Genomic DNA, 72,089 nt, shown 5'->3' with positions numbered 1-72,089 from the left:
GCTATTATAGGGAATCTCAAGATAATTATAGGACTAAATGATATATTTCTTTTAAATAGGTTATCATATTGTTGATAAAATTGTTGTTATCACCAAAAATTGTTCATCTAACCATATCTAACTAGATGGATCGAAATACACCATGTAAGACCAATTTTACCATAGTGAAATTGCTTTCACCATAAGAAATTACTTGATAAATGACATTTGATTGTGGGGAAAACTCCACAGTTAAGTGCGCTAGAGCCAGAAGCGATCTGGGATGGGTGACCTCCCGGGAAGTCTTGGTTACCGAGTGCAAGCCCCAGAAGTGATGATTGATGCTATGTGATTCATTTCACTAGTTTCAATCCCACTTCTTCACCCCCATGAGCATCACCCGATGCAATGAGTGCTAAGTGAGCTATTCAATAATCATGAGAAATTAGTCAGTTATGACTACCTCTCATGGAAATGCTCATATGTGAATGACTTACTTAACGCAGTTGAATCCCAAAATGATATCTAAGTTATTTCTTGTTAAACCCATGAGGAATAATTAAATAAGTCATTATTTATTTAATTTTCCTCCAGGATTAATTAATTAAACTGTTGTTTAATTAATATTCCTTGTCATATTTGACCCAATCACGAGAAATAATTAGATAAATCATTATTTTTCTTATTTTTCTCTAGGAATAATTAATTAGTCATTGTTTAGTTATTATTCCATGTTAAATTCGACTAAATCACATAGGAATAATTAAACAAACCATTATTTGTTTATTATTCTTTAACTACATTTTTGAAATAATAAATAAATCATTTATTTATTTATTATTTCTAAATAAAAGTATTTGACCAAATTAAATACTTTTTCCCTCCAACAAAATATAATAAAATATTCCAAGTGGTTAGGTCTAGAATTTGGTTAATAATATTTTATTATTTTCCATTATTTGAGAATAACCTAATATTTTGTTATAAAATGAAGGGTTTTACATTCATTCTTCACTTTCGATTATTTTCATTATTGCACTCACTGTTGCAGCTCTAATTATTATCGTTGTCGCTTTCCATTTCTTTTTATCCTTGAGTTCCCATTTGAGCTCTACACACACATTTTGTTGGGTTTATACATTGTAGAGAGGAGAGACTCTACCAAGTTGAAGCGTTGAGGACAGCTAAGAACCCATCCCATTTGAGGGGGACTCGTAACATTTTACCTATTCCTTTCACCAGGTGTTACATAATAAAATTACAATTTTATATTCTTGTCTTGTCCATTGGTTGTTTTGGAGTTATTATTCGCTATAGTTATTATTTCTTTCTACTGTATAACTGCTTTTGCTGCATAGATCTAGAAGTTTGCAGGTTTTATTTCTTATATCTATTGTAGATCTAAAGTGTTCTACAACTATTTCTGTTGTTAGGGTTGTTTATCATCCATAACTTAACGTGTGCTCTTTTCATACACTATCAATAAGAATACACTATAACAATTCTATTACTGCATTATCAAATTTGGATGGATATTATGGCCCAAATCAACTTACTTGCATTATTTTTCTAGTTTCCCTAATGGCAATCCAATAAACACTAGTTATTTATGCTAACTGAAATATAAATCTTTAACTAGATTACAAAATAAAAAAAAACATAAGACATGTTTTTAGGCATAAACCCACCTATAACCCCTCACTTTTCCCCTCCTGTGTTATCATTTCCCCTCTAGGCACTCAAGTTGTACCGACATTTGTCATTTTTTTTTCATTAGATATAGAAATAAAATACATGATATATCTACCTCATGGTGATAAGTGCAATAAAATTAAAACTTATATACAAAGTATTTAACACATTTAATTGCAAATATTTTAAGGAGTACAATTTGGATATTATAGTGTAGGTGTCACTCCTAACAATTGCATTTATGTATAAACTTATGAGTTCCATTATCCCTTCCTATTTTGAAAGGCATGAAAATAATAATTTTAACCAAGATCCCCTTGCCTTCTTGTAGTATAAAATGGATATGCAAAATTTACTAGTGGTTGTGCTCCTATAAAGTTTTAAACACTTGACTAAACCTTGAAGATTGGGTCTAGTGTCTATCCAACTATTTCCAAAAAACATAAAGTTGTGTAGGAATTGGTGGTGTATGTAATTACACAATCACCAAATTCTTCAATAGAAGTTTTGGATGTGTGTGTGTGTGGGTTACATGATCAGGGAAAACCCCACCATTACAATGCTCTCTCTCTCTCTCTCATTCCTCCAAACCACTTGAGTTAAACCAAATTGAATCTCTCCCTCTCTCTCTCTCTATGTATGTATGTAGAAAGAGAGACAGAGAGAGATAGAGAGATAGAGAGAGTCTCACCTCTATGGGAAATCATTTTTGGTTGTTGACAATTTTTTTGTTTTGTTTTGGTGCCAATTACAAATCCTATTTTTATATATGATCCAAAAATATATTACTTTATTTGTAAGTATTAAATGTGTTTAGCTTAATAAGTGAAATAAGTATTGAACTTAAGAAGTAAATATCATAAGACAAAGTGGAAAGAATAACCCAATGTGGGCTATTTCTTTGGACCAGCTTTGACTGAGTGACTTCTCTATTCGATGGTGTAAGGAATGAAGTTTACATTCACCAAGTCTTCAAACTGCAACAATACTAATCCTTTAGCTTGCTACATGGATGGTGTTTTCTAGAAAACCACTTACTTTCCCTCAAACAAGAAAAATAGGGCTCCAAAACCACTCTTTCTTTTAAGATACACAAAGCTAAATATAACTCCTCAAGAGTGAGGCATGACCATATAGGAATAATTACATACTTATACATATACTCAATTAAGTGAAGAGATGCACTCCAACATGTTCATTTAATCTATCAAGATGATTAGCATCATCTACAAAAATGAAAATAATAAATTTATAAATAGAAATTCACAAAGAAAACATATAGCTTTCATAACTCTACCATGACAAGAAGATTTTTCACATGAAATTTCACTTCTATAGTCTACCTCAAGATAAAATCTCAATCCATAACCAATTTATTTGTTTTAAAGGGATTGAGAGAATGAGATACATCCTCACAACATATACACTAATTGAGCTAGGTCACAAATTTGTAGTTAACCACTCATCCACACATTAACAATCCCATCCACTCAATCCAATTACATAGGAAAATAAATGCAAAGTGAAAGACATATTTCATATACATGATTTTCATAAATATAATGGAAAAGGACTTCAACCAAAAAAAACCAAGATAATTATTCTACAAGCTAGATGACATACATTTATGTAAGCAAAGGAGATACTAGCAATCGAAGTTGTTAATTCTTTGATTTATTCTCAACTAAGAATATAGCTTTCATATAACCTTATTCCTCTAACTATTATTATACCACCATAACTAGGAATTCATTGCATTATATGTAAGCATATTCCAAGTAAGATAAAAATGTTAATAATGTATGCACACAATAGGTCACTCAGTCCAAATTCCTCGCATAAAATGATTAGTTCAAAGGCATGCAAAAGGTTATATATGAAGTAGAATTTCATGATCAACATACACAAAAACTTTTATTTAATTTCATAAAGTAGTAAATAGAAATTTTGATGCAACTATGCATGCAAAATTTTGTTTCCATGCTTCTCCTCACAATGAAATGATATTAATAAAACAAGATCAAATGAAGATATGGATAATCTAATGAGCATGATGAGAGTAATTATATTATCTTAATGTGGCCAGAAAACCAAGGGTGATAATTTTTCTACCCAAATATAGGATTAATTTCATCTTGAATTTTCTGCATCCCCCCCCACCAAATAAACTAATATACAACTAGGGTGAATTCAACAATGCTCAAAGGTGAAAGGATAAATTGGCATACTCTCTCATATGATGGAGTCTAGTAAGGATTCCTTTCTACACTAGGTGTAGAGTTTCCATGAGTTCTAGGTGCTCCTTTACTCGCTTGCACATTAGGGGAACAAATTTGTAGTCTTAGAAAATGAGATGGAAGAGGAATAAATTCAAGGAAACAAGGTTATAGGTGAGATCCACGAATAATTAAGGGGTTCCCCAAACCTATAGGAATACCTAACTCCAGAGGTGGAGGAAGCACTGGACCCAAAAATCCAATAAGAGGAAGAAGTTTCAAAGGGGGAAGAGGAGACAACATTACCTACTATAGAAAAATTGGACTAAAGGGATATGGTAGTGGATAGGTATAAGAATGAGATAGATCAAGATGTAGAAAAATTGGACCAGAGGGATATGGTAGTGGATAGGTCTAAGAATGATATAGATAAAGAGGTGGAAATATCAAAATCAAGACAAAAGGTGGGCAGAAATACAAAGCAATAAGTTAGGACGTGATAGATGGAATGAGAGAAGGAAAAAGGAACATGGATGATAATATATGGACTAGATCTAAAGATCCCAAAGCAACAAAAAAAAAGATCCAGGCAAGCTCTTAGTTGGGTGAGTAAAAAAACACATAATAGATCGTGAATATAATATCTAGGAATTGCAAGGGATGGGCAGTGAAAGAAGAGAAGCAGAAATAAAAAGTTTGATTAGAACGAAAAAATTTCACATTATCCTCATCTAGGAGACAAAAAAGGGAGAGCGTGAAGCTCTCATAAAAATTAGTTCAATTTGGAAAGAAAGTAAGGCAACAAAATTAGATTCAAGAAAAGCATCTAGGGGTATATGCACTAGGTGTGATTCTCATCTTTTCAAAATGATGCAGGAAGAAAGAACCATTAACTGGATCATCACATGTTTGATTCGTCTTCCGATCAACACAATTTTCTCCATTTTAATAGTATATAAGCCAAATTATTACAATGAAAAAGTGAAATGTTGGAAGTCAACGATGAGACAGAGAGTTCTTCTTCACAATATGATTGCATAATAGTAGGGCATTTCAACAACACTCCACATCAATGGGGAAAAGGTGGGGAATATAGTCAGGGACCCATTCCAATAAAGAATGGAATATCTCATTACACATATGGATCTTGTGGATATTAAGCCCAATATCTCAAAATTCACATGGAGAAACAAGAGGATCTAGTTAGGGCACATCTCAATAAGGCTGGATAGATTCCTAGTTAATAGCACATTGATGGATCAACGCTTCTCCCTTGCGGTCTCTCATATGGAGTGGATCATATCATAGACCAGTTAACTTCCTAATTGAGATTTAATTAGAATTAGGGTCTAATCTCCTCATATTTGGCCCCTTATGACTTATTGGGGCCTATTCCCCTCATATTTAGCCCCTTATGACTTAATGAGGAAGATTTTTGGGAAGTGGCTTCTCAAGCTTGGTCACAATGGGTTATTGGATCACCTATCTCTTTCTCTCTCTCTCTAATACACTTCGAGAGATGGAGGAAGGGCTATTGACAGAGGAAATCACAATAAAGGAAAAAGAGGCCATTAAATACCTTAAAAAAATACTATGAGATGAGGAAGAAATATGGAGATTAAATTCAAGAAGTCTGTGGCTCGAAGTGGGAGACAAAAATACCAAGTTTTTTCATAAGTAGGCTAAATTATGAGAATGGAGGAAAATGGTTAGTACTATTGAAGTGAATAGGGATGTTATTTTAAATAAAGAAAGGATCAAAGAGGCATGGTTTGCAAACTTCCAGGATCTGTATCAATAGCAAGGAACGGTTTCTGAATAGATCGCTAAAGGTTTCTTCTCTCACATTCTTGAAATGGTCACTGATGAAGGAAAAATTAGTTTAATGAATCCCATCAAGGAAGAGGAAATCAAATAGGTAATGTGGTCCTTTGAACTAGATAAATACCCTGAGACTGATAGATTCATTGATCATTTCTATCAAAAAGGTGAGAGAATCATCAAATCATTTCTATGTAAAGTGGTGGATTATGTCCAACAATCAAGAAAGATGGGAGGAAGTTGATCTGGATTTAAACAGGAACGCAACAAATTACAGAGATAACCATAAACACAGAGATGCAGCGGAAATAATACTTCATTTCATTAATGTAAAATACTGAAATATGCTTACAAATAGAATTGGAAATAAACCAGCTAGGGCGATGGTAGCTTATCTCTAATAAGAGATGTGGCGGCTACATGCCTCTGAACTGTGTTACAATGAGGTTCGAAGGCCTATTTATTGTTGAGAAACAATGGAAAACCCTTCACATCCCAAAACCTAACCCTAGAAGATGAAACACCAAATTGTGGGCCCCGTTTGGGTAAATTGGTACATCAATTTCTCGGGGTCGTAACTTTGGCATACGATCTCCATTTGACGTGTACAGTAGCTTGTTAGAAATATCTATCTGAGCACTACAACTTTGGGAAGGGCAACATTAGTCCATGGACCCATTGTTGTCCTCAGATTTCCCAAAAAACGTCGTTTAGGGCCTCAAAACAGCTCCGGAAGTTCAGGACCCGAAAAAACTGCTAAAAATAGTAAATTGTGCTACAATTTAGGAAACTGAAAAAGTTGAAAGAGATAGTTGTGGGGGTATAGATGGGATAGGTGGGTGGCCACCAACATCCACATGCATCATTCCTCCCCCCTTAGGAAGCAATGGTCCCCATTGCGTTGAGTTCCTACATTTGTTGAACTTGGTCCCTGGTGAGTTGTTCTGTAGTCTCGGATGCGTCCAGTAATGGTGGGAAGCATGGCCAAGGGTAGTACACATTGAATTCTTGGTGCAGGCAAAGGAATGAAGGAATGCTGTGCTCCAAAGCATTATTTCCCATAGCCTTAGTAATGGTGTAAGGACCATGTCGGCGTGGTCGGAGCTTTTGATGGGCTCTTGTAAGGCGTTCTTTCTGCAGATGCAACCAGACTTTGTTGCCCACTTGAAGCTTGTGTGGTACCCCTGTGGGTGAGGAGAAGTTGTTCCTGTGTTCTGTCATGACCATATTCCTTTGCTGTTGCTGCTGCATGGAGGAACCCTTTGCGGGGGTCATGGATGTGGCAACGATCTTCCCCTTACTTTGGGAGCGAACCAAACAGATGAATTTCCTAGTCTGGGAGATAAGCTTGCTTCCTTTCGTAGCAGTGATCAAAGAGGTGGCAGTAGGTGGGGATACCTCTGGTATCCTGTATAATGAATCACCCAAAGAAATAATGACAACACAAGGCCTTGACTCATACACAGCATGTCGCCTCCACAAGTATGACTGGCCTAATAGTACATCGCAAACATCCAGAGGTGTAACATCACACAATACCTCGTTTGTGAAGGGCTTGATGCTGTAGGGAAGGCGGCACTGCAGGCGAACTTTGAGATCTCGTCCTTCATGAAGCCACCCGATACTGTACGACTGTGGGTGTGGTGTAGTTGGTAGGACCAACCACTTCACGACCTCTGCTGAAATGAGGTTCTTTTGGCTGCCACTATCGACAATGAATTGCAGCAGCGAACCCTTCACCCACATCTGTGAGTGGAAAAGACGTTCCCCCTCCTCTGGATCTTCAGGCTCATTTTTTTGGATCTTGGCAGTGGCAACAGTGGCACTGGGATCTGCATCAATGATCTACTCCCCTTTGCCATTCCTCTTGTCAGGTTCTGGCTTAGGGTCGGAACATGCATCTGATTCGGAAGCCTTCAACTCGGCCACCAACAACTGCTTGGTCCGACACTCACTTGTGTTATGAGTGGGACTCTTGTGGAACTCACATCACTTTCCTGTGTCCTTCTTCGGCTTCGTGGTGTTGTTCTGTTCTTGTAGCTTTGACGGGTTGTCTTGGGTCACCTCGCCTTGGCTTTGTCCTTTGGTCTTCGAATTCACAGATCCAAAGTCTCGCTTCTTCTGTTTGAACTTTTGCTCGATTTTGACAGCATATCAGTATGTCATGCCAAGCGAGGAGATGTTCAGGAACTCCATCTCTCCCTGGATGTATCTATGTAGTCAACCGCGGTATTTAAGTACCAAATGCAGCTCAGATTCCTTGATACCCAACTGTGTGCGAAGGGTATGAAAAATGTTTGTGAACTCCGACACATCTTGGTCCCGTCCCTACCGTAGTGTGGTCCATCTGATGTATTTGTCCTCATAGCCTTTGACAGGGTAGTACTGCTCCTTAACGGCATCCCGGAATGAATCACAAGTGGGTGCGGCTGAAAATAGGGAGCCCGTATTTTCATCCTTCTGCTCACAGTAGGTTTCCCACCAGTCCTTGACGTGGGGGGCTGATTTGGGAAGAGCAAAAACAATCTTTTCCTGACTCGAAAATTCATGAACAGAAAAATATCCTTCTAGCAGATTTAACCATTTATCTATGGCATCTGCATCTATCTGACCCTCGTATATGGGGATTTCAAAATTAACTTGTACCTTAAAGGGCGTGGTGTTTCCAGAGTAGCTGTTGGAACCCGATGCATCGCCTCTGGGTAGCCGCTGAAGAATCTGCGCAAAGTTGTCCATCATAGCGTTCCTTTGTCGCTCGAGGGCTTCTTCGAGCAAGATTTTGATAGGATCTCCTACACCCTCATCTTTCTTCTCATCCGCCATGGGAGGCCGTCGGGATTTACGAGGCTGGTCTTGCAAAGGTTCGACTAGTTCAAGCCCTAACTCCTTATATCCCGACCTCATTGGGGACATGCAAAGAAAAATAGAGAAAAAGCAGACTGCTATGATACCACTGATCCAGATTTAAACAGGAACGCAACAAATTATAGAGATAACCATAAACACAGAGATGCAGTGGAAATAATACTTCATTTCATTAATGTAAAATACTGAAATATGCTTACAAACAGAATTGGAAATAAACCAGCTAGGGCGATGGTAACTTATCTCTGAGAAGAGATGTGGCAGCTACATTCCTTTGAAGTGTGTTAAAATGAGGATCGAAGGCCTATTTATTGTTGAGAAACAATGGAAAAACCTTCACATCCCAAAACCTAACCCTAGAAGATGAAACGCCAAATTGTGGGCCCCGTTTGGGTAAATTGGTACATCAATTTCCCGGGGTCGTAACTTTGGCATATGATCTCCGTTTGACGCGTACAATAGCTTGTTAGAAAGATCTATCCGAGCACTAAAACTTTGGGAAGGGGACTAATGTTGCCCCCAGATTTCCCAAACAATGTCGTTTAGGGCCTCAAAACGGCTTTGGAAGTTCAGGACCCGAAAAAGCTGCTAAAAATAGTAAACTGTGCTACAATTTAGGAAACTAAAAAAGCTGAAAGAGACAATTGTGGGGGTCTAGATGGGATAGGTGGGTGGCCACCAACATCCACCTGGATCAGAAGTCTTAACTCCTCTTTCCTTATTATAATTCACAAGGATGTAAACCCTTACTCCTCTTGTTTTATGCCTATTTTTTTTTTTTTTTTTTTAATTTTTATTACAGTGGAATCGGCAACAGGGGCAGCCTCACAACTCACATTACACAGGGTCAATTCTGACTGCTACCTCTATAACCACTGGCAGCTGCGCCTGCCCAGCTCCAGGATAAGTCTGGGGGCTTTGAACTCGTGACCTTCAGTATGGAGCCCACCTTTCTAACGAACTTCACCACATTGTGATTACGAACTCGCTTACCCCCTGGGGTCTTGTTTTATGCCTATTTCATTAGGTAACTTTTCTTATAAAATTATTGCAAAAATTATCACTCAAAAGATCAAGCCTTGGCTTCCTCACCTCATCTTGGAAAACCAAGGAGATTTTATGCGTAAGTGGAAAATTGTAGATAACATTGTCTTGGTATAGCAAGTTATTCACTCCAGCAAAGCTAGGGGTGGTAAGGGAACGTTTATTAAAATGCACACGACTAATGCCTTTCACAGCGTTAGCCATTGCTTTCACTTTGTTATTCTTAAGAAAATGAGATTCACTCAATACCAAATTAGGTGGGTAGCCTCATGCATTCAAAGTCCCCGGATCTACAATCTTCTAAATGGTAGGCCTGTTGGATTTTTTAAAGCTTCTCAAGGACTAAGACAAGGATTTTCTTTATCCCTAATATTGTACTTTATCATGGTTGAATCTTTGAGTAGGAAGTTGGAGTATGCAAGACAGATAAATTCATTTCCCAGTATTAGATTTGTAGAAGGGATTAAAAGTATCAACCATGCCCAATTAGTTGATTATATTATCTTGTTGGGAAGTTCCTTTACCATTATTATCTCAATATATAAAGTGGATTTGGAAAAGTTTGTTGGTGTTTCAAGAGGCTTAGTAAATAAACTCAAGAGCCAAATGTACTCTTGGAATATAAGTAAGACTCTTTATTAAAGAATATCAAGAATTTTAATACTATCAGGGAAATATGTGTCGATAAATTTTTTATATTTGGTAATGTCAGTTTGTTTGAAGCCCTTCCCCCATCCCTCATGGGCACACACTTTAGAAAAATCACTACAATAAAAAAGGTCATTGGTGAGGGTCATGCCTGTGACAGACCTTTAAGGTTCGTCACCAATGTTGCATATGGTGACGGTCCTTAAAAAAACATTTTTGTAAGTGCATATAGTGATGAACCTTTTAGGTTTGTCACCAAAGCCATTTTTTGTGACACTTTTGGTGATGGTTGTTAAAGGCCCATCACTACTTCTCTCTTTGGTGACACTTCTAGTGATGACCTTTTATTAGCCCTCACCAATGCTCCTTTTGGCTACTTTTGGTGATGGTAAAAAAATGTTCATCACCATTGATCCATCCAATGAGTTTTTGATGACATTTTGCGATTGTTGCTATATTGTTTGTCAAAAGATAATGATTTAATACCACTGTTATGGAGTATTTTTCATTATACCCCTTAGGCCATAATACTTAGATTCAATCAATTTGTTAAGAATTAATTAGTGTGTATCATTTCCCTCAAGCAATGAGAATATAGTTTTCCTATGAGTCAACACACAATTCATCTCTCTTAGGTTTATTATCTAGAAAATTCTCTTTAGATGAAGTTCCACTAGTGTGTGTAGGAACCATATTATTTGATACATAATCAAGCTCATTCAATTCTATTATTGAGAGAGGCCTAACACTCCTCAACACTCTTGGCACATCTGAACATGCTTTGGCACACACTACCATTCCTTGGCACCTTGCATGTATCGGAACATCTTTGAAACTAGAGCATCTTGCCATGACTAGGATTCCCAAGCACATGTTGGCATGCACTAACACAAAATAACACTTCCATATCATGTGTTTGCATGCCCTGTAGTCCATATCATTCCCTGGAACACCTTGGCATGCATTGACATACATTAGCACTTGGCATACATTGGAACTTGGTATGTATTGGAACCTATTGTTAGTGTGCCTAGCATGCCCCTTTTGGAAAAGGTAAAGTCATGACTTATTAACCCTCTTATGTGTTCAATTCCTTTCATTTTATTTTACACTCCTTGACACATGTTGGCACATCTTGGCATGCCTTAGCACCTAGCATGTCTTGGCACTATTTGGTACATGTTAGTACACAATGGAACTCCCACTGGTAATTCCCTAGCATGCCTTATGACTACTTAGCACACCTTGTCACTCCCTCCTTGACATGCCTAACACTCATTGACATTTCCTTACACACCTTCATACTTATTCATTTCCATGCATTTTGACCTAGTGCTCCCTTTTGTTTCCCTAGTACTCCCTAACACTCCTTGGTATGCATTGGCACCCTCTATCACACCTTAGCACTCTTTGACATGCCCCTCCAATCCATAACATGTGTAACACTCCCTGACACACATTGGAAATTGGCATGTGTTGGCACTTCGTAAGTCTTAGCATGTCTGGAATGCATTGAGATGAATTGGTATGATTTGGCATGTGTTGATTTGGTTTGGTATGGTTTAAGATTAAATTTATTTGAGATCAATTATTGGAAAGCGGAAGAGAAGTAACAATGAAAGATTTGACACTTAGAATGCACTAACACTTGGCACTTGGCATGTATTGGCACTTACATTACTCCAATGAACGATTTGACACTTAGAATGCACTAACACTTGGCACTTGGCATGTATTGGAACTTACATTACTGCAAAAAAGGCCTCTAAGGGATATTTGGATTGTGGCGGTCGTGCCAAAATGACCTCTAAAAATGTTTTTAAGGCTTTAGGGCCAGTTTTTGAAAATGTCCCTGAAAGTCATGAAAATTTGAACTTTTTCAGGGGGTTTTTTAACAACCATCTCTAAAAGTGTTTTCTCATGACTTTTAGAGGAATTTTTTAAATTATTGCCCCTAAATATATTTTTCATGGCAGTTTTTTTAAAACCCCCCAGAAAGTCATGAAACTTGAACTTGGGGGGGGGGGGGGGGGGGGGGGGTTTAAATAAATTCCCTCAAATATGATTCTCATGACAATTTTTAAACCCCCCCGAAATTCAATTGAACCTTTTTTTTGTGGCGGGGGGTTTCTAACAATCGCCTCTAAAAGTGTTTTCTTGTGACTTTTTTTTTTGGAGGGGGGTGGGGGTTTAAATGACTGCCCCAAAATTCATGAGAATTTAACTTTTGGAGGTTTTTTTTGAAATCCCCCCAAGAAAAAAGTCTTGAGAATTGAACATTTGGAAGCAACCATTTAACAACAGCCTCTAAAAGTTAAATTTTCATGACTTTTTTTTTTTGTTTGGGGGGGGGGGGGGGGGGGGGGGGCGTGTCCAAAACCACCTCCAAATTTTCAATTCTTGTGACTTACAATGTAACTTTTGGAGGAAGTTTTGGACAACACCCCACAACCCCCCCCCTCTCGTCGCAAAAGTCATTCAGATTAAACTTTTAGAGGTGGTTGTTAAATTTCCACCTCCAAGTGCTCAATTCTCATGAATTTTTGGGGAGGGGGATATTTTAGTGTATTGAATGGCTCAAGGGGACACAAATGGCAGAATGGATGGGTAAAAGTGAGAGGTTTAAGCATGGATTATTGAGATCTATAATACTAACATTAGAGAATGAGAAGGGGCCTTAGGGCCTTATGGCATAGGGGTTAGGGAGTCTAGAGGGAAGCCAATGAGAGCAATTGATAGGGGAACCCCAAATAGTTGTGATAAGGGAATTAGGGGCCCTATTATCACAACCCATAAGCCATTAACCCATAACCACTAAATTCCCTATCCCCTTAACCCATATACACATAACTCATAGCCCATTAACCCCTTGATCCCTTAAACCCTAAGTCATTAACCGCTTAACCCTTAACACCTAACTTATAATCCTTGTGCCACCCTTCAAAGTCACGACAATTTAACTTTTGGAGGAAATTTTGGACAACCCACCCTCCCCAAAAGTCATTAGAATTAAACTTTTAGAGGTAGTTGTTAAATGATTGCCTCCAAATGTTCAATTCTAATTAATTTTGGGAGAGGGAGATCTTTTGGTGTATTGAATAGGGCAAGGGGACATAAGGGTAGCATGGATGGGTAGAAGTGAGAGGTTGTTGCATGATTTACTGAGATCTATAATCCTAGCATTAGAGAATGGGAAGGGGCCTTACTACATCACGACATAAGGGCTAGGGGGCCTAGATGGAAGGAAACGAGAGCAACTGATAGGGGAACCCCCAATAGTTGTGATAAGGGGTTTATGGAACCCATTATCATAACCCATAATCCCTTAACCCATAACAACTAAATTCCCTATCCCCTTAACCTTAAAGCCATAATCCCTTAACCCCTACACTTATAACTCATAACCCATTAACCCCTTGATCCCTTAAACCCTAATGCATTAAATCCTTAACCCCTAACCCCTAACTTAGAATCCATGAATCACCTAATCCCTAACCCCTTGTTCTCTTAAACCGTGACCCTTAACACTTAATCCCTAACCCCTAAACCCTTTAACATCTAAAAATTAACCCGTTAACCTGCTAACACCTAAATCGCATAACCCTTAAGCACTTAACCACTAAATCCCCTTACCCTTAAGCCCTTAGTCCTTAACCCTTAACCTATAAATCCCTTAACCATTGAGTCATTAACTAGTAACCCCTAAACCCACTCGACATCAACCCCCTGACCCTTAAACCCCTAACCCCTAACCCTTTACCCTTTACCCTCCACCCTTAAACCCTGACTCCTAAATCCCTAAACCATCTAACTCTTAGAACCCCTAAGCATGTCTTCCAAACAATAGGTGATCCAACACTAATATTCTTGGTTATATTAGGCTTTTGTCTGCTAACCCTTCCAAGCACGACTAGGGTCCAAGGAAAAAACCCACAAGGTCCCCAAATCTGATCTACATTTTAAGGATAGTCACATTTCCCCCAAATATCCTCCACACATTTGCTTTCAAAGGGAAACAATATTCTCTTCTAATGTCAACAAATGCATCTAAGTTCATAGGATTAAAGCAAGGTTAATATCTATGCACGACCAAAACATAATTCATGTCCATTCAAAAGAAAAAAGAGGATATAAAGATGTCCCTTTAGCTATCATCATCCTTTAACGCTGGTCCATTCTCTTACCAAATGTATGAGTAAAAGTCCCATACAAGTTTGCAATCTTTCTCAAAGGTTATGTCCACAACATGCTCAAAACAACATTCAAATTCCCTTAGTTTGCTCCAAGTCTATTCATGTTGAAAAATAAAGTAGCTAGGGTCATAATTTTTCATTGGAAAAATGAAGAAGGAATGAATTTTTGGCATCTCAAGTCGTCCCATATTAGCTCCACAAGTAGGATCCGAGAAGACGTCATGTTGTCCCTACTAAGGCTAATTATCCCTCACATAAAACCTATAAATTGGAGCTCGTTGATCCTCATTTCTCCATCCATCCAACACAACAATTCAGTCTACAATTTCAAACAAGTTCAGTCTTTTATTACAAATATATCCACATGTGCGAAGAGTATAAAGAAGTTTCTTTTTTACTGCGGTTTATATCTCCTTTAAAATTTCATTGACTGTAGTGACTTGGGCATGTTTTGGCATCATATTAATCTATTTTTATGTTGATTCTTTTGAGGCTAAAGATACAGAGAAGCTCACTCTTTTATGTGACATACTCCTAAAGATTGACCGAGGGTTTTAGAGTCGAATTCTTGACAGTTCATTGACAGAATTTTGTGGTAACTATAGTGAGGATTTTGGCCTAATTTCGTAGTGATTACAAACTCATATTTTGGCCTTCTTGTGCATATCCTCTCATTGGACAAAAGTGGAACCTATCTCCTTCTTTTTCAAGACTTTGATTGGGTATCTCATTGTTTATTATTTTGGATTTGTTGAAACATTTAGATGCACTATTGATGGACAACATATCTCTCTCATAAGGAAAGAATTTTGGGTTTTCCCCTTGTGGATTTTTCCCTAGTTGTGAGCCTAATCTTGGTGTCCCTTGTCTATTTCTTATTGTCTAATGTTTATTGTCTCCTATGATATCTATTTACTGCTCTTGTTGAAGAATTATTGGTTGAATATTGTCATGTATAACTACTTGTTGATTAAAGGATAAAGAAGGAAATATTTGTATGAAAAGAAGTAGTTATAAATTGTGAAAAACTATTCTAGCCATTGCAATACTAGAATTTCAACATAGTTTCAGAGCTTTGGTGAAGGAAAATAGAAGAGAGATCATAATGGTTTGTAGATTTCTGTGGTGTGGTTTTTGAGAAACTGAACTTGGATATTCCACAGTGTTCATCTTTTATTTGTTGGCGTTTCGAGTCTAGACCAAGACTCATCATCAGGACTGATTTACAGAGAAGTGAATTGTGAGAAATAAATATGGTATAGATGGTTTGTCAAGTTTGTAAGCCGACCATGTGAATGAATAGAATGTTTTAATTTTATTTAATTTTATTTTCTGTAATAGTTTAGTTTTAATTTTATTTATTTTTATTTTTTGTAATAGTTTATAAAAACATTCTATTCATTCACATGGTCGGCTTACAAACCTGACAAACCGTCTATACCATATTTATTGCTCACAATTCACTTCTCTGTAAATCAGTCCTGATGATGAGTCTTGGTCTAGACTCGAAACATCGACAAATAAAAGATGAACACTGTGGAATATTCGAGTTCAGTTTCTCAAGAGAGATCATCTTGAAGAGCACTTGAAGATCAATTGAATTACATATTGAAGTGAATTTGAAATTTTTTTAGGTTTTATCCTACATATTCATCATGAAGACCGGAACCAAGCTTGAAGGAGCCATTAACTACAGGGCTTGGAAGGCTAGGGTCGAGATCATTCTTGAAAGGAAAAAAAACCTTGGGAATTGTCACAAGTAAAGTATTTGAGCCATCTAATCAAGAAGGAAAGGTGAAGTATCATGAAGATGATATTTTGGCAAGAAGTATTTTATTAGATTCTATTGGGGATCATTTTATTCCCTATATTGTTGAACACAAGACTGCTAAATAAATGTACAATCCCATCATTGGAATGTATACCATCAATAATGTGAATCAATCTAAGAGGTTAGCTTTGTAACATCAAGATGACAAAGAATGACATAGTGCCATCATATTTTGTCAAGTTATCTCAAATTAGAGACCAACTCAAAGCCATTAATGAAGAAGTATTTGATAAGGAATTGGTAATTGTTGCTTTCGGTGGTCTCCCTAGACCTTGGGACTCATTTGTATTAGGTATTAGTGCAAGAGAGAATGATCCAACGTTTGAAAATTTATAGGTAGCATGCTCGCAAGAGGATTCAAGACTCTATTCTAGAGGATAAATTGAAGATCCAAGTATAGAAGCATTTGCATCTCATACAAAGGGAAACAAGAAGAAACCAAATTTTGGAAAGTTCCAAAGAAGTGCTTGTGAAAGACAAGGACCTATATCTGCCTCAAGGAAAGACTCTACCTCTCATAGAGGTCCTCCTCCTTCCTCTCCAAGTATAAGAGATAGAAGAGACAACAGAGATGGAAGAGATAGAAATGATTTAACAAAAGTCCAATGCTTTCATTGTCAATCTTATGGTCATTATGAAGCTCAATTTCTTAAAAGGAATCAAAGAGATTACTATGAGAGATGACGATCGTAAAAGAAGAAGAAGACATAATGCATCCATTGTTGATCTAAATAAGCCATCATCAAAGAGGAGGCATAGAAGAAGTGATTCTAAATCTAAACACTCATTTATTTGTGCTCTTACAAGTTCCATTGAAAATCATGATGAAATTTTGCTTATGGACAGTGGTTCCTATGGGCACATGACTAGAAACCATGACTATCTATCTGAATTACTTAAAAATAAGTTTTCTCAAAAATTTGATCTTGGAGACAATGAAAAGTACGAAGTCAAGGGCATTGGTACGTCATCTTTCCAATTGGAATCCGGAGGTAATATATCCATTAACAATATTATATATGTTCCTGGTTTGAAGAAAAAATTGTCATCGATGTCATATCTTGAAGACAATGGGTATTGATGATCCTCAGTATTGCAACAAGAATGCTGCAACTCCCAAGGCTACCAACTTTAATTATCAACCCAGGGTTTGTACAAACTTAAGAGGTATCGACACTATATGTGAAACATAAAATGTGTCCTTCCTTTGTTGTCATGATGGAATGGAGTGCATGTACTGAAACCAAATTCTAAACTAATTGCAGAAAATGAAATGCTCAAAATGGAAATCTTAATCTATTGTAAGAAATAAAACACAAGGAAAGAAACCTATTCTAATTGCATAAAGATTATGAACTAAATGTAAAAGAAACCTAACTTAACCCTAGTTATCACATGTGATGATTTAAAATAACTGAGAATGGAGTTTGATATAGGGAGTATTAACTGCTATGTGCATGTGTGAATATAAAATAACTCTTTTTTTTAATCTTTTTGTTTTATAAATACAAATGCTAATCATCACTTATTCTTTGTCAAGGGAGACAGATATGGAGGAAGAGGGTTAAAATGGTCTTGATGGCATGGAGGTCAAGTAGAGGCCTAATCCCAACTTCAATGATGATTTTTCTCAATTTTGGATTAAAACAGGCTGCTATAGGATTTCCTACAAGATGTACTAGTTCTCCTACAAGATCCCCTAGTTCTCCTACAGGATCCCCTGTTTTACTACAGGATGTTATAGATTTACTATACGAAATTATAATTCATCGAATGACCAAGAAAATCAAATCCAAATTGGATGGGAGAATTTTTTATTTATTGACTAGGATGTCTTAGGTCCCCATTCCAAGTGGAATCACTCAAAAAGACCTCTGTTAACCCATGCTAAAAAATAGCAGAATACTACTAGTTGAAAATCTAGAAATTTGAGAACTAGTGAGCTAGTAAATCTATAAAATGCCTAACCTAATAAAGTGAAAATGAAATGGGGTAATTTTTGTTATGAACTAGAATGTTTTTTTTATTTAATGCAAGTGTAACTAACTTGATTGAAGATTGTTAGCATGCTCAAAAAAATAGTAGAAATTTACTTTTCTTTGCCACAAAGGAGTTCTAGAAATTTAGATTTGGGAATAAGAAAACTAATCCAAGCAGCTCAATGATTACTATGACCTTCCAAATATTTTCCAATGATGAAATGATGCTTGCGAACCTACAAAATAACTTACATCAACCATATATCCCAATCCTACAACAAGAAATCATTAATACTAAATGCAAAAATAGAAAGAAATAAAAGCAAGAGATGCATGTGAATAAGAAGTGAAAAGAAGGAAAGAAAATTATACAAAAGGTCTCTGAGGCTCCTGGGATGGCCACGCCCAAGTAAAATCAGATACCTATGGAGGAGAACAATATTTCGAAGCTGAACATCACATTAATCTTCATTATTTTCATCAATACAATTACATCCCTGCAAGAAAATATAATGGAGCTGCAGAAATATGAGTTCTCTCCACAAGAAGACTAATAAAAATATCCCCTAGAGGAAAATTCGACTTGGTACTTATACAAAATGATTAGGAATCATTCCCGATGAATGGAGGAGGCTTACCCACCAAAATACCTTGATTAGTGGATCTGGTTCCCAATACTAGGAATTTGCATTAAATGACAGGGAACACATTCCTAGATTTTCTCAATCATTAGAGTTCCACAATCTGTGCCATAATTCCATAATATACTGTTGATTTATTATTTAATAGCGATCCTCCTATAGTAAGGAGCTAGTCCCTAAATTATCTCCTCCTCCAAACCTTCATAATCTACCCAATATTCTCATAATATTCCACAAAAATAAATAATATTAGGCACAAATATGCAATTATTCATAAACCTTCCTAATGAATATATTAAAGTTAAAAATACATTATCTAATGCAAAAATAAAGGTGTAATGTGTTGAAAGATGGTCATAGGCCTTAATTTATGTCTAATTTAGAGGCCCATCACACCCCCTGCTAAAAGTGTTGCTCAACCTCTCAGCAACTTCGTGACCTCATTGTACCTCATTCACGGCCCTGGTGGCCTCTCTCTTGTGCATTAAAAATTTTGGCTCTAAGTTATGCGAGGACAAGCTCAGAAACATATTTGTGCAAAGAAAAATCCTTGTTTCTTGAGACCATTAGTTTTCCTTCTTCCCCTTATTCAAGGTGGTTCTTGAATATTTTTTTAGTTTGGCATGGTCTTTCACATCCTTATCAACCTTCTGCTACCTTGTTCCACCATTTGGAAACCTCTGAAACCTTTAAAATGTCTTTAGATGAGAACTAGGGCATCTTGTAGCATTTCCTATCAAAACTACAGGAAACCTACAGGAAACCCTGTTAAAACTACAGGAAACCCTTTTTGAGCATAAATGATAGTCTGAGCCTAGGACAGGCCCTCAACTTGACTCCCATGCCTTTCTCTCATTTCTATAACATCTTTTAGGCCTTGGACAAAATCTAGAAAGAGATTAGAGACCTATTGGAAAGTCTCTTTTCATCACCACTGTTTGCATTCTGTTTTGATGGTGGATGCCTCATTTCCTTTTGTTGCCTTCTTCTTCTCTCTTGTGGCCTAGATGGTTGCCTAATGGCCTTGGAGTTCTCTGTTTTGATTAGGTCTCTCTTAGGCACTGTCATTTTGGGTTTTAGCACAATTTTTTTTTCTTCCTTCTTGTAGCAACATTCTGTCTTCCTGTAGTAGTCATTCCTTCTTCCTTTAGAGTCTTCTAATTGTATGGGAGTGATGAGAAATGATGTAGGTTTCTGAAAATGGAGAGGATGCTTTGTTTGCTTTTTCAAGAAATTTTAACGGGGAGATGGGGTTTGTTCCTGAAATTATGAAATGGGATGGATGAATGATGGATAGATAGTGAATATGAAGTGGATGGAGGGCTTGGAGTGTTGTGGTGACTTGGCCTTTGCAAAAATTTCTTCTTTTAACTGCTGTCCTCATTCCTTGAAATCATCACCCTTCATAATTTGACTTTTCAACATTGCATGAGTGAAGGAGTGAGCTGCAATTAACTAGTTGAAGGTGGTTGAGACTACTAACCCATCCTTAGCTTATAAAATCTCATCTCTCATGCATAGACAACAAATTTCTAACTACAATATGCTCAAGAGAAGAAGTCGAGAATATTGCATACATGTACCTACCTAATGGATCTTGGAGAGACATGCATGCTGCTGCTAAGTTGATGTTGTTGTAGTTCTCATGACTTAGGTACATCTTCTTGACTGCCTTTTCCTTTTTTTTGATCTTATTTTGCTAATGGGTTGTCTTCTTGTTGATGTGCAGGTCATGGCTTCCTCTGTTGCTATTGAGCTTTGGAGGAGTTTCATTGTGCCTATATTTATCCTTCTCCTCTTTCAATTATGGTGTTGAATATTAGGCCTGGATCTTGCTATTACTTCCAAATAGGTTGCTATAGCTACCCTTTCTTTGAATGTTTGTGTCATTTCTCTGTTGGAGGGTAAATAGGTATTGGAATGAGTGGAAGGTGTGGCCATAGAGTGACATGGTCATGATGGGTGCTAGCTGAGATGTGGTGAATTTAATGTCCTTTTTTCCTATCCCAAAACAAGCCTGCATCATAATTTTTCCATTTGACTACCTTTCCTCTAGATTTTCAGAAGTTCCTGTAGCACTACAAGAAGCTCCTATAGTAATTTAGGACAACCTCTTGTAGCAAACTTGTTTTGTCCATATCTCCCAAACGGTAGAATCAATTTACCTGAATCTTTATGAGCATGTTGCCATCGTCATTATGCACCTCCCCATAAACAAAAATTGGTCAATGGATGCATGGACCTCGAGAAAAACTAAAAATGGGTGAAGGTGATGGAGGCCGATTTCTTGGAAACCGTGCACTCGAATTTGCTGCAATTTCTTGGGAATGTTACCATCATCCATATGTGTCTCCCTATGAAACAAATTTTTAAATGGATGCATGGTTTTCAAGTTATGGAGAAAATAAATTTATGCTCTATGTATTTTTGTTTCGTGTAGTAAAATAGAGCCTTCCTGTAGTTTTTTTAGGACAACAAGCAAACTGAATGGGAAAATCTTGAGAATGATGGGTGGATGGTGGAAATATATGACGGTAATGGATTGGCATGGCCCTAGCCTTGTTGGAGCATTTGAGAAAATGAGGAGAAAGTCAAAATTTGATTTCTTTTGACTAGGTTTGACCTATTTTTTCTTTCTTTGATGGCAACTTGTTTTTGTTCCTTGTAGATGTTGGAGAACACCTACATTCATCAAAGAGATACATGGAGAAAGGATTTTTTCTTTTTTTCTTTGTTGTTTTTTAGGCCTACTAGCCGCCTCAATGAGGTTTTCAACTAGTAGGTTTGCTTAGGCACCTCAAAGGAGGTTTTCACCCAGGATATTTTTTTTTTCTCTTTTTTCCCAACCCATTGACTGCCTTATGGAGGTTTTCAATCAATGAGCCATTCTGAGGTGCCTCAAAGGAGGGTTTCACCTGAGATTTTTATTTTTTCTCTTATTTTTCATTTTTATTTTCTACCCTACCATACTTGGAAAACAAAATCACTTTCAAGTATAAAAATACTTCCAATGGAGCCATGTGCACATCAAGATGACATACAAATTGATGTGTAGGCTTGAAATGTATGCTTTGACATGTACCTGGATTTCAAAGACCAAATGATTTGACTTTGAAAGGATCAAGCATAGTTGAAGAAGAAAGTGATGCTCCATCTTGTTGATTTTGTGGAACCAAACCTCAATATAACTTTGATGTCATTGGTTTTCTTGCTTATTTGGATCATTCTTCATGTCGTCTTCTATCATGATTTTCAAATGTTCCTCTTTTTGCTGATTGTTTTGTTGAATACATGGAGGATTTGATGGTAACCATGAGAGAGCTTTCTCAGTATCTAATTTTGATGTATTCTCTTCATCAATTGCAGCCCATGATTCTTTGAACTTCTCTTTTGAATATTCTTTTTTTGCATGTTGTCCTTCAATGGCATCAAGATAATCTATTTTTTGCAATACTCTTCCTGAGCTATGGTGAATACCATTGATATCAAGAGGATATGTTTGGAAGTGTTGTACCTCATCATTGTAAGTGGGCTGAGCTAATTCAATGTGTGGGTTTGGAAATGGTGGTACAGGTAGTTGAGTGGGAGTGGATATTTGAGATGGATGTGGTTGGGGTTGTGGTTGTGGTAGATGTGAATGGTAGGGATAACATGGAGTTGGGTATGGAGGATATTGAGGAAAATATTAAGGATATTGTGGATGGCTCCCATAAGTTCCTTGCCAACCTTGTTGCCAAAATTGGTTTTGGGGTTGAGATGGCCAATGTTTCCAAGGAAAGGGTGTGTTCCAATTACTTTGAGATGGATGTGCATAAGCTTGAAATTGTGAATTAGGTTCTTTCATAATACTAGATTTAATAAGATTCCATGGTCCTCTTGGCGCTACATAACATAGCTGCATTAATAATTGACTTGCTCCATTGTCCTCTTGGTAAACTTGTTTCAACCTTGGTAATGAGGAGAAACATTTAACATCACATGATTCTGCATGGAATACAAATATCATCATCTTCTTTTTGCTCATTTTGTATTCTTAACATTTCTACTTGTTCAGTTAGATTGCTAAGAATTTCTATTTTAAAGTCATCAAACAAATTTCCAAGTTTAGCTTGACTTACCGATGTTGATCTTGATTGACTTACTGTTGCCCTTCCTCTTGATATGTGTTTGCATGTTTCATAGATTTCTTCAAATGATAATTGGTATACATCACCTCTACTCATGAGATCAAGGAGATTAATCCATTCATCCCTAATTGTTCTAATTAAGAGGGTTTTTAGTGTGTCGGATCCTAAATGATGTAGTTTTTCCCCATACACATTATACATGAACCTCTCTATTAGATCCTCAAGGCTCTCATCTTCTCTTTGATTCATTCTGAATATTTGTTCCTTAAGATCATGGTATTTATATTTTTCTAGAAATATCTTTTGCATATCATTCCATGATCTTATTGAATTATTCCCTAAACTCATGAACCATTTAAGAGTTCTATCCTTCAATGTTGCCGGAAACAAATATTAGTTTTTGAGTTTTTAATAAGTAACCATAAGGTCTAAAAATAATTTCAAATTCAAAGAGAAAGGTTTCCAGATCCTCTGACCTTAGACCATGAAATTTTGGAAGAAAATATGGAGGGACGTTCTTCATGTGCACACGACCATTAGTGTCTTGAATGGGAAATCTAAGAGGATCTTCTTGATTGTCATCATCTCCATCCATTTATTCTACATTATTTGCCATCTTTTTCTTCTACTTGTAAAAGTGAATGGTGATGTGGCTCTTACTGCACCACGTGATCAAACGGGGGGCGGGGGGGTGGGTTGGTGTTGGAGATTTTTTTGTTTTTATGATTGAATGAAAACGCTAATGCAATGCACTTTTTTATTTTTGAAATGAAATATGCCTAATCCAATTATTTTTAGATTTTGCAAAAAGTAAAAAGAAATGAATCAACTAGGGAAGAAAACAATTCATACTTTGACACCTCCCCGACAACGGCGACAAAAAGTGATGAGCCTCAGTATTGCAACAAGAATGTTGCAACTCCCAAGGCTACCAACTTTAATTATCAACCGAGGTTCATACAAACTTAAGAGGTATCGACACCATATGTGTAGCATACAATGTGTCATTCCTTTGCTATCATGATGTAATGGAGTGAATGTACTGAAACCAAATTCTAAACTAATTGCAGAAAATCAAATGCTCGAAATGGAAACCTTAACCTATTGCAAGAAATAAAGTAGAAGGAATGAAACCTATTCTAATTGCATAAAGATCATGAACTAAATGTAAAAGAAACCTAACTTAACCCTATTTATCACAAATGATGATTTAAACTAACTGAGCATGGAGTCTGATCTAGGGATTATTAACTAATATGTGCATGTGTGAAGATAAAAGGACTCTTTCTTTTAATCTTTTTGTTTTATAAATGAAAATGCTAATCTTCACTTGTTCTTTGGCAGGGGAGATAGGTATGGAGGAAGAGGGTTAAAATGGTCTTGATGGCATGGAGGTCAAGTAGAGGCCTAATCCCATCTTCAATGATTATTTTTCTCAATTCCGGCTCAAAACATGCCACTACAGGATTTCCTACGGGATGTACTAGTTCTCCTATAGGATCCCCTAGTTCTCCTACAAGATCCCTTGTTTTACTGCAAGATGTTACAGATTTACTATATGAAATTATAATTCATCGAATGACCAAGAAAATCAAATCCAAATTGGATGGATCATTTTTTTTATTGACTAGGATGTCTTAGGTCCCCATTTCAAATGGAATCACTCAAAAATACCTCTGTTAACCCACGCTAAAAATAGCAGAAAATTACTAGTCGAAAATCTAGAAATTTGAGAACTAGTGAGCTAGTAAATCTATAAAATGCCTAACCTAATCAAGTGATAATGCATTGGGGTAATTTTTTTATGAACTATAATTTTTTTTTGATCTAATTCAAGTGGAACCAACTCTATTGAAGCTCGTTAGCAGGCTCAAAAAAATAGCAGAAATTTATTGTTCTTTGCCACAAAGGAGTTCCAGAAATCTAGATTTGGGAATAAGCAAACTAATCCAAGCAGCTCAATGATTACTGTGACCTTCCAAATATTTTCAAAGGATGAAATGGTGATTTTGAACCTGAAAAATAGCTTACATCAACCATTTAACCCAATCTTACAACAAGAAATCATTAATACTAAATGCAGAAATAGAAAGAAATAAAAATAAGAGATGCATGTGAATAAGAAGTGAAAAGAAGGAAAGAAAATGATACAAAAGGGCTCTGAGGCTCCTCGGACGGCCAAGCCAAATTAAAATCAGAGACCTATGGAGGAGAACAAGATTTAGAAGCTGAACATGACACCAATCTTCATTATTTTCATCAATACACTTACATCCCTGCAAGAAAATACAATGGAGCTACAGAAATAAGAGTTCTCTCCACAAGAAGACTAATAAAAATCCCCCCCCCCCCCGAGGAAAGTTCGACTTGGTACTTATACAAAATAACTAGGAATCGTTCTTCATGAATGGAGGAAGCTTTCACCACCAAAATACCTTTATTAGTGGATCTAGTTCCCAATACTAAGAATCTGCATTAAAGGGCAGGGAACACATTCCTAGATTTTCTTAATCATTGGAGTTCCACAATCTGTGCCATAATTCCATAATATATTTTTGATTTATTTTTTCATAGTGATCCTCCTGTAGTAGGGAGCAAGTCCCTAAATTATCTCCTCCTCCAAATCTTCATAATTTTCCCAATATTCTCATAATATTCCACAAAAATAAATAATATTAGGCACAAATATTCAATTATTCATAAACCTTCCTAATGAATATATTAAAGTTAAAAATACATTATCTAACGCAAAAAGATAGGTTTAATGTGTTGAAATATGGTCATAGGCCTTAATTTATGTTTATTTTAGAGGCATGTGCTGTAATTTATGTCTAATTTAGAGGCCCATCAGGTATAAAGTTTCTTTTGTTGATGGACAAGTCTTAGTATGGAAGAAAAAATCATCTTTTGAATCTACTAAAGTTATTAGGGTATGAATTGGAGGAATGTATTGTATCCTTGGTTGTTCATTCCAAGCTCTTTTTCACAACACTACAAAACTTAGAGAGATTTGGCATAGAAGGTATGCTCATATGCACTACAAAGATTTGGGAAGATTGAAAGATTTTGTTAAAGGTCTACCTAGACTTAAGATAGATCATGATGGAGTATGCAAAGGATGTTCCCTTGGGAAGAATGTCAAAGGAATATGCACTAGCAATGATAGTAGATCAAATGGAATATTGGATCTTATACATTTTGATGTATGTGGGCCCATGCCTAATAAAACCTTGGGTGGATGCTTATACTATGTATCTTTTATTGATGGTTATTCTCGCAAAACTTGGATTTATCTTCTCAAGACCAAGGATCAAGTGTTTGAAAAGTTTCGTGAATTCAAAGCACGGGTTGAAAATGCTACAAGAAGAAGAATCAAGACTCTAAGGTCTAACAATGGTGGGGAGTATGTATCAAATGAATTGATTGATTTTTGTAGGGATGTTGGAATTAAGAGGGAGTTGATAGTTCCCTACTAACCCAAACAAAATGGAATTGCAAAGAGAAAGAATAGAACTATAATGGAAGTTGTCAAAGCAATGCTTCATGATCAAGAATTGTAGATGTTCTTTTGGGGTGAAGTTGCAAGGACTGTTGTCTATGTTCAAAGTAGATGTCGACAGTGAGTCTTATATTATAAGGCTCCCGGAGAAGTCTTTACAGTTGAAAGATCAAATATTGAACATCTAAGAATATTTGATTATCCTGTTTTTGTTAATGTACCTAGAGAGAAAAGGACAAAGTTGGAACCATCCAGGAAGAAGGGTACCTTTGTTGGATAAAATGAGAATTCAAAGGCGATTAAGGTCTATATTCCAGGGCAACGATATATTGAGACTTGCAAGGACATTATTTTTTATGAAGATGTTGCATTCTGGAAGTCCAAGGGTTCACACGTGGACTCTAGTAATGAAGTACAAGTAGCCCCGGAGAATGTGGAATCAAGGTCCAATGAACCTGAGCCTATGGATGAAGACCCTCATGTAGAAGACAATGATCATGAACCTATTACATCTACCAAAGCTCATGTTGTCGAGACAAGAAAGAGATATGCCTGGTTAGAGAAAAGATTGAAGGAAGTTGAAGGTCATGTTGTTCCTCATGGGACTTCCAGGGAAAGCAAGAAGCCTAAAATTACTCTGGTTATATAGCCCTGATGTGCAAGATCATTGAATACGATCCATCCTCCTATGAAGAAGTTGTTGAAGAGAAGGTATGGAAAGAAGTGATGATTGAAGAGTATCAATCCATATTTAAAAACGATGTTTGGGAGATTGTGCCAAGACTTGAGGGTAAATTTGTTGTGTCTTCAAAATGGATCTATATGATAAAAAATGTTATTGATGGAAGTTTTGAACAATATAAGGCTAAATTCATGGTTCGTTGATTCTCCCAGAAAGAGGGAGAGGATTATGAAGACAAATTTTCTCCCATTGCCAGGTATGCATCTATTAGATCTATTATTCCTCTTGCATCTATTGTAGGTTGGAAATTGCATTAAATGGATGTCAAAACTTAGTTTTTGAATGGGGTCAAATAAGAAGAAGTCTACATTGAACAACATCAAGGTTTTAAGGTCCACGATAGAGAGACACATGTTTTCAAATTAAAGAAGGCCTTGTATGGCCTGAAGTAGGCCCCTCGTGCATGGTACTCCCGTATTGATGGTTATCTATTGAGTCTGGGCTTCAAGAAGAGTGTTGCTAATCCAAATCTATATTTCAAGGTTGTTGATGGTGAACCCATGATATTGTTATTGTATGTAGATGATTTATTTTTGATAGGAGCCGAAGTATTGATTTTTCAGTGCAAGAGGGAGTTGGTTTCCAAGTTTGAGATGAAAGATCTTGGCCTCATGCATTACTATTTGGGGTTGGAAATTTGGGAAAAAACCTGATGGGATCTTTGTGGGCCAAGGCAAGTACATTGTTTCGATTCTTCAGATATTTGGCATGATGGACTACAAGTTGATGAACACCCCTATGGTGAAAAACTTGAAGAATATCTGGGACAGTGAATCATAGTTGTTTGATCCTACTATGAAATTTATTGGCTTGTAGAACTATCTTGTGAATAACAGGTTAGATTTTTGTTATGCAGTTAATACATTGAGTCAATTATTGGTGGAGCCTCATCATATGCACTGGGTTGCAACAAAACATATATTAAGGTACTTGCGAGGTACCATTGAGTATGGTCTGATGTATGCTTCTAATGGTGAAATGGAAATTACATGGCTTCACCGATGCTGATTGGGATGGTAGTTCTAATGATAGAAAGAACACCTCTGGATATTGTTTTAGCCTAGGCTCTACTATGGTTTCAAGGTATAGCAGGAAAAACACCCCTATTTCTCAAAGTACAATTGAATTTGAATACATTGTTGTTAATGTTGCTTGTTGTGAGGCTATATGATTTCAAAAATTGTTCTCTAACTCGTTTACTCAAATGTTAGATCCAACTACTATCTATTGTGATAATCAAAGTTGTGTAAAGTTATCTGAGAACCCAATGTCCCATGACAGATCAAAGCCTAATGAAATCAAGTATCACTACATCCAAAATATTATCCAAAGAGGAGTTGTGAGGCTCAGATATGTTCCTACCAATGAGTAGGTTGTTGATGTATTGATGAAGCCAACGTCCCGTATGAAGTTGGGCTATTTTAGAGAACAACTTGAAGTTGTTAAGAACCCATCTCTGAGTCAGAGGGAGCACTGATTACATAAAATCATGGATATACCATCTCCTATAGGCTATGTGTCTTGAGACATTGTGGTTCGGGAGATGGATTCCTCCTATAGGCCGTGTGTCATGAGACATTGTTGTTCGAGAGATGTATTGACGATTCCTCCTATAGGTTGTGTGTCATGAGACATTGTTGTCTGGGAGATGCACTATTGATTATTCCTCATGTAGTTTGTGTGTTGTGATACCTTGTGGTACGTTAGATGCTTCGTTGGTTCCTCCCTTAGACTTTGTGCCATGAAACCTCGTGTTCAAGGAGATGCTTTGAGATAGATATTATGTATCTTTCCTTATGATGTGTTTGAAAGAGAGAAACTTGGATTGTATTCTGTTCCTTAGGTTGTGGGCTTTGAGACCTATGGATTGGTCGAGAAGATTGATTTTGTGAGAGAATGAAAAACTAGCTCCCTATCTAAGAGGGAGTGTTGAAAAATTAAGTAGTTATGGTCAACATTTTTCATTGGAAACATGAAGAAGAAATGCATTTTTGGCATCTCAAGTTGGCCCATCTTGGCTCTAGCACAAGTCGACTCCAAGAAGACATTTGTTTTCCCTACTAAGGCTAATTAGCTCTCACATACTCCTATAAATTGGAGCTCGTTGATCCTCATTTCACCATCCATACAACATAACGATGAGGTCTGTAATTACAAACAAGTTTGGTCTTCTATTATAGAGATATCCGCACGTGCGAAGAGTATAAATAAGTTTATTTTTCACTGTGGTTTGGATCTCCTTCAAGGGTTTGTTGACTACAGTGACTTAGGCAAGCTTTGGGATCATCTTAATATCTGTTTTATTGATTCTTTTGAGGCTAAATCTACAACAAAGATCACGCTTTTATATGACATACTCCAGAAGTTTGACCAAGGGATTTAGGGCCAAATTCTTGATATTTCATTTGCAGACTTTTGTGGTAACTATAGTGAGGATTTCAGCCTACTTTCATAGTGATTACAAGTCCATATTTTGGCCTCCTTATGCATACCCTCTCATTGGACATAAGTGGAATATCTCTATTTCTTTGTGAAGACTTTGATTGGGTATCTCATTGTTGATTATTTTGGATTTGTTTAAACATTCATATGTACTATTGATGGAAATAATATCTCTCTCATAAGGAAAGAATTTTGGGTTTTCCCCCTGTGGGTGTTTCCTTGGATGTGAGCCTAATATTGGTGTGTCTTGTCTCTTTCTTATGGTCTATTGTGATTTCTATTTACTTTTATTTTTGAAGAATTATTGGTTGAAGTTTTTCATGTATAGCTACTTGTCGATTAAAGGATAAAGAAGGAACTATTTGTATCAAGATAAGTAGTTATCAATTGTGAAAAACTATTCTAGTCATTGCAACACTAGAATTTCAACAATTCAAAACTCACAAGCAGTCCTCAACTACATGAATTGTGCAATATTCAAGCTATCCATATCTAGGTTATCCCCTTTTGATCCCCTTTTTTGTGCCTTCAATGCAAAGTTGGCCAAGGCCATCTTACAATTGAATCTCCCTTTTGCATCTGGTGAGAATACCACCTCGTTCTTTAGGAATGGCTTGCTTCTAAACGTAATTACACTAATACATTCAACATATGTGAGGCTAGAAGATACATTAAGAGGAGAAAACATAGGTCAAACTCAACCTTATTTCCAAACATAGGTCAAACATATATAAAAAATTAAATAGTATAACCATGCAATTCTTACATTGTTGGATGGTTTTGGAATAAATCCATTATTTTATTTCGTCACATGCATGGTAGCTTTTCATGTCTTCATAATTGTTATTATATCAAAATGTATTTCATGTAAAAACAAAAGTAGACAAATTATTATTATTCTCTAGCATGTTCTTCATGCTTGTTTTAGTCAAAATAAAATGTAAAAGGGCATGTTCTTCGTGACCCTTGTAAAAGAAGAAAATTTGAATTTTTGTCATTTGTTTCACCAATATTCCAAGTCAGCCCTCCTGCCCCTCAAATTGGCTCAACTACATGTGGCACCCATTCGCTTGTGGAGAAGACTATATATATAGTTCAATCACATCCCAATTGGAGCTTATAATAATCACACATATCTGATTTGAAATAGAAGACAAGGCTACTCGCTCAAGACAAGGCTACTCAAGCTTGGATACTGGAAATAGAAGACAAGGTTACTCACTCTTGGATGCTTGAAATAGAAGACAAGGTTACTCACTCTTGGAGGCTAGAAATAGAATAAAAGGCTACTCACTCAAAGAAATTTGGAGGGATAAACAATAGTAAAGATTTGAAACATAAAGGTGCGAAGTCTGAAAGGTGCAAAGTCTAAAGAAAAGTACGAAGTCTGAAGGTAGAGAAAGACAACGAATTCTGAAGCAATATCTCTGTGAAATATTTGAGGCATGAAATAATGTGATGTATATCTCTGAGGTTTGTAATAGTGCAAAGTATACTTCAGAGGCATGACAAAATAATGCAAAGTATTCCTAAAGCATAGAAACAATGCAATACTTATTTGTGGATAGTTTAAGGCATCTTATCTTGGATTACCTATTCTATAGGCACAATGCAGGAAGCATCATAAGCTCAACATCAATAAAATCATGATAAAAATATGTCATGTTTAACTTTCCCCTATAGCTTGTGAGAAAACAAACAACTACAACTACCCAACAATTTCTATATTCAAACTTGGCCAAAAGATGATTTGTATAGGATGGACATACCAACATGCAAGAGCCTCTTGTATTCCAAATATGCATAGTCATGCCATCAAAGCTAATAAGTAATGTTGTGTCAACCCTTACACCATCTCCTTATAAAACTTTCTAAGGAGGTCTCCTTTAACATATGATTACTATCACTATTTTCCATTGCAGTCAACCATTGCTTAAAATCATACAATAATTCCTAATCTCTATACATCCAACTGACACCCTCAACCATCCAACTCCTTCTTGTTCACAAGAGGGTTTCTCCTCGAAAACCCCAACACCATTCTCAACATCAATTCGACCTTCCTCCATCATCGAGGCAAGGCTCCCCTTCACTAGTTTTCCCAAGGAGGGTGAGGCCAATGACACTTGAGATGAAGGACAAGCAAGAAAACAAATCAGAGAAAGTTGTAACTTTTGAAACTTTTGAAAACCCCAGGAAAATCGTAACACATTGCATGTCTTCCTTTGATCTCTGAGATGAAAGGGAAACCAAAATCATAGCTAGAGAACCCCATAAAATTTTTGCAACCCATGACAAACAACCTTAGGCCCTAGGCTGGCCAAAACTGAAAAACCAGAAGAATGCGCAATTGGAGTAGGGGTTAGGGCCTCCGAACCGCCAGATCACTACCCTATTGAATTTTTAACTTTTCTTTCCAAAGACCTGGTAGGCCCAGAAACTGGAACATGGTGATATTTTGATTTGAATTCCAAATGCGAATGGATAAAATCCTTGATACTAGCCCATATTTGTTGAAAACCCCCTCCTCCAATGCATAATCCACCAATTCCTCCTTCATTTAGGCTTGATAGTAAGAAACCAACATTTCATCTGAAAAACATATTCCATGAGTAGTTGTGTGTCTTCAAAGGGTTTATCATGGTGAACGTCTCTGTACTTAAAAAATATATATCACGTGGATAAAAAACACATGGTTATCATTTAACTTATTTTGTATTTTGACAAGGATATCAGAGCCTGACATTGTCCATAACCCATTCACTCTTCGTCAAAACTACGCCTTGCTCTAGTCTAAAACTCCACATCCCTTTCCTCGCTTGCATTTTTTCCATGGCCCTCTAGGGTTTCTCCATTGTTGAATTCCTCTCTCATGGTAGAGATGTTGTAATGTCCTCTTTAACATTTTGAAAATAAAAATAACATAAAATTAATGATTATAATTGTAATTGTAATTAATTATAATTAATAGTTAAACCAATCTAGATCCATCTTAACTTTGGATCTACCAAGCACCAAGAGGGAGGGATCAAATCTCTTAAGGTGCAAACCTCTTTTAGAATGAAAATATATTTGATCCCTCTAAACACTTGGTAGATCCAAAGTTAAGATGGATATAGATTGGTCATATACAATGAAAATAATAAAAAAAATTGAGAAGACAAAATAGCTTACAAATTCAACATATTTCTACCTTTCTTTTGAAAAATATTAAAACATTTATAATATTTAAATAAATTTTAAAAGAAAATTATTCCATTTAATTTTTTTTTGCTTTCATTATGGAAAAAGTTTTTGACCCATAGCTAAAATTATTTTGATTCATTTCCCAATCCACATTTTAAAATGGTATGGCCAAAATACTTAAATTTTAACACATTTGAATTTCATTTTCCCACTCCACTTAAATTTTAAGAGGGTATGGCCAAAGCACTTAAATTTTAACAGGGTATGGCCAATGATTGGTGGGAAAACCAGACATGGATAACATTCTGTTAACAACACAATAAAGTAGAGTTGGAGGAGGGAGCCTAAAAACTCTGTCATTGATACAGATAGTGCATTGGAGAGTTTGACTCAGTAAAATATGATGAAGCAATGAGAGTTCGACAGGAAAATATGATGAAGCGATGAGAGTTAGACAAGAAAAGATGATGAAGTGATTATTCAGTTTCAAGAAGAAGAAGGCCACCCTCCTCCATCTGTGGAGGAGGATGAGAAGGTAAGTGTTTAAGAAATTATTATCTGTTTAATGTAGTTGCCATGGATGATTAGACTGAGTAGTTGTGATGTAGTCTACTATTATGTAATTTATTTTTTGGTTGGGCTAGAGGAACCAGAGAGGCGATGTAATTAACAAAAATATCCCGAAATTGGACATGGAGCTCTGCATATAGAATGATTTTAGATCACACTCCTTCATGCCAATGCTAGTGATAATTCTTGATTCAACACAAGGAAGTGGGCATAACACAAAGTAGATTTGTGGGCAATTTTTGAAACTGTTTCCATAAATTAGAGTTGGTAATGCACACAATGGCCTCCCTACTAGCATGTTGCCATTTCATGGAGCCTCCAACAATGTAACTCCTATTAGAAATAACAAGACAAGAAATGTTCCTTCTAGAGCTCATCATGGATGCCTTATAAACAAGAGATTTTGTCCATGTATCATAAATCATAGTACAACTATGGAGAGTTATTTTGTGAGAATGATAACCTAAAATGAAGATCTCATGATTAAAAACTATAGGTCAGGCATTACAAAAATTAGATTTTCACCACCAAGCTAATTCAATAATCATGCATTTCCACACATATTCATCACTGTTAGATGAGGCAATGAGTTTCTCATCCATAAATTATTGTTCTTATTGTAAACATCCTATTTGAGACTAGATATTCCTTTTCACTAGTGAAAGCATTGAGTGGATTTCCCAAAATATTGAATGCACTGCTCGCTTGAGATCTGTATTCAATGTTTCCATGCTACACCCAAGGAATCAAATAAACTTCATTCTAGACTTTGGCATTTCAACTCTTACTCAAGGAAGGATGGAATAAACAATGGCATGTGCTATTATCATGTTTGAAGCATATATAACACGTAGATATTTGGACATAGTGAAGTTATTATGTGCATATTTTGCAAGTATGCATTGGCTCAAAAGCTATAGAAGAAGGAGGTCAGGTCCATTCTTACATAATAAAACTAGATTTCTTTTAGACATGTTTGTGGGGAATAATATTATCAACATGTATGAAATATGTGGTATTTAAGAGATGCATGGAAACGTTTGATGGAATGCCTAAACTAGATTTGGTTTCTTGAAATGTAATTATTGCAGGTTATGCACAGAGTGAGTAGTGTAAGGAGACTATTTTGTTTTTTTAAATGAAATTGGTAGGCATGAAACCCGATAGATTAACTTTCACAAACATCTTTAAGATTTTTTCAAGCTTAAGATTTGATCAGAGATTTGAATAGGGTATTCCTAGGTCAAGTATATTGTCAAGGTATTAAATAGTTTTGGCCAGATGGAGCATAAGCCAGATAGATTCACATTCCTAAGTGTTCTCTGGATGTTTTCTTGTGGTGCAAATGCCAAACAAGTCAAGCAAGTTATGCTTAGGAGGGGTACTATGAGGTTTCCTTGAAATTGTTTATTTGAGTGCAATAGGGAGGGGTGGAATTGGATTCGATCACCTTTTTTTCCATTCTTGGCACCTTCACCTCGCAAGAGGACTTAGAGAATGGAAAGTGGGTTAATTCTATGCTCATTAAGTTGGGATTTGAATAAGATCTTTCGGTAGGGAATGCACTTCTTTCTATGTATGCGAAATGTCTAGGTGTATAGTATGAACACTTAGTGTTTGAAAAATGGCTATAAGAAACTTGCTTTTATGGAATACGATGATTTCAAGGTATGCTCAGAGTGGATATTGTGAGCTAGCACTAAACATATTTCATCAAATGCATTTAGCAGATATGAGGCCAAATTAGTTCACACTTGTTATCCCCAATGTGGGAGTTGTGTTAAGAAGCCTTGGGACATTTTTGTCAGATGAACTAGTATATATTCTTTGACATGGAGTATCAAGATTGTGCCAAGACATTTGAGATGTACTCAAGAGCATGAATGTTAATTTTAGGTTAACATGTTGTTTTCTTAGGACAGTTATTTCAATTTTACATATTAGCTTGCTTATCAATTCACTTCTTTTCCTTAGCAATCACATCAATCATTATAACATTGACAGTAATTGAAGAAATAATATAAACGAATAATGTAGATGACAAGCCCAGACAAGAGGACACATGAATATGGCTCAAGCCAGGGAAAAACCCCAAGATGGGGAATACGCTTGATCAGTTCTTCTCACTATTAATGTCAAGTGTTCAACAGAGAGAGAGAGAGAGAGAAAGTAGTGTTGCGAACTTCTCGATAACATCCCGATTTAATCTATAATTCATGCTTTTTTGGCCTAGCCAATGTTTGTCGATTTTTACTGATATTTTGATGGTATCTAAATTTTGCTAATGTTTGCTGATTTTTACCGATATTTTCTCAGTTTTTACAATTTTTTGGTTTTCAGGACCCTTGTCGATGTTCTCAACATTCAGAGAAAGTACAATAATTCAAGGTCAAGCTTGACTAGCATAATAGGAGAGCCACTATCACTTCCCTTAATAATAGATGCAACTATGGAGCTGATGTCATACTGTAGAAGAAGTTGACTGGTTAGGGATAATACCTTTCTATCAAGGAATTACTTTAATCAGGTCAACCATTCATTTATCACTCACGACTACATGAGAACATCATATGTTTATAAGAGTTGGAGTTTCGTTGCTTGTTGTTCTTGGTTAGGGAATGAAGCACAATGTTACAACCTTTATAAATACACCTCAAACAACCTAATACAATTGTAGACACCCTTCATGTTGATCTGTCCTTCTTCAACTTCTAATCTAAGCTTGATCCAAACCCTAAATAAGTCTCCATGCTAATCGAAATAGATTTGTAGTATGCCAGGGTAGTAGCTTGTCTTCTTAGCCTATTGTTAAGTCAGATAAGGTATGCATCATGCTTGAGAGAGACTTCTTGTAGATGAAAGTTTCTTGGGAGAGAGGTTTCACACCATAAAATCAACCCAAAACAGCCCAACTCTTTCATTATGTCTGTGGTCATCTTTGGGAATAGCTTAGACCTGTAATATGAAATAGAAAATCCCAGAACAATCTTCAAATAATTCCAAAATTTCCTTTAATAGGCTTGGGCTACTACTATAGTAACTTGGTCCATCAAATAGGCCAATCAATATGTCAATCATGCCATTCCTCCTTCACTGGAGCTATCTTCCTTCTACGACCATTTTAGAGAGATAAATATGTGTGTAATGGTGATGGAGGGGACTTCCTTTTATAGGATTTAGAGAGGGGTTCTATTTGATTATTTTACCCTAAGATGACCTTGACAATTTTCACATGCGTGGGCTTAATTTCAAAAGCATATTTTTCCCTGTCCAAATTTGATGATCTTTAGGTCGATTTTGGTCCTTTCGAAAAGAGGAATTCAATGCCACAATTAGCTTTTTCCAAGGAGTTGTCCAAAGAGGAATTTGGCCCTAGTTGCCAATTTTAACACTCCCTCTCAACTAGGGAGAATTTCTCTTGCCAATCCATCAATTATCATGCCATTTGTGAATCATCTCTGCATCTCGTCTCTACTCTATTGAACACTGATATATATAATGAAGAAGAATTGGTCGAGAGTGAGGCATAAAACCTTACCAATCTCCACTAACAAAATTTAGTCCATACTTGATCCCAAGTTAAGTTGTTGAACACAATCCATCCTAGTCATATGGAGTATGACGATACATGACATGTCCATCAATAGTGCTATGGTCCCTATCAAATTTTCCCAACTCATTGGCCAGATGAGAGGTACTTCCCATGAGTCCCGGAGTACATGGGTAGGATGTATGCTGGAGAAATATCAGGGAAAGAAAACTCACATCCTGCTCACAACCACACATAAGGAAAGTTCAAAACCACATTCTACATTCACATGTCACAACCATCGTAGGGAAAGGATAAAGCACATCCTATGCGCATGTAAAACATCGAGAGTAGGGAAAGGATGAACGATGTTCTATATGCATGCCAACCAATCAATTGTAGGAAGGATCCTACTCGTGGGGAAAGGATGAACCACATCCCACCAATATGTCAACCATCGATCGTAGGGAATGAGAATCCTACATGTGGGGAAAGGATGAACCATATCCCACTGTCATGTCCACACGTGACAACCAAAAGATGCTTATATGTAACTCTTACTAGGTTGTCCATAGGAGAAGGTGAATCGATCATCCTATGCATATGCCATCAATCATAGGGGAAGGTGAACCAATCACCCTACATACATGTGTCATTAATCATAGGGGGAGGTGAACCACTCAACCTACACACATGTCAAACGTCATGGGGTATCATAGGGGGAGGTGAACCACTCACCCTGTGCACAATGCACCTATAGGGGAAGGTGAACCACTCACCTTATGGTCACTCATATCTCCAAGAAGTACCTCAAGCCCCTGGGAGCTCCCTGAGCTCATTGTTCAACTGAAACCTTAATGGAAGGGTCTTTCCATGATTCCCAACCTCCCTCTGAAGGAAGATAATCTTGACCTTACCAAAAGGCTTTGTGAGGATGTTGGTAATTGACACATCCATCCTCAAATAATGGAGCTTGATTGCTCCATGCTATACTAAAAAAAATTGTGGAACACCGAATTATCTTAAGGACGATTCCCATTTTGCAAAATACAATGGTGGTTTCCAACATGTGCACAAAAAGGCTCACTAAAGAGTTTCTACAAGCGAGTGGCTTCATAATAAGCCATGCTTACTTAGAGAAACTGAATTCAATCAATGATTCTTTAGTTAATGATTCATCCATGACGAGGGTGGATCCCAAATGATATAGCACCTATATGTGCTCTTTCCATTCTTCTTATTGCCAGCTCAGTTAATATGGAATCTTGGCTTCCTGGTAGAGTACATCAAACCATAGATAATAGAACAAGCAGATATCAATATATGAGGCTCATCCAAAGACTGACTCATAGTCTATATATAGCAAGGCATATGATAGGTGTTTATCAAGAACACCAAGGATCCTACAAGATATATATACATGTACATATATACACACACATACACACACACACATATATGTGTGTGCGTGTGTGTATCTATATCTATATCTATATATATATATATATATATATATATATATATATATATATATATATATATATATCAACAAATTCTTCATCTTATCATATCTTGAAGTGCAGGAAATAGTGTATCAAGGTTGGTTTTCCATCTATGAACGAGAGGGATATCATCTGCATCTTCGATCATGGCTCCCTCTAGATATTGAAAAAGTAACTTTGTCCAAATAATGATTGAGCTATCTTCGACCTGCTTCTTTTCTCATCATTATTCCTGTCATCCATATAGCTCGCTCTGAATCCTTGCTTCAGATGGGAATTTAGTATTTTAACAATCTGTTTCTCATCTAAACCTCTGTAATATATAGGTAAATTTCTTTCCCATGCTCAGACCTGAACAACAGTGTATCAAATAGAAATTTATTATTGATATTACAAATATGACTGACAGTATAATTATACCAAGGGACTTACTCCTTAGAATGATTTTCAAGCTTGATTATGCCACGGATCCAGAGCTCTAGCCTTGATCTTAACATTTTCTATCATTTTCTAGGTAGACCAAGGAAAATCAAATCAAAACGAAATATATATCTAATATATTGAATTTCTTCCAAGGTAGAAGAAAGTGGCCAATAGTCAATGCACTTCAATTGTTATCAAGAAAGTCGGAGAAACTGACTTCCACCCTCTAGGTTCAGATGCTTGCCATTGAATGATGGAGATGAAAGACAATGACTACTAGTAGTAGCCTAGGATATGTGACAAGGTGTGATACAACTTAACTCATTTCATAGGTCAGAGGGGGATCCAAAACTAACTTCTGTCATAAAGGAGGTATGATCATGAGACAATATTCAAGTGTCCACAGTTTTATACACCTTCAGGGATGCTGCTTTTAGTGATGTTATTCGAGGGATTTGAGATAGATGACTGATTCTTCTCAGAACTGAATGGGGATTGATACTGCTTGATGCCTGAATATTTCTTCCTTTTATTGCCACTCAATATTTATTGAACACTATATTGTAGGTTTTTAGTATAGATTGTATTCAATATCATCACAATAAATAAGATTCCATAAGTCATCTTGATTGACATAATATGTTCAAACTGTGAATCTATATATATGTGTTGATCGTGATATTGATGAAGGAACACATCAAGGATCTCATATCCCAGGTATTCATACTATCTCCACAGGTCAATGTACATTGAACAATATCAAGCAAATATTGTATCTTCCATCAGCAATGCCTCTCACACAACTCTACACATACTGGTCTTTCCACTTAGAATCAATACTGAGTCGTATCCACATTCATTAAATTCTTCAAACTTTTATGATTTGGAGATTGAGTTACCAGGTTGATGTCTCAGCTAAGATATTCATTTAATGATGATTCTAAGCATGAAGTGGATCCTTTGGGTCTGAAAAATCTTGATTCTCAATGTTGTAAAATGCCATAGGATTAACTTCAGCCACCGAACAATTTTCAATCTCCTTTCTTCAAGAGATATCAATGATAATTTGTTCACAAAATAAGGTCTAATGTTGCTACTAAATAACTCAGAAGGTATTGGTTAGACAGGAGGGTTAAATATGTCTAGGTGGTTTTGCAATACTTAATTGATTGACTCAACTATAAAACAATTCAAACCCTCAACGAAAGTCTTCAGATAATGACTGTGTTAAAAATTGTGTAAACAAAACACAAGAGTTCCTTGATGTGATAGTGGATCCATTCTCAAAGAAACGCCACAAATTATTGGAGATAGGCTTGAGAATTGGTTGTAAAAGATCAACAATGAGCCTTTGCTTTCTTGTTTGAGGGTCGAAACAATAGTGCTTTGGAACTGATCAAGGAGGCTGAAATACTTCAAATAAATGTTATGAAGGTTGAAATATTCTTAGAAAAGTCATGCCACAAGCTTTCTCCTTTCATTGTTGGAATCAACCTTCTCACTTGAATATTCTTAGAGTGTAAGAGCCTTAAGGTAGTCCTGTATATAACCTGGTCTTGCAAAGGGATTCCTAGAAAGATGAATAGAGATCTCAGCCATCATTATTGTTCTAAAACAAACTCTTGACATATTTGTACTTAGGAAACCAAGAGTAGCTTTGAGGTTTGTCCTTTGGAGGACTGAAACACCTACATCATAACTACACACGTTGCCACAAGAAATTACTTTATGACCGCAGGGAACTTGCCAAGTTATAGAATTGTGCCTTAACAGAGAACTGAGCTTCCTCCTTTGCTGGTACAGAACTCAGCTCCCTCCAAAAATACCCAAACTTAAAGAAAAATCCAACAACAAATTCTTGTTTAGAGAGATATGCAGACACCAACCAGTAAGGATTAATGCCCAACAAAGATCCCTCACTCAAAAAATAAAGGAACCCAAGCATAGCCTTAAAAAAAATTGATTGACTTTTCATCAATTTCTTCTTTAGGTACATAAATTTCATCATTCACTCTTTTTTTGATTAATTTGAGAGTTATTTTACTTCATGAAGCCTTACCTTTAGATTTGTAGGAGAAGAAAGCATGGAGACTTGTCAACAACTTTCTTTAAGTGATTACTTTCTTGGTTGGGCTTGTCCTTACTTGAAATCTAATACCATGTTAATTTTAGGTTAACATGTTCTTTGCTTAGGACAGTTACTTCAATTTTCCATATTAGCCTGATTACCAATTCATTTATTTTTATTAGCAATCACATCAATCATTATCACTTTGACAGTAACTGAAGAAAGACTATAAAGGAATAATGCAAAGGACAAGCCAAGACAAGAGGACCAATGAATATGGCTCAAGCCAGAGAAGCACTTCAAGATGGGGAAAACCCTTGTTCAATTCTTCTTACTATTAATGTCAAGTGTTTAGCAGAGAGAGAGAGAAAGTACAATAATTCAAGGTCAAGCTTGAATAGCAGAATAGGAGAGCCACTATCACTACCCTCAATCATAGATGAAATTCTGGACCTCATGTCATACTATTGAAGAAGCTAATTATTTAGGGCTAATACTTGTCTATCAAGGAACTACTTTAATCAGGTCAACCATTCATCTATCTCTGAAGACTACATGAGAGCATCATGTCTTATGTTTATAGGAGCTGGAGTTTTGTTGCATGTTGGTCCTAGTTAGGGCATGAAGCACAATGTTACAGCCTTTACAAATACACTTCAAACAACCTACTACAGTTGCGGCCTCCCTTCATGTTGATCTGTCCTCCTTCAACTTCTAATTTGAGCTTCATCTGGACCCTCAATAAGTCTCCATGCCAATCGAAATAGGTTAGCAGTCTGCGAGGGTAGTAGCTTGTCTTCTCGGACTACTGTTAAGTAGGATAAGGTATGCTGCCTACTTGAGAGAGACTTCTTGTAGATGAAAATTTATTGGGAGAGAGTTTTCACACCAGAAAATCAACCCTAAACAATCCAATTCTTTCATTATGTCTACAATCATCTTCAGGAATAACTTGGACCTGTAATATGAAATAGAAAAGCCTAGAATATTTTCCAAACAAGCCCAAAATTTCCTTTAATGGGCTCAACCTCCTGCCAGAGGAACTTGGTCCATCAAGTAGCCCAATCAAGACGCCAATCATGCCCTTTGCTGAAGTTATCTTCCTTCTGCGGCCATTTCAGAGAGAGAAAGATGTGTATAATGATGATGGATGAGACTTCTTTTTATAAGATTTGGAGAGGGGTTCTATTTGATTATTTTACCCCAAGCCAACCTTGACAATTTGTACATCCGTGGGCTTAATTTCAAAAACATATTTTTCCCTGTCCAAATTTGATGATCTTTAGGTCGATTTTGGTCCTCTCAAAAAGAGGAATTCAATGCCACAATTATATTTTTCCAAGAAACTATCCAAAGAGGATTTTGGCCCTAGTTTCCAATTTTAACAATGAAAGAAAGTTGGAGAACTAGAATCCCTTTATAACATGTGAAAAGGCACGGGAGTGCGTAGAACCTCAAAATATCTAGAAGTGAAAATGATTTATGAGTAGTTACTTAGGGCATTGGTGGAATTTTTAAGTGACAGGTCATCTTCTCGTGCCAAAGAAGTTGCAAAGTCTTGGCCTGATGTTAGAAGAACCAACTAAGGATTTAAATAAAATGAAAGCACTTCCAGCTCTTGGCTAGGGATGATGAAAACAATGAACATGAGGAAACATAGAAGTTAACACAACAACAATAGGGAGAAAAGTTTCCCTTAAAATTACCAGTCTACTAGCTCATTTGTACCCTATAGTTTGGTTTTCTCAAATAATTGAAGTACTCCTAATGACAGTAAAGGATTTTAACACCAAGGGATGAGATTTTGCTTATACAATGGGGATAATTAAATTGTTTCTTGAGTTTGTAGAGTTGTTGTATAGATAAAAAATTTGGGTAAGTGAGGCTCAGGCATGATATACAAAATACCCATGGCTATCCTTTTCTCATTTAGTTTTGGTTTACACTATATAGTTCTTAGCAAATCAGATTGAACAATTAATCTTAGTTGATTCATGGAGTCACAAAAAATAACATCATCATTCATTTCTATGATATGACAGGGAATCAAGATGCTACTAGGTAGGGTGAATCACATACAAACCTTTCACCATCACTATCTTGATTGCTTGATGTCCTTGTAAATCTAGCTCTTATAGGTCTTGTGTGGAGCTGTAACAAGGGTCTTTTTCACCTCTAGTTATCTCACATTACAAGTCAATCCGGGAGCGTTTTGTTATTGTAAGGGACATCTTAATTTGAGGCTATTTGTCAGGATAATGCTTCGTAGTATAGATCTAAAGAATACAAGAGTAAACGGATGCTAATGCTAAATTACTTTTGCATAAAGAAATCACACACGCAGCAACTTCGTCGGTCGAGGGTATGGAATTAATAACCTATCCCCCTAGAAACTGATGAAGGAGTATGGATCATGATCTGGGAGCATTATAGCGTCTGCTGTATCTCACAACAGTCTTGAACCTCCTCTCATGCCACTTCAATAAACGCAAGCGAAAGGAACAGCAAGAAAACAGAATGAAACAGCAACTTCAGAAATGGAACAGCAATAAAAGGAACGGCAGTAAATGGAACGGCAATAAATGGAACGGCAATAAAGAAACTAAGTCTCGCGAGGTCTACACTTCCAATCCTTGGCACACACTTGCATACAAAAAGGAAAGCAATCATTTATACAGGTTTGTAGCTTGATCAAATGGAACAGCAAATTATCAAAGACAGGAAACGTCAATCATATATATATCAAATGGAACAGCAAATCATTAAAGACAGGAAACGTCAATCATATGTACACGATCTGCAATAGTCACCAACAATCCATTAACCCCAATCACCTGTAGCTGAAATATTCCACTTATGAATTCTGTAATTAGTGCAAACAACTCAGATCAACAGTATGCGAAGAATCCTTTATTACAGAGATTTATAACAGGGAAGCCACAGATGAATAAATATGAAACAACATGTAACCATAACAGATTATGAGAAACAAACCACACAAAGCAGAATTGTGATGGTACAATTAGCCAGTGTCCGTTGGAGCCGGGCCCAAAGCTTCCAATGGCGCACTGCCGTAAACTACTTCAGACGCACGGAGAAATTAACACCGAGATATTATATTAACGCATCAATGAGAGTACAAAACTAAGTCTCAGAGAGACTCAATAGTCTGAGTTCAACTGATAATAAAATTCATGAACAGAAAGTTAAAGATACAAAAGTCATCCCCTAGTTTCAATGCTACCCTCCTTTTATACAATTAACGGCGGAGTTCATCGGTCGACAAAATGCTTGATCGTAGCGATCCCTCAGGATCGAAGATCCTGAGGGATCCGCTAAACTGTTAACGCTTTCCTTTACTCGGCCTGTAATTCCGAACTGGCAGTCCTTCATCTCGTTTCGGACTGATCTCCCTTGATTTACTCGACCTGGTCTGAACCTTATTTAGAATTGGAGGGACAGCCGTTATCTTCTCGTCAAATCCCCGTTTCGCATTGCGCCTTCCTGCTTTTACCTTTTCCTGCGTAGAGAAGACAACTGTTAGTGATTGGATCATTTTAGACTCGTTGTCTTTGCATTTCCCCTACTTTATAATAAAGAAAAGATTACAACTATTGCTTAAAACATCACTAAATCATTTATTAAAACATACCTTCCCAATGCTCTACATCTTGAAGAAAATGTTGTATCACTAGTGGGAAGAGCCTCAAAAGTTGTTAATAGTAAGCCCACTGACATAGAAGTTGTCCATTTACTTTTTCTAAGGTTGGACTAAGTGAACAGAGAAGGGACAAAAGTATAAACAATAAAGTGAAAAATCGAGAAGCAGGCATAGGTGCATATCAATAGACTGATTGGTTGGTGCACAAGCTGACTACTGAGGTGCATTCATATTATTGGTTTGACCACTTCTCAGAGGAATATGACTTATGTGGATATATGAAAGAAGGATAAATTTCTTCCATTTCATGGCATAGGGCTCTGCACATTGCTAACATTGATGTTACTTTGAGTGACAAATATTTTAATTTTTCCAATGTGGTTAGCCAAAGTGATCATTCACAGACACATACTGTGTGAAATCCAAGTATAGAGTTTGGCGTCTATGATTGCTCATGGTTTATGTGGAGAAATATCTGTATACATGTTATTAAGGCTGGTATGGTTTGTCACAATTGTCAAGTGGCTAGACCATCAATCGCTATGCAAACATATGATCAATCTCTACATAGTTTGTTACAGTTTCCACCAAATGGATTAATTATTCTTGACCATGATATATCACTATCCATTCATATGTAGTAGGATGTTAAGAGACTATTGGACCATCTAACCACAGAGGCACGTACCCTCCACTTATATCATTTTCCTGGGAAGTGTGTTTGCAAGGAGAGTATAACTAAAGGTAAAGTGGGTACTGCAGAAGAAAACAATGTTGTAGTAGGTGGGAATAGAGTTTTTGTTGATGGTGACAATGAAGCTATTAGTAACAAAATTATCTTAGACAAAAAGACTGATAAAAGCACAAAATTATAAGGATGATATTTGTGAAGATGCACACTGTTACCCCTCAAATTTGCATAGGCTTTGAATAACGGTTGTGCAGGTTTTTGTTAGATATTTGAGCATATTGATAGACACATTTGATATATTAAGTTTTCACGATACCCAAGAAGTTTTCTATGCCATAAAAGGTAGTATTCTTGTCCCTCTACAATGAAAGAAGGTTATGATGTTTGTGGTTGTTTTCTCCTTGGGAATCATTATATTGTTGTTGGTATAAATACTGGTGCACTGGAAACAATTTGTTGTAGGAGTTGGAAATTAATAATCATTGAGATATGGTGAAGTGGATGCCCAATGGTCAGTGTGGGAGCATGGCTAGGAAAGCCGTGTGCTGTCTTTGATAACTTCTAGCTTAAATGCTTTGATAAGCAAGAAAACAACCCAACAATTTTTAGGTTACAAATGTCCACAAAATATTTCTACAAGTACAACATGAGACTGTATGAGATGTATAAAATATGGCCTTTGATGTGGATACCGTTCATCTAGATGCAACTATTTGTTTACAAAAGATTTTTTATTGTCAAATTCATTAGTAAGGCATGCTCATGGGGATAAGTCTTGGCCATGGTTCACTGAGGATTCCCAAGCTAGTATGATTAGATGGCTATTCTTGAGTTGGAACTGAACATTATTTATTTCACCTCTAGAATGGGAACACTTTCTTGGGTCATCAACTCTGAGTTCTATCCTTTAAGGTACAAGGGTACTGGTGGAAGCTTGGTTGTAACTTCAAATTGGGTTTCTAATTCAATTTTGGCACAAACATTTTTCAATATGAAAGTAATCATTAGCACTTTCATTTCATTCTTAGTTGTTGGGACTATATCAATGAAAGTGCTTTGTAATGATTGTTATGCCTGAAACAAAGGGTATTTCACATGAGGAAATTGAAGGGATATTGCAACAGAGAAGATAATTATAACATTAAGTCTTGAAAGAAGGATAGCTCAAAATTTTCTTCAAATAAAAAACCTTAAAAGATAACGGTATTGCACAGTAGAACTTAGAAAAAAAATGTAGCTATCTACATATGAAGAAATTTGATGTACAAGGATATAATATCCTAAGAATCATGTTGGAGATCTTAGGAATGATTAACTTGATATTTGTTTGATGAACTATGGGATATGAATTTAAAGAAAACTGCACATAGATAAGAAAAAACTAAAGTGGATGAATACAATTGGAAATTTGATGGGGAGGGAGTACATCTCAAGGTTCTATTTTTTATGCTTTTGAAAAATGATCAGTTAGCCAAATGACTAGTAGAAACTTTGATAGAACCCTATATGTTGTTAGAATAAATGAACACAATTGTATCTTTGAACATGAATGGCATGCCAAAATGATCATTGATGATATTGAATATGGAAGGTCTCCCAAGGAAAAAAAAACATGTTATCCTCTCCTAGATGATAGGTCCACTAAGTTGGAATAAAAAAAACGTGGATCATATCTGATGTATCTTGAGGGTACTCATGTTTATGATGTCTGATAACTATGGAAAATTAATGCATAGAGCTATGCATATCACAAAGTTTATTGAGGACCCAAGTTCTAAAGGGTACATGTTCAATGTGCATACCTGTAATAGTTAGTTGCATGGCAATGTCCACATCAGTAGAAAAGGAATATTTTAACCAGGTCAACTATTTCTTTGTACATGCATGCTTAAAATTCATTATATTGTTAGGTAGTCCTATATTTAAAAAAATGAACATGTTGTTCGAGCATGATTTGAGAAGTATGATGATGGCATAAGAACAAATTTTTTGAGAAAATCAATATTGGGTACCAACAATAGAGTTCATATCTTCATTTTTATAGAAGAAGCATTTTCTTCTCAATGCTACAATTGGAAACTTAGCATCAAATTGATGCTCAAAGCATAATATTAATGCAAAAGGATTCTTATAAATTGAGTTGGTTAGACTCAAGTTCAAACTTAAAATTCTAGCTTTTCAGCAAGTAGCAGAATAAAAGGGACTCTGGTCAAATAGAAGGTAAGAGTAGTCCTAATTAGAGTGTAAAAGCTAGAAGTTAATATATCTAGAAAAGTCCTCAAGGGAGGATGATTTTCAACCTTGATTAATTTGAATCATTGGAGACATGGACATCTAAATAAAATGAATATTGGTTCCTATGAAAGTTTTGGAAATGACATGTTGAGAATGCTCCTCATCAGGCAAATGCTCCATATAGCAGTACAAATGGCCTTTTTGCTACTGAGAAGTTGGGAACTTATGAAAAAACTTGAGGTGCAAGCTTCTACAATTTTAGATTTTCAGAACCAAAATATGATCAGCATGCAATAAGCTTCATAGTTATCATATCAATGAGTACATTTACATTTTCAAATGCATTACTTCTTGTGATAAATGTTGTAAATTAGTTCTTTAGAGCTCCCTTGGTTCAGGACAGATGATAGAAGCTATTGGTTTGACTCCATCGACCATTTCCTTGTCTTTGTTTGGAGCTTTCCTTTCATTCTCAAATTTAGCCAAGTAAGCCTTATTGTATACTTTGGATTCAATGAATAGGGTAAATAATGAAAATGGGTATTTTATATGTCCCATCTATTGATAATTATCCCCTTAATGGGTGCCATACAAAAGAGGGTCCCACTCTTCAAGAATATGTTGAATTCTTTCGAACATACAATCAATATGCTCATAAATGTCTCCCAACATAGGAATATACATATCACAAATTTGTATAAGATCAACTGTGGCTTCAATATGGAAAGACAACTCAATCTAAACCCGACAAGCCTTATTGAGAATGATAGTTCTGATGTGCATTTATTTTTTAGTGTTGGGAGATCTCCATGCTTGCCACTTGGGACAAACTGCCATAAAAGAAAAAGAAACTCTAGTGCTGCATAAGTGAATCAAGACATGGTGTGATGCAAATCTATTTTATCCAATCTTAAGAAGTTGGAGCTTGGGAAATTGTCTACACATTGTTTATGCATTTTGGTCCTTTGTAATAAAAATATATATTTCTTTTGCTTCATCACAATATTTTTTCGTTTGTGCAACTTCAACAATAATAGCTTTGAAAGCAAGATTCAAATTATGAACTACACATGTTTTCCCAAACATATGGTCATAGCTACTCAATGATTGCATCAATTTCTTTTCATGACCTTGCAATTTTTGTGATAACGTGCACAATGTTTGAAGCATAGTCGCCATACAACCTTGTTTCGGCTTGGGGTATGCGTTTTTTTGCACATTTTTGTTGAAGAATCAAGGGTATTTATGTATAGTAGGATTCTTCTAGTCTTGCACTTTTACTAATTATCTTTGTTAACTTTATCTTCTTCTTCCTATAAGTGTGTGTGTTTACTTCATCAAAATTCTACCAAAATACAAGAAACAAGAACACAAGATGTTGGATCTCTGCCAGGGCCAAAATATCTTTCTCTTAGAGAGGAACACCCTTTTGTAAGTTTCTATTATTGAAGCTTCTATTGATCAATGTCAAACCCTAGACCCTAGACAAGAATGTCCTCCAACCATAAGTCAAGTCCTTCCTTTCTATACTTTGTTCCCCGACACTTTGTTCTCCTTATTCTGACACTTCGTTCTCCTTCTTTCGACACTTCATTCTTCTAACAACTTGTTGGTAGTCCTTTTTGTACTTTCCCTAGAAGAGACACTTATCCTTGGTATCTAGTGAGGCCCTTTACTAAATATTATTTCTTCCTTCTTGACCAACCGATCTCCTTCTTCAATGTGTAGTTGCAGACTTGATATGACAGTCTTGCAGCCCTAAATTCTCTCACGTGTGGTAGGTTTCATGGTGTATTTGGTTCCTTTCTCCTTCGTATGAGAGAGTCTCTTCTTCGCTCTAGTGGGAGGCCTTATAGGCCTAAGTTTCAAGCCCAAACAATGAGGAGTAGATACCGTTGTCTTGTTGTTGGTATGACCACACTAAGCCCTCCTTTTATTGCAGGTGTGAATATGTTTTTCCATAGAAAACTTCCTTAAACCTTCGCTTAGGCTTCCTTCTCCTTCGCTGCACTAGAGGCTCTTTATCTTCATCCAATTTCATTATTTTCTCGGCTTCTTATCTTCACTAATTTCAGAGATGCTTCCTCGTCATTATGAGGGAGTGGACAACCTCTATATATAGAGGATCGTCCCTCCTTTAGGCCGACTCGAGGCCGAGTTGATGTACTTAGGCCTACTTGGATATTCTTCATCATTTTTTCTACTTGGATGATGTTGTTGCATGGAGAGGACTTGACTTTGCTTGGAGAGATTTATTTGACTTTTATACAAGTATATATGTGGTGTAATATGACCTTAAGGGTCTTCAATAAATACATTGACTCTTGGACTTCCTATAAGCACTTAAATATGTGTTGGACCTACTTCAATGAGAAAGAAACTCATTGATAAATATAACAACAATAATTTTCTTTTTCTTGAATAAATACAAATATCAAAAATACATTTATGAAGACCGAACCTAGTTACACTTTCTTCAACAATTTTTGGTATTGTACATGTACAATATGGTCAACATATGAGCAATTTTATTTTATCTTTATTTGTATTGAAAGGTACAACCAAAATTATGCCCTATACAAATTGAGGGAAAATCTTCCCTAAAATAATTGTTAAAAAAATAAAAAATAAAAAGGAATAAAAAGTCTTGATTTAATAGGTCTTTATGGAATAAAATCTGTGTAAGCACATCTTTAATTTTGTCTACTTATGTTTTAAATTTTTTTCGCATTTTGGAAACTTCACATGTTTTTCATTTTGTGAGATGTAGACACCTACATCTGGTTGTATGGGATTTATTTAGGTACACATTTTTATATAGCATTAGTATCCAAATTCATATATTGTAGCCATGATTTGAAATCTCAATTACTTTTGTAAGTCTCAGCCACACATTCAATTCTCTTCTCCTCATTTGAAGCATTTATTATTCTCAAGAAGTATGGGCCTGAAGGAGACACTACCAAATTTATTGATGGTTGGTTAGTTGTATTATTCCACACCAAATTCTCCTTCTGTAGAATGGTGGTGCAGCCTTTTTCAAAATTTGTCTCTTGTAACCCATGGGTTATTCATTCTCCACTCTAAACATGACTTGCTAATATAGATATCGAATACTCTATAAAGGGAATACCACATGCATGTATGGTAGGGGCAAATCCACTATCTTTTTCTTCCCTCTTGCCACAATCAAACATTCTTTCCAAGAGTTTGGTGTTCAATCTCTTCCAAGCTTCCTCAACTCTTGAGGGAACTTGTTGCCCCTTTTTTAACCTACAAGAACTTTCTTTCTTCCCATTTCTTTAACCTACGAGAGCGTGCTTACTATCCCTCCTTTCTTCCCTGACTGACTGTGAATCATCATTCTCCTTTTGAAATAGTGCCTCAATATTTGGGGGGATAGATTACAAAACTCAACCTCGTTGTTAGAAATCCAAAGCAAAAGGGCTTTACCCCTTGAGTATGAATCCAAAATTTTCTTTGCACTTATGCAATTCCATAAGTAGTTTCCACCTTATTTTTCTCCCTTTTCTCTATCTTTCTGTGACACACTTTCACAGAGGGGGAATTAAAGGGATTTTTCTGTTATTTTTTTCACCATCTCCTCTCCCTTCACCACTTCTTCCACCATGATTTCTATAATCATACTCTCCCCAAGATGATGAATTAGTTTCCATCAAAATAATATAGAAGAGACAGATACAAAAGAACAAATAAGAGTTTTGAGTGTTGTTCTGCTGGAAAAAACTTTGTTCTGAGTTCCTCCCTTCAAATCTACTTGCCAAAGTTGTTTTTCAGTGTTGTTCTACAAAACTTGTCCACCCTGAGTTGTTCTCATTTATGTTGTCCAAATCTTCGCTCCAAAGTATGAAATGAAAAATGAGATGAATTGGGGTTTAAAGTACTTTTGTAGACAGCCAAGGGGAAAAAATTTGATAAATAAGGGGCCCATCCCTCCTCAAATGCAGTTGGTGTGGGGAGGCCATGTGGACCCTCTCTACCTGTTCCCTCCAAAATCAGCAAGGTATTTTACAACTTTATTTTTTATTTTATGTAGGAAATGTTTCTCATGTTGATCAGTGCTCTATCCTATAGATTCTGATGTGAATCAATAAATCTACATTTCTAATACAAACTGGAAACCCGTTTGCCAGCCTAGGATGGTGATTCCAAGGGTGGAAAACTGTCTAGGATTCATTGTGTATTTTTAATATTTCATTGTTATTAAAATAATTATTATATTTATGCTTAATATGCCTTGAAAGTCTAATATGTCTAGTAGAAATGGTACTTCTATTATTTATGCTATGATAATCAAATTCATAGATGGAGGTTGGAGCCTAGAAATGAATCTAATATTCTCTCTAAAATATTTCCAACAAAGTAAAGAGGTTCTCAAAATTGCGTTCTTGAAATTATCTCATGTGGTTGACTATCTCCAAACTAGGTGACATCTTGATCTTAAGTCATATGTTTTTTTTTGAAGTTCAAAATTTATGGGACTTGCTTTTCTCTTGTGTTTACAGGTTCTTCTTATGGGTGCAAGTCATGATCAATTGAAGAAAGTTAAAGATGTTGTTCAATATGCAGTGTTTTCATCTTACCATTTAGCCCTTGAGACCTGTTTCCTTGCAGATGAAGTTGCCACCTTACCTAAACTTCCCTTGAAATCACTAATAATTGTTGCATTGCCAGACAAACAATTAAGTTTAGATAGATATATTTATATGATATCCAGTTCTTTTTTTCCTATATGAGAACAAAAACACTTGGGAGAAATGAAAAACCTGAAAATGTATAAGACAATGGCAATGTCTTTGCCTTAGCAGATTACCCTCTAATCGATAACAATAAGGGAGAGTCCAAACCACCCATTACTAGCGGAGGGATGGGGCCACCTATGTCACATGTTACTACTAAATCTAGTCATGATGGAATCATTGTTTAAACATAAATTATTTTCAAGAAATCCTCCATAAGAGATACATGTGCTAAAGTTACAGGGGTACAGAGGGATACATATCCATTTGGATAGAGAACTTCCTTGCCAACTACTCCTTAAGGTGATTTATCTGGATTTTCAACTTCAATAAGGGAATATTCAAATGAAATTATATTTTTTGTGGCTCTAGGTTCAACGTATACTTCTTATTCTAAATATCCATTAAGAAATGTAGATTTTAAATCCATTTGATAAACTTTGAATTTTCGAAAAATTGGAAGAGCAAGAAACATTCTTATGGCTTCATGTATAGCAACAAGTGCAAAATTTTCTTCAAAGTCTGTACCTTCTTGTTGAGCATACCGTTTACAAACAAGCCTTTATTTATTCCTAATAACCTCTCCATTTTCATTCAAATTATTCTTGAATATCCATTTTGTTCCTATAACATTTTTATCATGAGGTCTAGGAACTAATTCCCAAGTATCATTCTTTTCAATTTGGTCAAGTTCTTCATCCATGGCCTTAACCCAACATTCATCTCTGCTAGCTTCATTTACATTTTGTGGTTCTATGGAGGATAGTAATGCTAGATAACTGGAAGATCCTACAAGAGTTCTTCTTGTCTGTACTCCAGACCCTTTTTCTCCTATAATTCGAGATTCTCGATGACTCTTTTGAACATACCTGGATGGAGCCTTTCTCTTTCAGATGTATCTTCTTCTGATGCTTCATTGGTTTCTTCCTCTATATCATTTCAATTTGATACGGGAAAGCATTCAACATCTTCATCATTATCATCTTCCTTTTCTAATGTCACCTGTTTCAATTTTCTGCATGCTTCATCGATTACAACATCAATGCATTCAACAATTTTTCAAAGTCTCTTATTATAACATTTGTATCCTTTAATTCTAGATTAATAACCAAGAAATATTCCTTTGTCTGCTCTGGGTTCAAACTTACCAAGTTTTTCATCATTCTTTCTGATGAAACATTTTCTTCCAAAATCTCTGAAGTGTTTTACAATAGGATGCTTACCATACCAGAGTTCATATGGAGTTTGATCACTATTTATATGTACATGAGCTTTATTGAGAATATTTACTGTAGTATGTGCTACTTCACCCCAAAAGGTGTCAGGAGTTCCAGACTCATCAAGCATAGCTCGAGCCATTTGTTGAACTATTCTGTTCATTCTTTCCACCACACCATTTTGTTGAGGAGTTCTGGCAACATAGAACTGTCTCTTTATTCCATGTTGTTCGCAAAATTCAAAAAAATTCATATGATATGAATTCTCCTCCCCGATCATATCTGATACATTTGATTTTTAGATCTAATTCATTTTCAACTAAAGCCTTGAAGGCCTTAAACTTTTCAAATGCTTCATCTTTATGCTTTAGTAAACCAATTCAGCACATTCTAGAAAAATCATCAATGAATAAAATGTAGTATTCTTCTCCATGGGGTGACGTTTTCTTTAATGGCCCACACAAATTAGTATGAATGAGTTCAAGAGGCTTACTTGCTCATCCTTCTTTGGCATTGAATTAAACTCTAGTTTTCTTATCGAATTTACATGGTTTGTAGATGGTATTTTATGGGATGATGATATCTGGAAGATCACGAACTGCCTTGAGGCTGCATGATTTTCTTATTTGAGAAAATCTTAGATGCCCCAATATTTTGTGCCATAACTAGTTCTCTTCTGTTTTTCATAGATAGCATTGTTCTTGACCTCATTTTAGTATATATAGACTTCTTGGAGTTCTTGTACCTTTGATTATGGTCTTTCCTATGTCAATCTCACGAACCACGCATTCTTTTGATCGAAACACAACTTCATTTCCTTGATCACACATTTGACTAACACTCAATAAGTTATGCTTTAAACCATCAACATACATAACATTTCCAGCTTCAAGCTTTTCTTTTAGATAAATAGAACCTTTACCCTTAATGACAGCTGGTGTGTCATTTCCAAAAGAGACATTCTTTTACTTTTCTAAAGCATTGTATGGAATGAGTTTATCTTTATCACCTATCATGTGTTATGACCATCCGCAATGAATGTACCACTAATTTTCTTGTCCTTTTGCAAACAAATCTATCCCACATCTTTTTTACTGTAGTTCCTTCTTTTTCCATACCTTGGAGTTGGATGATGTTTGCTCCTTTTGATATGTTGGCTGAAATTTTCTCCTGCATTCAGATTATTCATGACCAAATTTATTGCAAAATGAACATTCAATTTCATATACAAGAGGAGAAAATTTATTATAAGATATTTTCTTGATTCCGATCACGCTCCTTTGTTTTCTTGCTTCTCTAGTTATGATAGTTTTTTAAGCAACACATTGAACAACCTTATGACAAAAAGTTATGGAATTAAAAACATCGTCCATTAAAGAAGAAGTTTATGTGATCATAAAATCTTTTGGTATTGTTCATCTTTTGGTTGGTTCCTCTATTGATGTTCACCTTTGGAGTAAAATGAGCATGATTTACCTTGGGAGTACCTTTGGGCTTTTGCTGAGAATGGACACATTGTTCACTGGTTTTTGCTGAATCAAGATAGGTTCTGGTGATGGCTGAAGACTTTTCTGGTTGGGATGTTTCTCTAGTGTATCCAAGACCAGTCTTTATAAGAGGAGAACATTGAACCTTGATGATTCCATCTAAGGTTTCTGATCCTTTAACAAATCTAAGATTCAAATTTTTTTTTTCTCAAGTTCTTTTCTTAGACTCACTACTTCACATTCTAATTTCTCATTGTGCTTTTCCCTTTCAGTGAGTTGATGTGTCAAAGTGTCTATGATCATATTATTTTCTTCCAAACATATTTTAAGATGAGTGATTTCTTCAAGAAAATCTTCTTCTTCTAAGGCATCCATAAACTCATCATTTTCATAAGTCGTGAGTAGTTTAATATCTTGTTTAGATTCACCTTCATCACTATTAGATAATCCATCACTATCTTCATGAGTATGATAACTGCTTCTATTAAAAAATTGTTTCCTACTACCTTTTGTAGAATCCTTTTCTTTGTCATGGCTATCTTTATGAGGACATTTGGCAGCATAATGACCAACTCTACCACAAGCAAAACATTTGAAGGGAAGCTTGCCTTTGAATCTTCCAGTACCCAGTTGAAGTTTCTTCACAAATTTTACCTCATCTTCTTCTCATATATACCCTGATTCCTTGAGATATTCTTTTTCTTTTCCCTTTGCAGAGGTTTTGAAAGTGGCTTTTCTGATTTCTGATCGACCTGCTTTCCTCATTTCAAAGGCAGTTAAAATTCTATGAAGTTGAAAAACAGTAACACATTGTAGATCCCGCTTCTCTTCAATGGAAGATACTTTTGACTCAAATTTAGAAGATAGAGATCTTAAAATTTTCTCTACTATAGTAGCCTCAGTTATTTCTTCACCCAAATTATTCATACGATTTACAATTTCATCTACTCGTAAAAAGTAACTAGCAATACTTTCATCACTGTGCATATTGAGAATTTCATATTGAATTATGAGAGTTTGGAGCTTAGCACATTTTACCTGGGAGTCTCCTTCATAGCTCTAAATGATTTTGTCCCATATTGCTTTGGTTGTGTTGAGCGGCATGACTTTGACAAATTTTGATTCTGATAGACTTCCCAATAATTCATTCACAACTTTGGCATTGTTTTCATATGCTTTATTTTCTACTGGATATTGGTATCCTCCTTCCACAATTGCCCAAACATCAACTCTAAGTGACTGAAGATAGGCTCTGGTTCTTGTCTTCCAAAATGTTAAGTTATTTCCATTGAAGATTGGTGGTCTGATAGATCCCATTCCTTCGTGATTTCTCATCTTGAGAGATCTTCCTTCAAGTGATCAAGCTTCTTCTAAAGGACCTCCTCTGATACTAATTGTTGGGAAAAATACTAAGAGGGTGGGGGGGCGGGGCAGGGGGGGGAGTGAATCAATATTTTAAACTTTCACAATAATGATTTTCTTTTTCAAACTGTATACACTATTTTACTGAAACCAACCAGTGTATGTCCATGCCTATAAAGAATGAAACCAGCGTATAGATAATAAACTTTGATAAACAACTAATTCATTGTCTTAAATCAGAGTGTGATGCATTTACTAAGTAGTAAACAAATGCAGTAAGAACAGAATAAATCAACACACATAAGCAACACACATGAACACTAGGATTTTTCAGGTGGAAACCCAATGTGGGAAAAAACCACTATTGTTGTCGTCTCAGTCTTCAATCTTCTTATAATAAAAAGTGTTTACAAGTTTTTTACTAGTGCATAATTTTTCCAGTACGCAGGCATCTACCTGCTAAAGGCTACAACCTTCACTCGTTTTCTAGCTTCTACTGGAAGGGAGCTCCAACCCCCTATATCTTGTACTGTCTAATATGTTTAGCAGTATGTAAGCGTTGGCCTACAGAAGGCTACTACCTTCACTCTTCCTCTAGGGAACATGTTTCATAAATTTTCAGACTGGATACTCCTGGTACACAACAACACAATATCTAGGCCATGTTTTATCAAATTTTCATACTGGACCCATTAGTAACATTGAAGCTCAAAATCAATCATCCATTAAATACATTGGAATCAACCAATCACTGAAACCCAATCATCAATATCTAATATAATTGAAACTCAATCATCAATCTTTGAATCAACCACAACTGAATCAATCAATCATTGAAACCTCTGACATAACTGAATCACCTAGTTATCAATTTCTAAATCAACCACAACTAAATCAATCAATTTACTGAAAACTCAATCAACTGACACTTTATCAAAATTCAACCAATCAACTGGAACAATTAGAGCATTGTAACCAAAACACATAACTGAACCCAAAACACTACATCAACAACCATAACCAAGTTCAACCTCAAAAATCATATGATTAGTGTATACTCTACTTCAATGAAGCCAAGCTACATATATACACTAATTTCTATAACCCAACCTACGTATACCTATAAAGATACTGAATCATAAAACCTTTGAACCAAAAACTGTACCAACCAATGAAATTTTCAAGATCTAATGTCATATTACAGAGTTCTAAACAAATATCAGCAAATATCACCCTTCTTACTCAATCAATTAATCAACCAGACTCAATCTCCTTATACAATTAGTTTTACTTTTAGATCTAATGAAGACATCATTGACGAACAACAGTAAAATAACAGCACTAATCAGATAAATCAGTCATCTCTGAACACCAATATTTTCTTCTACATACACTACTTGGAAGTGTTGAACTGGCATGTATATGTGCCTTCACCAAGGCGAACTAGTGTATAGATATGAAAATAATAAATTATAACTTCATAGCTATTCTAGACTTCAGATATACCCAGATCATAGCATATAAAGGATAAAAACATGAATTAGCAATCAGATATATACTATCCATTATCAGATCATACAATGATAAGTCATTTTAGGGCTCATGATCCTTATCCAACATTATATCCAAAGGTGCAGAAGATATTTCAGATCTATATCATAACCATAACCCTTACAACCCAAAATATGCTTCAAATAGAAGTATTCATGAAAAACCCTTTTACTTGCACACTTAGCCCTTTGATATTCTCCTCCTTATATACTTAGAACCTTTTAAAATACCTCGGACCAAAACAACATTTAGAACCTGTGGTATTCTTAGACAAGATCAAGTATTCGTAATTTCTCTCAATATTGTGGGCTAATACCATGGTATGGACCGTTGCTATTATTAAACCTTAATTTTCCATCCCATATGCACTTTTCCTCTTGTGAAAGTGCGTACATACGTATACACTCCTTTTGTTCTATGAACCCACTTGTATATGATACTTGGACTAGATGAACCAGCGTATACAACTTAATACAACTTAAAACCTTATTTTTCTACAATTGCTTGATTCTGATCTGTAGTCCTTTGTTCCATCATCCTATTCTTCTATGCCATTACTATGTAACCTCTGAATTGGCCTGTTACAATGTGAGTTTCCCTTTATCAATTGTGAACTCACCTGTGTGTGGATTGCCATCATGGACAACACATGTAGCATAATGCCAACAATCTGCCCCTTTGGACTTGATGGAAACCATATTGGTGTTGATCACTTCAAGTTGTAGAACCTGTTAGATATATCAAGAAACACCAAGACACTCTCCCCCTTTGACATCAAGGGAAAAGGGCAAACCAAGATATTCTCCCCTTTAGTACATGCTGAGATGCACTATACTGTCCATGCTCCCCCTGAGCATATGCAGAGTCTACAAAAATATTTTTCAAAAGAATAACATGACTCTATAGCTCAACTATGTGAGTATGACTTTCCTATCACCAATGACGCATACATAGATCAATCACCCAACCAAGTGGGGATATACCAATTGTTCATACATGACAAAAAAATTGCAATTATTACATCATCCTTCCCATGCGTAGTGGGGGTACAAATTACATCATATGTCCAAAAAGACTCATTCATAATATACGATGACAGAAAGAGACATATTATTACACCATATATCTTTACATGGCCTTTACAACAAATGATATTAATAACTAAGACCATAGCTGAATTCAACAACCATGATGCCAACAACAGTGGGATACATATCCATTTGGATAAAGACCTTCCCTACCAACTACTCCTTCAAGTGATTTATTTGGATTGTCAACTTCAATAAGGGCATATTCAAATGATATTATATCTCTTGTGGCTCTAGGTTCATATGGGGTAGTCACGTCATATTTGGAACTTCAAGATAAGGAATCAAAAGATTCAGATCTGGAAAGTGGTTTCATTGTTTCTGTTTCATCATGGATTAATCTTAATTATCAAATAAAAACAAAGGAGGTACCTGGGAAGGTGGCATGTGAGAATCAAGGAGTAGCAAAAAAGGAAATGACATTCAAGGTTTTTATGGATGAGCAACTTTTAAGGTACAAGAACCAACAACATGTTTTCTCTAAAGAAGACTTTCCACTTTCTCCTTCTGATCATTAAATTATATTGGTTTTGTTATTGAGTCACTATGTGTTGAAGGGGACAATTTGTGAGCGTTCACAACTCTTTTGCATCAAGTATTAGGGCAGTTTTGACAAGAAACAAGGAAGGTACCCGCAAAATGATTTGTTTGACTAGCTAGATTTTTTCTTCATGTCTCTTTCTTCTTCTATAGTTTTTAGGTAGATTTTTTATTCATGTCGTTTTCTTCTTCCATGGTTTTCTCTTGCTATATTGTAGACTTTGCACTTACACATTAATAAATGGAAAATTTTGATGTAACAAAATACCAAAAACATGCAGAATTCATGTTGTCGTTTCTGTAATGAACCCTCAGAAGAACATGTTCTCTTCTATAGACATTGTCAGGGTAGCCTCACGATATCAGTAAGATAGTTACGTTACTATTGACATTACTTGGTGAACGTGAAGGAAAAATATGGATGTGGTGCTTGAAATGTGCACGGAAAGATGGAGTTCCAGAAGCAACCTCACGAGTAGTCATGTCGATGCTACATGGGGTTTATCCTTTGGAAAATTCCTAGAGCTTAGTTTCTCTAATCATGTTGCAATAAGTACAGTTTCTAGCTATGGTCATTCATTACATCAAGACTACCTTTTCTTTTATAGGTATGCCACTGAATTCGACTGATTTATATTTCGCAAGAAATTTTGATGTTATTTATTTTATTATTTTGACCTTGTGATATCTTACATAATTTATGTAGCTCTTTATTTTTCCAGAGTACCCGTAATTGTTTATGATAGTTAATGGTTATTCCATACTAATCTATTGGACCTACATTGTTCCCAAATTCAATGTGACAAGTTTGGCAGTATGATTGCATGTTTCCGATATTGCTCCATCAATGTTTTGTTTGTGCATTTGCCACCTTCAAAATTAGAGTTCCATGATCCACATCAACAATATTGGCTCAGAAAGGAAGTTGCAGAGGTACTTTGTGATACATATTGTACATATGGGTATATTCTTGCTAATTTATTTATATGCCTATCATACCTATGGCACAGGACCCCACAGATCCAAACTAATGTGCATTTTGATGCAAATGAACAGGTTGTAGATAAAGTGGAAATGTTGTTTATAGAGGTTTTTAATTTCCTCTATCAGATAAGATAGAGAATCACCACATCTAGATCCTTTATTCTAGTATTAAAGTTCCTGAATCAAAGAGGTAAATTGCAGAGCTTGAAGGAATGTTGCATAAAGAGACAGTTGGAAATCATCTTCATAGAGTTCATTCTTTGGATGCAATATATCAAATACAAACATGGTTTGTTGTAAAAGGCCATCATTATTGACAGGCAAGTTGGAAGACCCGTTGTTGATATTTCAAACCTAAACAGTATAAGGTGTCTTCTTCTTTATGAAGCCTATGAATGGGATCGTTTTCTTTGATATTTAGATTCGTCTCATAGAGTAAAAAACTCTCTTGCCAAATTGGAATCTAGTCCACTAGAGGATTTTAAGACTCCACATAGGGAATATGATTCTACATAAATGAAAAATTTGGAGATAGTTAGTGTACAGTGAGATATAGTGACAATGCTAGTGGTGGTTTTGGCATTCCAATGACACAAGACATAGGCTCCACAGTTGATGGAATTTTTTTGGATAGTGTTATCTATTCTGAGAATCTTCAGTTCAAATATATCCAAGTTGGCAACAAGCATGTTTTAAATAATGGAATTGGGGCAGATTTCCATGACTAATGTGGAAAATTCCTACTTTTGTGACCATTTAGAGGGAATTGGTACGGTGAATGGAAAATTAGATCAAGGCATGAAAATTATTAAATTGGTAGAAGGTAAAAAAACCCAGCATCTGGATGATGTGGAAGAAGGTCCAAACATTATAGATTCATCCAATATAACTAATGGTACCATGTTTCATACTTTTGACATGGTGAATGTGATTCGAACATCAATGTTTCTGAGACAATTCCTTTTGAAATAGTTCTTAGTAGGGACAACGCAAATGGTTGGGATGAAGATCTAGGAACATGTCAGAAACTGTGAAAGCAAGATTCTACTATCGTGGCTGATCTATCAGATGCATTAGATGCAACATGGATTGGTGAAGGCCAATTAGTAAAAGCTCAGGATGTACCTGCAACATCAACAAGGGTAGGAAGTTGGTTCTGTCACTTTAGCCACTATTGCCACTGGCAGTGAACCTGCAAAGAGAAAAGATTTTCATCCTGTTCAACAAATTGCAATAGGAGATAGGATGATGTCTAAATCTACCTTAAACATGCAAAATAAAGGTGGAATAGAGGTACTTGAGAAAAACATCACTCTCTCACCAGTAAAATCATTAAATCTATTTGAAGAGTTTGGAAGTTAGATTGGGACTCCTATGTCAAACTTACCAAATAGTTACAAGAAGAGTTTACAAGAAAAATTATTAGGGTCTATTAGAGTTGACTCTTTGAGAAGATATAGTCCTATATTTGTCTCATCAGTCAGTCATCTGGGTGGTAATGGAGTGGGTAAGCTACATTTTCAAAATTTTGTCAATATGGTTATTTTTGTTTATGATGATGAGCCAAAAATCATAACAGCTTATGCAATGAGCTCGCAAGAATATTAGGCTTTCCTATATGACAAGGCACCTGATAGTGAGAAGCAAAATGAATAGACAAGGATAAAGAAAATGAATGTGCAGATTTATCTAGTATGGGTGGAATTGTTTTAAATCCACTTTGCCCGTCGAATGGTTCCTTAGACTCGAGTAAAGTTATTTCCAAAGAGAGAAGTTCAGGATCTAAGGATATTTACACATATGGCTCCAAAGGGAATGGGGGTTTAGATTCATCACTATATACAAAAGATAAACATGAAAAAATATCCTTTTCTGATGAGGGTCCTCCCATAAAAGTTTACTCGGTAACCTGTTATTATGAAAAACAATTTGATGCCCTTAGGAAAACGTGTTGTCCAACATAAATGGACTTTAGATTGTCACTAAATTGTTGCAAGAAATGGGGACCTTGAGGAGGAGAGAGCAATGTGTATTCTGCAAAATACTTGGATGAAATATTTATTATTAAGCAAGTCACGAGGACAAAATTGGAGTCTTTTATGAAGTTTTCCGCAGAATATTTCAAATATCTATCCAACTCATTAAGTTATGGAAGCCCCACATGTTTGGCAAGGATCCTTGGTATTTATCAGTTTGGATACTCATTATTGCTTATTCTATATTTTACAATTACCTTTTGTAGGTTCTTAGAGAGTTTATCGGGCTTTGTTTCCTTCATTGTGTGTGTGCATGCTACATAATATGTTTATCTTTTAGGTCACTATAAAGAATGAAAAAGGTGGCAAAAAGATCAGGATGGAAGTGATGGTAATGGAAAATCCTCTTTTTGAAAGAAATGTAACACAACTTTATGACCTCAAAGGTTCTAATAGCTCCCAATGGTAATGGAACTTTAGTGTAATATGGATGCCATCTTTGTTTAATGTACACTAAACATGTTCAAATTAGTAGATTTCGTTGCTGGTTATTTTTTTGCTAATAATTTTTATTTTTATCACTAATCCTATTCTATATGGATATGTTTGTTATTCCCCTAGATCTATTTTATAAAGGTAGAGGGGGGATGAAGTATATTTTTGTATTGTGTAGTTTTTTTTTCTTTGAGGTTATTGTCTTCACACCCCATTTCTAGTTGAAGTACTTGTGGGAGGACACAATTATCATTGAGAGGTAGAGAGTGATTTCCTTATATCCATGCAATTTCATCTTTGGATAATCATGCTTGGTGTGGATTTGGAATTGTTTGAATGCCCCTTGGATATTTTGTTGGTGTAACAGATATTAGCCAAACTTTGTGCTTGCAATTTTAACATTTGTTTAGTGGTTACATTTTAGGATCATTGTTATTGATCTTCTTATTTTGACATTTTGAATTAATTAATAATGAGAAGAACTCCCAATTAGTTTTCTAGACCCCATAGCCAGTAGGATTGAAGCATGTAGCTCATTATTCATAATTGCATCATATATACTCACTATTTTTTTGCTTTTTGGCATGCAAGTTAGTATTTTAGAGATATTTTTATGCTGTCACAATTGATTTACATGATTCACAAGGTGAAAAATAAACCTTTGGTGTAATTGCAAATTTTAGGTATGATAATTATAGGTCATTTATATACTATACATATGTTCAAAGTTTCACTTCTAATTGAGTATCTTATATGTAACTATTTTTCCTTCTACCCACTTTTCATAACTTCCATAACAATTAGGTAGAGACTTGTAACTTTGATGTTATTTTGCTTGTTTAGTAAAATATTTGCAAAGACTTGATAAAGTTTTATAATTTATTGAAATTTGTAGAATTTACAATTTATAAAGTTTCAAGTTGTAAACTTTTAAAGTCTAATTCTTTAAAGGGAACTAGATCAATGGAAGAGCACCTGCTTTACAAGCAGGAGGTCGCTGGTTTGATTCCATCGTGCCTTGATATTATATGAAATGGTGACTATTAATTTTTGGTGACGAAGATTCTTTTGACCATCACCCATGAGATTATGGTGACATTTTTCATGAAAAACCTTGAATTTCACCACAACACCTATACTTTTGGCGATATGGCCTTTGGTGACGTTTAATTTTTGCTGACAAAATCTTTTTCTACCATCACCAATAAGCTTATGGTGACGTTTTTTGACCCTCACGAAAATATGAAATGGTGACAGTCAACGAGTGTCACCATATATATGCATCAATAGTGACGACCATGAAAGGTCCATCACAATGAATCATTGTTGTTCATATGAAATGGTGACAGTCACTATCCGTCATTATAATCATTATTCATGACAAACCTTGAATGTCACCACAACGCCTATATTTTTTTCTATGCCACCTTTGGTGACATTCAATTTTTTGGTGACAGAGGCTAGGGTTTGTCAGCATTGCTCATATGAAATGGTGACGGTCACTATCCATCATTAAAAATCATTATTGGTGACGAACCTTGAATGTCACCACAACACCTATACTTTTGGCGATGCCACCTTTGGTGATGTTAAATTTTTGGTGACGAAGGCTCTTTTAATCATCACCAATGAGCTTATGGCGACAATTTTTGACAGTCACCAATGACCTTTTCTGTTGTAGTGAATTCAAAATCAAGTTTGAGCAAAGGGGGGCACAGTGGCTCAACCCAGTTTGGAAGTGCTCATAAAATCAATTTTAACAACCCTCCCATTACATCAAATTTCAGCAATGCTAGCCCCGATATCCCCTAGAAAACAAATGGCTCAATTTATTAAAAAATTTCTCTAGCAGCATGGAAAATCCAACATCAAAAAATTCCAAGAATGGTAGACTTCCAAAATTCATGGCGGGTTTGGGAATCTGAGATCCTTTAATTATTAATGTGGCAATGAGAGAAAATATGGTGTGGCTGTTAGCCATTGGATCAAATGATTGGTGGAAATAATTCTTTTACAGGAAATATTTGGGGGGGATAAGGGAATGAAGTATCCTTTGCATCCCCTCAATAAGATGTGGATCATACATTTGGAAAATGATGGTAGCTTCAATCCTTGTTAAGCCTTCTATAAGCCCCATATTAACCCATAAAACTCATATTCAACCATAGATATTGAGTGATTACATTTTTGTTGTTATATTGTTATGTAGGCTAGAACCCCTCATGGTCCCATTTTATTGTAATGGTATCCTTTGTTTCCTACATATATACTAAGAAGACCTAGTCTTAATATCATAAAATATTGTCTTGTCCATTATATTTATTGTATAAGGAGGTTCCACATTGAAGTGAATTGTAATTATTGGTTTCTTATCATTTTTAAGGCAGAAGGACCATAGCATTCAGTACCAGTGCTCTTGATCCTAGGGTTTTGTTTATTCAAATAGGTCATCGTGGAAGTTTTGCTATAATTTTTTTATAGGATATTTCAAACCGTAAAACCTAGATAATATTGAAAAGACATCATCATAAATCTCTAGTTCACTATAGTTTCAGAGATGGTCGAAGAAAGTTAGAGTTTCTAAAAGATCCTAAATTTTGTCTCAAACAACTCAGTTAAGAGTTTTTGTTATAACCTTTTTTTTTGTTAGGATTTAGACCTTGAAACTTCGACCACATTGAGGAGACATCGAGGTGAAAATATGATCAAAGTTTTAAATATTTATTCCATATGTTTTCGGATATATGGTCCAAGGAAGTTAATGTTTCTGTATGCTCCAAAATTTAGTCTCAAATAGGACAATTTGGAATTTTTTTCGATAACTTTTTAATGTAAGCTTTCATAAACTGAAACTTGGAGCATACCAAGGAGCTATACTGGGGAATATCTTATTTCATTTTGCGTAGCTTTATATGTTATAATTTTTAATTTATACCCTATGTAAGTTAGGTTTTGAGAATAGTCATGAAATAAATTTTAAACATACCAACTTAGTATTTTGTCTATATATTCTTGTTATAAAATTTCAGACTATGAAATCTTCAAGTACCTTAGGTATAGATGAAAAATTTATATTTCAACAGTTGGACATGTGGAATGCTACACAGGTTTTCTTGTAGGAAGAGGCCAAAAGATCAACAAGTTTTTGGATAGCTACTATAACTTTTAGTTGGCACATCAAATTCAGTTCACACCTATGTAATTACATAAACTACATATTAGAGTATCACGAAACAAATTTTAGATATATAATACCTCAAACCTTGGATATATATCAATAAATATTCAATCATTCTCATATTCTCCAAATAAAGGTATGTAACTTACTATTGACCTAACACTTCCTAAGAAGATCCCCTTTTTGTTGTAATAAAGAGGAGGGTTATATTATTTTCCAACATGCCTACAAAGAAATCTACTACACCAATTAAATATAATGAAGACTCATCCTTGATTCATGAAGAAAGTGAGACTTAGAATTTAGGTTATGTCAAATAGAGAAGAAATTTAATGAAATGGATGGTAGTATGTTGAAAAAGGTGGATTTCATAGATTCTTAAGAAAAAATTAAAAAAGAAATGGAAAAGAAGATGAATGAAAATAAGGAAGGAATATAAAAGAATACGAATGAAATTAAAGAAGGAATATAAATGAAGATAAATTAAACTAAGGAAGTAATACAAAAATCTATGATTTGCATGGAAAATCTTCTCTTGGAGAGGCTTCCTAAAACAGAGGTGGAGATCCAATGAAATCATGAAAATAAGGAGAAGCATTTTGTTGAGAATCAATCTCATATGGGGAGTGCGTTATCATAATTGGAGAGAACAAATTATGAATCACAAAACCATAATCATGAATTTCCAATCCAAGATCCACATTGTCAAGGCTTCAAGTTAGCACTAAGGAACTACTACATTATGAAGATTGATATGAGGATTGATGGTAATAATCGTGTAACATGGATTTTAAAATGGAGAAATAATTTGATATATACGAAGTGGCATCCTTACAAAAGGTAAATATTGCATCCATGTTTTCAGAAAAATACTAACATGTATCGTATCAATGGTTTTGTGAAAGAAAAGAGGACTTTGTTATATCTTGGATACTCCCTTTCCTAAACTAACAAGGATGACTCTTTAGAAAATGGATGAAAGAAGAGAAAAGGGACTATGTTTCAACTATTACAACAAGTATAGTAAAGGGCATAAATGTAGTGAGAATAAATGATTTTACATACAACTTGAAGATGAGGAAGATTAAGAAGTGGAAACTTCACAAGATCTAGAGCTAGAATAAAATACTCCCACAATTTCTTGTCATGCACTGGTTGGAATCAGTACTTCGTAAACCCTCATGATAGAAGGATATATCAAAAGGAAAATGGAAACAATATTGAATGATTCAAGTAGTACCCATAACTTCATCAATTACAATTTGGAAAAAAATCTTAATTGTTTTGTATATCTAGCACCATAATTTCAAGAGATGATTGCAGTTAGAGGTACCATAAATTGTTCAGGGATGTTCAATAAGGTTAAGCTGAATATGGAGGATTATTTATTTGTTAGTCCCATGATTTCAATTTAAATGGGTGGTGTTGATGTTGTATTTGGGTTCCAATGGTTACAATCATTGGGAATAGTTTCCCATAATTTCCCTGATATTTTCATAATATTTTTCTTAAAAGGAAATGGAATTGATCTTATAGGTATCCAAGGGAAACCTAGTAAAATGATAAGCTCTAATAAGATGATTTTTTTCTAAAAAAGGGGCACCAAGGAGTAGTTGCACAATTATGTTCATTAGATGTTCAAACATCTCTATCCTTTACACTAGTGGTTCTTCGAAAAGTTATCAACAATCATTCTAAGGTATTTGGAGAAAGGCCTAAGGGTATTCCACATATCCGAGAACATGAACATCAATTCATTTGCGACATGGAAGTGTACCACCTAACATTAGTCCTTATACATATCCACATTGAAAAAAGAGAGACATTTAGCATATGGTTCAAGAAATGTTGGAAGCAGGCATCATTCAACCTACCGAGAGTGCTTTCTCTTCCCTAGTGGTGATGATTATAAAAAAGGATTGTTTGTGGCTTGTGTGTCCAAATTATATATACTTAAACAAAACTACAATCAAAGATAAGTTTCCTATTCTTGTAATCGATGAATTGTTACATGAATTTCATGGAGCAATATTATTTACTAAGTTGGATATTCATTATGGATATCATCAAATTAGAATGAGGAAAGAAGACATTCCCAAAATAGCCTTGAGAACACATGAAGGTCATTACGAGTTTTTTATTATGCCATTTGGACTTACAAATGCACCTTCAAATTTTCAAATCTTGATGAATTCTATTTTCAAACCCTTAAAAAAATTGTGCTAGTATATTTTGATGACATACTGATTTATGTAACAGCCCTAGTCAAAATTCCATGTAATAAAGTTAAAAGGAAAAATAATAACCAAGGTCATGGGACATGTATTCCAATATGAATATTGGGCAAGAAATCCTAGTGTGGTTGTTCATTTGGTTTATTACGGATAAGGAAATTGACAAAGGCAATGGAAAAGTTTTTGGAAAGGCATGAGGCATTAATTCATATTTTATTTATGAAAATAATGGAAATTAGGATAAAAGGAAGGTTACAGGTGACAAGTTTCACGTGTGGAGGAAAATGAAGGAAACTAATGGAAAATTGAAGAAAATAGAGGCATCATTAATAAAAAGGATTATTTGGATCAATTGGTACCTTCTATCAGTTCATTGTTGGAGCTCTCTTTCTATTCTTCTCTCTCATACACTCTTGGACACTTAGAGCATTCTTGGAACATTCTAGCATTGGATCGAGGAAAAAAAAGGAAGCGAAAAGAAGGCAAAGGGAACAAAAAATAAAGCATGGAAGAGTAGGATCAAGCTACTACAATGAGATTACTTGTAGGTATCAATTTACATGTGTGATTTCCTTTCTAGATTTGGAATGCATGGTACATGCATGTGAGTATTTGCTTCTCTTGCTGTCATTGGAATGGGTTTTTCCAGGTGTGATAGTGATTTTTCTGGATTTCCTTTCCATTTCTGGATATCCATGGTGTGATGGATTCTCTTTTATTTGGTTAAGTTGGGTTGCTGAATGGTTTATAAGTTGAGTGAGGTGGTCCCTAAATAAGATCACAAGGCCTAGGAATCCCTAGACTGGAGAAGGTGGGATTGTGGTGAATACAAATTTTGTGTACCTCAATGGGCCTAGGAATCCTCAGCTGATCAATGGCAGGATATACGATAAAGCCTAGAGGTTTGTTCCCTTGATGAGGCCTAGGAATCCTCGATTGGTGAATGGTGGGATATATCATAAAGCCTAGGGACTAGGAGGTAGACAAATTCCTCACGATGTAGGTGGAGAAATCCGGTGGCATCCATGCTTTTTTAGGGCCTCCTTATCTAGTGGGGATCACGTTAAAACCTGAGAAAACTTGGATAATTTTTTTTGTGAGTCCCACATTCATGTTTTAAAGATGGAACGGGGGTGATTAGATGAAAGAAAGATTTAGTTCATCCAATCTATGGTCGAGTGGTTTGTGGAAGTCTCGGACCTGGTTGGCTTATGCATTCATTAATAAGAGTTATTTTTCCTTGGCATTTCTTTTGAAAATATAATTGTTCATATGTGATTCTTGTGGTTGTTATATCCTTGGTATTTTTGTTGGTTATATGTTGGTTATGAGTATGTTTTATGACAGACTTGATGTATGGATCTCATCATGTTTTGATTTGAAAATGAATTTACAATGAATATATGAATTAATAGATGATAATGCAGCTATTGTGATAAGGAATCAATGATTATTTACAAATCTCAGATAAGTATGAGACCCCTATGCTCATATATGTTGTTATGATCTATAGATTACATATTTTTGACATGTTTGATGAACTTCCTGTCATGGCTAGCAGGGGTCATATCAAGTACTTGTATGAACGATTGCATTAGTAGTCTAATTTCATTTTTATTTATCATTTTAAAACTTTCATGAAGTTCTGGGTAGTGGCTTGACCCCTAGCCCTTAAAAATTGGCACAGAATCTGGGGTCATTAACTCAGAACTAGTTGAAAAAGTCCATAGTTGCTAGAATGCCTTAATGTGGGAGCAACTGGAAGGCCTTAGTTGCATGCATGGATTTTCATCAGAGTGACTGAGGGTCCAAATTAGTGAAATGTCAAGTTTTCTCAGGGGTTGGTCACTTGGAAAGGTTGGTTGGCTCCTTAAGGTTCTGTAACATGTGTGGAAGGTCAAAATGGTTTTGTTTTGTCAGTTCCACTTCCTTAACTGTATATGGAAATTTGAATCACATCATAGTATCCTCTCGTCACATGTTTACCCAGCAGACCAGTTAACTTGGGTAAATTTGGGAGGAGGGTGTTACATGAATACATATCAGTTGCATATGTGTTCCTTATTCTTGTGGTTTACGTGTTTGTTGTGTGTGCATGGTAGTGTTCACGATTGTAGTTATGTCGCCATGTGAAAGTTGATGGTGTTGTTGTTGGATGTGGTCATCATGAGTGTATGTCGTTTATGCATTATTTATGCATGTCAATGCTTAGATGTTTTTATGCATACATTTGTTGGAAATAATACTGAGAGGGGGGAGGTGAATCAATATTATCAAATAAATAAATTTTTCATTTCATACTCAGATTTATATACACTAATTCAATGAAGGTAACTCGTGTGTACATGCAACTGTGTTTAAAGCAACCAATGTATATCCAACAAACTTATGATTCAGTTAATTCATCACATGTTGATATTTAATCAGTGCATCAATACTTCATTAACGATATAAACAGTAACCATGTGCAGTAATATCAAAATAAACCATCACACATAAGAAACAGACATGAACACCAAGTTTAAGGTGAAAACCCAATGCGGGACAAAAAACACCTGTTGTTGTCTTCTTTTAATATAAGAAAAACATGTTTACAATCTTTTATTAGTGCAGACTCATACCAATATGTAGGCACCCACCTGTAAAAGGCTACAACCTTCTCTAGTTCTCCAGCTTCTACCAGAAGGGAGCTATAACCCCCTAGCTCTTGTATTAGCCAATTCGTTTACTAGTACGTAAGCACCAACCTATAGAAGGCTCCAACCTTCACTCATTTTCCAGTTACTACTGGAAGGGAGATCCAACCCCCTAGCTCTTGTATTGGCTGATATGTTTACCAGTATGTAGGTGTCAGGCTATAGAAGGCTATGACCTTCTCTCTTCCTCCAGGGACCACGTTTCATAAATTTTCAGACTAGATACTCTTGGAATATAATACCACAATCTGAAGGCCATGTTCATCCAATTTTCATACTGGACCCATCAACAAAATTGAAGCTCAAAATAAATCACCACTGCAATAAAACCAATCACTAAAAATCCATCATCACTGAAGCAAATCACAATCAATCAATCTGAACATTTAGAACACTGTCACCAGAACACAGTCACCAGAACACAGAGCAGAACCCAAAACTCTGCATCAACAACCAGAACCAACTGCAACTTCAAACATCATATTTCATAATGTATATGCTACTTCGATGTGCTGAACTAGTGTGTATACGCGCTTTTATCAAAGTGAACCAACGTACAGATCTGAAAATACTAACTTAAAACTTCACAACTATTCCAGACTTCTATCATACCCAGATCATAACATTTATAGAATAAAACATGCGTTAGTATTTAGATCTAGCCCAATCAACATCAAATCATGCAATGATAAGTCATTTCAGTTCTTATGATCATGATCTAACATTGTATCCAAGGTGCACAAAATATTTCAGATCATCTCATAATCATAGCCCCTGCAACATAACATATACTTCAGATAGAAGTATTCCTCAGAAACCCATTCACTTTCACACTTTGGCCATATGATCTTCTCCTCCTTATATAGTTTTAGGCCTTTCTCAATACCTCAGAACAAAACCACTTAGGAACCGTGGTATTCTTGGGCAGGATCAAATA

General features: G+C 35.7%; 1 pseudogene; it reads left to right on the top strand.

The window, feature by feature from the left end:
* The first annotated feature begins 27,189 nt into the window (after window positions 1–27,189).
* On the top strand, window positions 27,190–60,219 carry LOC149178890 (1-phosphatidylinositol-3-phosphate 5-kinase FAB1B-like; annotated as a pseudogene).
* Window positions 60,220–72,089: the final 11,870 nt, after the last annotated feature.

The sequence above is a fragment of the Pinus tabuliformis genome, chromosome 4_1, assembly GCF_031772625.1.
Source record: "Pinus tabuliformis cultivar Carrire ecotype Pingquan chromosome 4_1, CPIR1, whole genome shotgun sequence".
Classification (NCBI taxonomy): domain Eukaryota; kingdom Viridiplantae; phylum Streptophyta; class Pinopsida; order Pinales; family Pinaceae; genus Pinus; species Pinus tabuliformis.
This window is presented reverse-complemented; position numbering and strand designations above follow the sequence as displayed.